Here is a 72,089-nt window from a genome sequence, read left to right as displayed (position 1 = left end):
TCACCGGCGACGGTCGAACTGATAAAGTTGTTCTCTCACTTAACTTAGGAAAAGTTAATTTTACCTAAACTGTGCTGCAGATAAACGTGTACGTACGTACGTCACACTAGGATACCGGAATCACCCCAATGCGATAGCTATTTTCTTTTTTGTTTTTTAAGAGACGTCTTTCTTTTATCAAATTATATTATTGCAACAAGATGTGTTCTCAAAAGATAAAGTATTGAATAAGCAGTTTTCATTCAGACAACAGTCACTGAGTATTCAAAGCTGTTTTCGAGTATTAAGAGGTTTAATTAGTTTAAATAGAGGTTTAATACGGGAATAATTAACTTTAAATTTATCGAGTACGACACGTTTAATTTTATAATTCTAAAATAAACAGGATGAGAGAATAAAGAGATTATTCAATCAACATAGAATTAATTATACAGGAAAACGGACCAAGAGCACGGCAATTGGTAACAAGGCACAGTAACTAATTTCACCGCTCTAGCAAAGCAGATGTCCCAATTTCCGTGCCCTTAAGCAAATTTTTGCATTGCTCTGACACCAATTGAAAACTGTTTACAACATTTTAACACATAAACAACGTAATGCTTCTCCCTAGATCTTACATAACACTAGGTAAATCATAATAAAAAGAAAACATAAATCACCAACTAGTATCCAAAGTTTTCTTTCTCTCTACATTTTTAATCCGTGGGCCCAGAAATTAGCACGTCCACCTTACTTATACAGGGTGTTCCACAATTATTTTAACAGCCGAAAATGAGGGGTAGCTGAGGTCATTTGAAGTAACTTTTTCCTTTACGAAAATGCAACCTGCGGCTTTGTTTACGATTTATTAACGGAAAACACTGACCAATGAGAGGAGACAGCGCGAAGTTCGAGAGCCCGCAGCACGAGGCTTTGACAGATGGACGAGACGGACTCGAGTCGCGTTCGAAGTATTGAACAAATCACGAAGCGAGAACTTTAAGGATTTTTTTTACTACGTAACAGTGATATTTTTAAGAAAAACGATGTTCACCTTTACTTTAGAACGCCTGAAGAATATTTACTAATTTTTCGGACCCGAATTAGTAAGTAATTTAACCGTGACTGTAGTTTTAATTTTCTAGTGTGCATGACACCTTGTGTGTAACATATGAAATTTTTAAGCAAGGTGTACAGTGAAGATTAACAAAGTACGTAAATAATAATCTTCCCAATTTCACATGTTGACCTTTATATGACCTTGACATGACCTTCACATGACCTTGATGATGACCTTCACATGACCTTGATATAACCTTCACATGACCTTGACATAACCTTGACATAACCTTCATATGACCTTGACATAACCTTCATATGACCTTGACATGACCTTGACATAACCTTGACATGGCCTTGACATGACCTTGATATAACCTTGATATGACCTTGATATGTCAAGGTCATGTGAAGGTTATGTCAAGGTTATGTCAAGGCCATGTCAAGGTTATTGATAATATGCTTCATATTTCTCTCTAACAAACATATCCCTTAAGTCCTTTAACACGATTATTATTTATTAAATTAGCTTTGCGAATCATTCGTTGAACTGTGTTCGGACACGGAATTATTTAAATTAAAATATCATTTACGTACTTTGTTAATCTTCACTGAACACCTTGCTTAAAATTTTCATGTGTTGATCTTGACATAACCTTGGCATGGCCTTGACATGATCTTGACATAACCTTGATATGACCATGACATGACCTTGACTTATCAAGGTCATGTCAAGGTTATTTGAAGGTTATTTGAAGGTTATTGATAATATTCTTCATATTTCTCTAACAAACATATCCCTTACGTCCTCTAACACGATTATTATTTATTAAATTAGCTTTGCGAATCATTCGTTGGACTGTATTCGGACACGGAATTATTTAAATTAAAATATCATTTACGTACTTTGTTAATCTTCACTGTACACCTTGCTTAAAACTTTCATATGTTACACACAAGGTGTCATGCACACTAGAAAATTAAAACGGCCGTCACGGTTAAATTACTTACTAATTCGGGTCCGAAAAATTAGTAAATATTCTTCAGGCGTTCTAAAGTAAAGGTGAACAGCGTTTTTCTTAAAAATATCACTGTTACGTAGTAAAAAAAATCCGTAATGTTCTCGCTTCGCGCCGTCTCCTCTCATTGGTCAGTGTTTTCCGTTAATAACTCGTAAACAAAGCCGCAGATTGCATTTTCGCAAACTTGGTTTAAAAAAAAGAGACAATTCCTTTCAAACACCTTGCAAGACGCGAGAAGCCACAAAATCATGAAACCTCGGAATCTCGAAACTTCCAGCATCCCCGAGGTCCGAAGACGCGAAAGACACGGGACTCTTTGCGGCCGGTGGAGTCAATTGGCGGAAAGGCCGGCGCAAACGCGGCTAATACAATTTTCAGCCTCAATCAACCGTCGCCCGTAGGAAGAGAGCCATCGGCAAACACAATTAACGCGATACCCTGACATCGGTACGGGACGCGGCGCGGGCACTGCGATTGCATATGCAAGGAGGACCACCTAAACCCGGGGGCCAATAACCACCGCCGTGCCGCGGCTTGTGTGATAATCAATCATCGATATGTTTGCGTGGTTCCTGTGAAGACGGGGCCCAGGCCTGTTTATTTTGCATCTGTGTCTGGCTGCTTTGAGCCGCGGCAGTTCGACTCCCCTTTACCACGAATTCCCATTTCTATTAGCGGGTCCGGAGTCCGCTTCGCGTCGCGTCGCGTCGCGGCGCCGTTTCCAGAGCCCGCGCCTCCCGAGCCCTGTGTTCCTCGACGGCGCGGATTCGACGACGAGTAGAATTCCGTGTACACCGAGAGGAGAGTCCTCGACGACGTCGTTTCCCGAATTCCCTCCCCCTCCGGCCCCTGGAGGAGACCTGCCTTCTAGCCGAACCTCTTCGGATCCAGGGGTCGATCCGCCGCTTCGCGTCGGTTCGACGGCTCCTCCAGACGCAGACAGCGCGGCGGTGGCCTCTTCCTCCCTTGTAGCAATCGTCGCCGGCATTCAAACGCTCCGCACAGCCTCCGAGACGATCAACCTTCCGTGGCATTCAAACGCTTCGGACGGCCGCGAAACTGTCGACCCCCGAGGCCCCGTCGTCCAAGCACCGAGCACGGCGACAATACTTGACCCGGCCCGGATCTTCGATTCGGCGCGATTACGCGTGCGTGCGGGGAACCGCTCGCGAATCTATTTGCCAGCCGCGCTCCCTGCGTGTTCAATTATTTAGCCGACGGGCCTGTTCGTAGCTGCAACCCCCTCCGCGAGGATGCGGAGCCCTCCAGACGAGGATGCGGAGCACGGAAAGACTGGCGAACGAATTTAGCCGCGCTCCGATCAGTGTCTCGGATCGTAACTGGAGAAGTTTCTTCCAGGTCGATCGGTCTGTTGCGTCGAATCGATGATGTGTGCGCTCAATGGAAACGTTTAGGGTGCCGGGGTTACTACTGATGGAGAGGCTGGCTTTTGAATTCAGCGCTGTTCTACGCGCGTCAAGGTTTCTATGATTTATACGCGCGGGTAGAATTTATTGTAGGGCGCCTGCAGCGGTTGGGACTCTTCTAGAGGCTCGAGGTTGCCTCAAGGTCAATGGTTCGGTGGTCGTCGAGTACGATTTTGTAGTTGCTACGGTGCAGGATCGGGGAGAATTTGCGGTTGATGTAATTGAGATCGTATTGATTGTTTGTGACAAAAATGTTTTTATTGTATTAGGAAGTTGTAGAGTTAATGGTTATTTTTTCAGAAGGCTAAATAATTACTGGGTTGTGTAATAAATTCGTTCGCTGATCTCTGACCCCTAGGAAAAGACAAGGAAAGTTATACGAATTCGAAGCGATAGTTCGGATGAATTTTCAAACACGTTCTCATGGAGTTATTTTTATGCAATTTAGATTAAATGAAAGCTGGAAGTGTCTACTTCAATATAAGGTAGATTAGATCGCAATAGAATGACGAGATCATTTTGAAAAATTAAAAACAATTACCTGTGACATCATGGGGGTTGCAAGGGGCTTACTAGATTAAAAAGGAGAATTTCATTGTAATTTTAATACACGTTCCCATAAAGCTATTTCTATGCAAGTTAGCTTACATGAAAGCTGGAAGTATCTACTTTAAGACAGGGTAGATTAGAACGCAACAAAATGATAAAATCATTTTGGAAAATTAAAAGAAATCGATCTCTGATATCATGGGGTTTACAAGATTTTAAGGGAAAAGTTCAAATGGATTTTCGGATGCGTTCTCATTGAACTATTTCTATGCAACTTAGCTTAAATGAAAGCTGGAAATGTCTACTTTAAGACAAAGTAGACTAGATCGCAACAGAATGACGAGATCATTTAAAAAAATTAAAAGTAATCGACCTTTGATATCATGGGGGTTGCAGAGGTTTACAAGATTTAAAAGAAAAAGTTTGGATGGGTTTTAATACACGTTCCCATGGAGCTATTTCTATGCAACTTAGCTTAGATAAAAGCTGAAAGTCTCTACTTTAATAATTGGTAGAGTAGATCGAAACAGAATGACGAGATCATTTTGAAAAATTAGAAGGAATCGATCTGTGACATCATGGGGTTTACAAGATTTTAAAGGAAAAGTTCAGATGGATTTTCAGATGCGTTCCCATAGAACTATTTCTATACAACTTAGCTTAGATAAAAGCTAAAAGTCTCTACTTTAATATGTGGTGGACTAGATCGCAACAGAACGACGAGATCATTCTGAAAACTTAAAAGCAATCGACCTCTGACATCACGGGGGTTGCAGGGGTTTACAAGATTTAAAAGAAATAGTTCACATGAATTTTAATACACGTTCCCATAGAGCTATCTCCATTCAACTTAGCTTAAATAAAAGCTAAAAGTCTCTACTTTAAGTCAGATTAGATTAGGCCGACGCAGTTTAATAATAAAAGCGGGAAGCATCGAAAGAAAATCGAAACGAAAGAGAACCGCTTCAACAAAATATCGCGGCGCAGGAAAGAATCGCTCGGTAGACGAGAAAATGCACGGAAATACGTAGAACTGCAAAAACGCGAAACCATAGGGCAATAGATGATCGAGATGAATGATCGCGGCTCGTCGGTTCCGGGGACCAACTGGGCGTCTATTCATTTAGGGCCGAATCGGTTGCCCGAACAAATACGTGAAACGATTCGCCGCGGAACCGCGGCGCACGTGCGTCGTCGCGTTCAATTAGACCACGAATTCTTGCGATAGTTAAGCGTCTCGTCCGGGCCATCGATCTCCCGGTGTCCCTGCAGAGAAAAACCGGCGCGGCGCGGCGCGGCGTCGGACTGTTCGAAAAAGGAAAGGAAAAAACACGGAAGAGAGATAGAGACAGAGACAGAGACAGAGAGAGATAGATAGAGAGAGAGAAAAAAGAAGAAAGATAGCGGGAGCAAAAAGAGCCATCGAAACGAGCAATCGAGTTAGGTCGCGGCGTCCGGGGCTGGCTCGGCTCGGCTCGGCTCACGAAACACAGCGGGTTTTAATTAAAATCGTGGACGCGGCTTTTTGTCGCCGGGGGACCGGGAAGCAACTCGTGAGAACGAGGAATTGAAGACACCGGGGACCGTAAACGAGGCGACCACCGCGGGCGCGGCTCGAAAACGCGGATGACCGGCTCTCTCTCGGCCGCGGGGAGCGGCAAAAGGGTCCATTAATTGGCCGAATCGGTGACACGGGAGATACAATTAGCACGGTTCGAGTGTTCGCGAGTGCCCGGACAACAGAGACGTTCATTTCGAGCGAACAAATTCGCGCCGGCGTGTAATTGCCGCGGTTTTACCGGCATCGGCGGCCGGAGGAGGGGGGGGCAAGGGGGGCAGCCCGGTCACACGCTCCGGGCAGAGGGGGGCAGCAAGATGAAACCTTTGAACCGGTGACACGATTGAATCTCAAAGGGTATCGGCGGCCGCAAGCCCGAGACGGATGTTGTGGGTGGACGCAGTCTTCGACAAACATTCAATGTCACGCAACAACGGCGACCGATCCTTTCGAGTCTCGTTCGTTCAGCTTCCAAAGACTCGGACAACTCGCTGATTCTAACGCGATACAATACCTCTTAACACGACTACCGCCAAAACCAACAACCTCTTCGGTTTTATCAAATTAAAGTGTTCGATTTGATTCGATTCAAATGGAAAATAGAAGTGTCATCGATTGCTTGCGCGAAGAGCGCTTCCAACGTTTCGCGAATCTTGATAGAATTAGGAAGATGCAATGGATCGGAGGAGAAATTGATTTTCAAATCTGAGTAAATAGTTCTGCATGTTCCACAAGACACGGCGGTAAAAAAGGGTCAGAGGGAACCGCTAAACAGGACCGCGATGATTTTGCGATAGAGTAATGTCTCTCTAATTGACGCTAAAGTTGTCCACGAAAAATGGACAATTTGGGAAGAGGGGATATATGATTATTCGAGCCCTGCAGTTCGTTTTTATGGTCGTTGACAATTCGTACCATAGATTGGAGAACATGCAAGGGTTAGTATAATACAAGAAAAAATCGCAGCCGAGTTTCTTTTGTTTTAAATTAAAGAGGAAAGATCGAACCTCGTTCTGCCGCGAACGGCATCTCGGAGAAAAATTGTCCAAAGTCCGTGCGATTCGTCGAACTCGACGATACGACATATGACGTATGACGAACATGGCCTCGCATTTAAAGGGTTACAGTGGCGAGGTTGCGTGGAACTTAAAATACAGATACACTATCCGAAAGTAGAGGTTTCGAGCTTTAATTTAAAAAAAGAGTCATCGTCCCGAGGTGATTTTTCGCGGAGTTATCATCGCTCGAAGTTGTCCTCTGTTAGAACTCGATATCTCGCTTCCAAGTACAGTAATGTCTCCCTAATTGACGCTCAGATTGTCCACAAAAATATACAATATATGTCAACAACTATAAAAACGTGCTTCAAGACTCGGATAATCGTATCTCCTCCTCCCAAATTGTCCACTTTTCTGCACAATCTTAGCGTCAGTTTAGGGAGACACTACTGTATTTTGTTCGATCAAACGATCCGCTGCCGTTTCCACGATACGGTCTTTTAAAGCTGAACACATTGTACAAGATTTTTATGAAGAGTTCAATTATTTTACTGGCTGAAAGGTGAGAGGTTTGGCTCTCTATAAAGGTCAAGAAGTAATCGAGCAAGACCCCGCGCGGAAGCGTTCAAAGAGCGCCCGAACGAAGGTAACGGCTCCGACTCGTTTTCGAGGCTACCAGCTTCGAAAGCAAAGCCTTAAAAAAATGCCGCAACCTTAAAAAAAAAAGTGAAAAACCGAACAGGACAACGCGGACGATCGCCGGGAAGAAAGGAATCGCGGTTGCGCGATTGATTCATCGCGGACAAGGCTGCGCGGCGGGGCGCGACGGCGATCCGTCGGGGTCTCGTTGTCGGTGAGCAAAGATTAACGAAGCGTCGGATAATTGCGCGGCTCTCATTAGCACGTCTATCCATCGTCTCGGAACTGGACCAGAGGAGATGAATGGGCTTGCTCGCCGGCGAGCGAGGAAATGGAGGATCGCGAGCGTGGCTAAAGAGGATTCGCGTGTTCCGTCTAGTAATTAGTAGAGATGCGGGAGAGAGTCCGAGGCCCGTGGTCCGCAGATATCAAGTAGCCCTTCGAGCAAACCGTGTAAAAAGCTTTCAACGAACGGGCAAAGCAAACATCGGTCACGAACGGATAGACGCCGCGTTTCTCTTCCTCTCCTGTCCCCTCTCTTTCGTCGTCGTCTCTCGAGGTCCCCGAGATCGCCACCTCGTTTTTCCTGTTCAGAGTTCTCCTGTTCCTTCGTTTTCCTCTTCTTCTCTTAGGTCCCAGGACTTCTTTGACTTTTGTTCCAGGCTGACCCTCGACCTCCGCTGGATCCACTTTGTCCTCTTCCGATTGCCTCCAGAACTTCTACAAGGGGAGAGGGGGCAAAATGGCTTGTTTTTTGACTTAATAAGATGTCTAAGAGAAGACGTGGCGATTTCTACGTTTTTATATATTTGCCTATTTTAGGAGCGAGAATTGAATGTAAACGGAATAAAAATAATATAATAATAATAATAATAATTTTTAAAATAATTAGGCTTAGAAAAGTCGACAGACATTTTTTATAAGTCACGATTATTTTAGCAGAGCATAACCTTGACATAACCTTGACATAACCTTACATGCATCTGATTTTGTGACAGTGTACACGAAGTTACTTCTGCTTCTGCTAACCTAAAACTTCTACTTTCCTAAAAGAATTTTTTGCACTCGAATGGCGACTCTAAGGCGACGCAAAAAATTGCTACACTGTTTTCAAAAGAATCTTCATGTTATTAAATTGATCTGTATTCTATAAATTAATAAGTAATAGAAGTGTTCTATAATCATACACGTTCAATTTCACATGTATCAAATAAAAACAATCATAACAAGTAGTAATATTGTAGGTTGAAACCAATGTCTTCATTTTGAAGTTAAAATAATCTCTAGTGCGAAAATAAAAAATGTTTATAAAATATAAACTAAAAACGTTTCAAAATATTGCTCGTATCTATAAACTGATGAAGGGTTTAGACAGATCGACATAATTCATTGATCTGTTTTAATTTCTAATTTTATATTCCATTTTCCTTCCAGGCTCTCATTGCCCCATAGTGAGACATCTTTACCCCATACGTAATTACAGTAAGTTTTGAAACTAATTGACGCTTAGATTGGGCACAAAAATAAATAAATTCAAAAGAGGAGATTCGATTATTCGATCCTTGCAGCTTGTTTTTATAGTTACCGATTGTTAACGACTATAAAAACGAGCAGCAAGGCTCGAATAATCGTATCTCCTCTTCCCAAATTGTCCAGTTTTGCGTACAATCTGAGCGTCAATTAGGGAGAATTTACTGTACTTTAAGGTTATTTCATTATATATATTTATATTATATAATTTATTATATATTTTATTATTATATTATTATCAAATGTTACAAATATATTATATATATTTATATTATATAATTTATTATATATATTTTATTATTATATTATTATCAAACGTGACGCTTCCGAATAACATAGAGAAGATGTTCAACCATAATTTAAATCTGTTTTAATCCTTTGCACTCGAGTGGTGACTCCGAGGCACCACGGAAATTATTACACCACGTTACAAGATAATTTTTATAATAACAAAGCTTACGTATAAGGAATTGTTAAAAGTCTAACTGTTGTATGAGTCACAAGACTCAATTTCATGTGTATAAAATTCACTTTGTCATTAAAATGGAAATACCGTAAGTCGGCAAAGTCAATTTAAATTTACAGTTAATATGGCTTCGAGTGCAAAGGGTTAACATTCTTTCACCAAAGATGGCATTCTAAATCCTTCACCAAACCTTCCTGGCCTAACTTTGGACACCCCTAGCCCCGTCTACTTCAGCTATCCTCTTCAGCTAGGACTCCAGGTCTCCCTCTGCCTCTTATTTTTCCATACATCGTCGCCTCCAAGAAACTAAGAGGATTCCTCTTGGACCAGGAGAACCGGCCACACGTGCGACCACAGTGGGACGCCTTCCGCAAAAGGGCGGCGTGGCACACTTTCGGCCTCCCCTTCCTCAGGGGCGGCGGTTCTGCGCTCGACAACGGCCTCGACGACAATTTTATTTCTCCTTATCGACAGCACGTGGCGACCGATTCTACGCCGCCGCGGCCGTTACTCGCGTTTTCTTCAGGGCCCTGATATATTGCCACTCTCGCTTTCGCGCTTACCGCTTGATTAATGGCGGGGAGAAAGGCTCGCGCGACGCGTCCCATCGATTTTCGATCAGCTTCCGTTCTCTAGCCAGTTTCCTCGCTACATGGAGAACCCGGCGTCCGGGGGGATGGGGCAGCAGGAAGGAGCGGCCTCGGTGAAAGAAGCATAATATATTTGAGTGATATAAACGGCGCTCGGAGCTTGCCACCTTTTCCAATATCGCGGCACCTCTGACGCGTCGTCGCCCCGTCCTTCCAAGAGCTTCAAATAATTATTACGCGCCCAATGAAAATGACGGAGCTTTGTTGTCTTTCGTTTGTCATTTCTTCGAAAGGGTTTTTTGGTTTTTTGCTTTTCGTCATTTCATTGTTTTATTAGTACCTGAAGGAGGTAGCGCAGGAACCAGCTTGACGCGTGCTGCGATTTTTGCGATCTCTAATTATTTAGAGGGTCGTACGAAGATCGATCGATTTCGGAGAAATTTTTATCGTGTATATTATACGTACCGAGATTTATAAAATAAATTTTTTAAGTTTTCGTCGCAGGCTCAGGTAAGAAAGTTAAAAAGCAAGAGCTTTTTAGTTTCTTTTATCATTCCAATTTTTGTTTTCCTTCTTTTATCATTCAAAATTTTCTTTATCTTCTTTTATCATTCCAATTTTTCTTTATTCTCTTTTATCATTCCAATTTTTCTTTATTTCCTCTTATCATTCCAATTTTTCTTTATCTTCTTTTATCATTCCAATTTTTCTTTCTGTTCTTTTATCATTCCAATTTTCCTTTATTTCCTTTTATCATTCCAATTTTTCTTTATTTCCTTTTATCATTCCAATTTTTCATTATTTATTTTCTTTTATCATTCCAATTTTTCTTTAGTTTCCTTTATCATTCCAATTTTTCTTTATCTTCTTTTATCATTCTAATTTTTCTTTATCTTCTTTTATCATTCTAATTTTTCTTTCTGTTCTTTTATCATTCCAATTTTTCTTTAGTTTCCTTTATCATTCCAATTTTCCATTATTTACTTTCTTTCATCATTCCAATTTTTCTTTATTTCCTTTTATCATTCCAATTTTTCATTATTTATTTTCTTTTATCATTCCAATTTTTCTTTAGTTTCCTTTATCATTCCAATTTTTCATTATTTATTTTCTTTTATCATTCCAATTTTTCTTTATCTTCTTTTATCATTCTAATTTTTCTTTCTGTTCTTTTATCATTCCAATTTTTCTTTAGTTTCCTTTATCATTCCAATTTTCCATTATTTACTTTCTTTCATCATTCCAATTTTTCTTTATTTCCTTTTATCATTCCAATTTTTCACTATTTTCTTTTATCATTCCATTATGGTCCAGTAAACTGCTCTATCATTTTTAAAAAATTCAAGTCATTTAATCCAGTCCTAAAGAAGTTATCGCGTTTTAAAAAAAGTCCGAATATTATAAAAGTATCACTGTGTTTCTCTGGAAATTTTAATATAAATAATTTCCCTGATAACCTGCGTCTAACAAGATCCCGATCCTTGCATCAATTCGCATCATCAACACGCTCCGAAATAATGACTAAAACAAACACAGTCCACCCCAGAACGAGTCTCGGCAAATACTTCTCCGATCAGAACAAAAACCCTCACATTTGCTGCAAGAATTCTCTCATAGTGTCATAGCGACATAACGCCAGCGTTATCGCGAGAAGTCTCCATTCGGAAGAGAAGGCGCGCCGAAGCAACAGACTTCCAGGCGGCGATCCAAGCGGCAGACACCGGTTGCAGGGGCCCGGTACCGAAGTTGCTGCGGCAACGTCAGCCGCGACACGTCTTCGCCAATTTCCGCGGAGCCTTTTAAGGAAAGCCGGAGGAGTGGGGGGCACGTATCGCGGTAAGATTGAACGTCACCGGCGGTCTTCCTCCGCAGGACACCGGCACGGATCGCGTCGTCGTCGTCGTCGTCGTCGTCTGGATACGATGGCGTAAGTAACGCACGGCATCGCATCGCGTCGCGTCGCCTCGCGTCGCGTTCACCGCTCGCCTCCGGAGTACGTAAATCTCGGCGCTTGGTACCGGAACTCGCTTAGCGGCAGATTTAGTACGAGGCGTCGGCTCCGCCTAGAAACCGCGGAGGTTCGAGTTAAATGGTTTATGCAAGACCGAACGAAGCGGTAATGAAGTTCTCCCCGCCAACCCGTGTACAAGGATAATCTACGGCGGTCCCGATTTATCGTCCGTTTATAATGCGTTTACCCGCGGCCGTCCGCCGCCCGCTTTTAAGCGGACCAGTCCTCCGCGCGACGATTTCGTGGTTCACCGGGTCCCCGGCATATTTAACCGTCAACCTCGGGACATCTCTGATTGGCGAGGCCCGCGGTTGACGAAGGGCATCCCCGGGCATCCTGGAAATCGTCCGAGACGATCCCAGAGAAAGAGGAAGAAAGAGGATCAAATTTTCGAGTCGCGGGGATTCATGGACGCACGCTGACTCGCATAATAGATCGTGCGCCTTCGAAAACGCGCTAAATACTTTCTAATCGATGACTTAATTTTCTTATCGACATAATATTGACATAATCTTGACATAGCCTTCGAGAACACGCTAAATATTTTCTAATCGACGCCTTAATTTTCTTATTGGCATAACCTTGCCATAACCTTCGAAAACGCGTTAAATATTTTCTAATCGACGCCTTAACCCTTTGCACTCAGGTGGTAACTCTGAGGCACCACTAAATATTTCCTAATCAACGCCATAACCCTTTGCACTAAAATTTGTTATATCACGTTCTAAGATAATTTTGACATTAACAAAGTTTAGATTTTTTTAAAATTGTTAAAAGTGTAACCATTTTGTAAATCGCGAGACTCAATTTCGCATGCATAAAATTTAATTTTTCATATAAAATGAAAATACTACAAGTGAGAAAAAAATTATTTTAGATTTACATTTAAAACAGCTTCGAGTGCAAAGGGTTAATTTTCTTAGCGACATAATCTTGACATAACCATGACATAACCTTCGAAAACACGCTAAATATTTTCTAATCGACGCTTTAATTTTCTTATCGACATAACATTGACATAACCTTGGCATAGCCTTCGAAAACGCGCTAAATATTTTTTAATCGACGCCTTAACCCTTTGCACTCGGGTGATGACTCTGAGGCACCTCTAAAATTTGTTATATCACGTTCTAAGATAATTTTGACATTAACAAAGTTTAGATTTTTTTTAAATTGTTAAAAGTGTAACTGTTTTGTAAGTCGCGAGACTCAATTTCGGTTGCATAAAATTCAATTTTTCATATAAAATGAAAATACTATAAGTGAGAAAAATTATTTTAGATCTACATTTAAAACAGCTTCGAGTGCAAAGGATTAATTTTCTTAGCGACATAACCTTGACATAACCATGATATAACCTTCGAAAACGCGCTAAATATTTTCTAATCGACGCCTTAATTTTCTTATCGACATAACATTGACATAACCTTGCCATAACCTTCTAAAACGCGCAAAATACTTTCTAATCGACGCCTTAATTTACTAGAAAATTACTAAAAAGATATTGTTCTCGAAAATTGCGTGGTAAAAGACTCAAAAAATCATGTTCTTTCGTACGCAATTCTTATTTATCACGCCAACGCAGTGCAATTTTTGAAAACAATTTTTCAGCCGTTATCTAATAAACTGATCCCTCTAGCTTTCGAAAAGAGTTCAGATCGCTTGGCCCAATTCTGAACAAGTTATACCGTTTCGAAAAGGGTACAAATACTTTGTACGCCGACTGTGTACGCCGACTGTGTAAATGTTAAAGAAAAATGTCAAAGAAAATCCGGGACGAATCGCGGGGATCAAGTTCGAAATCTTCTACACCTGTAAAACTTGCGTGGAATCGCGTTGGAAGACTGTGATGGTAGAATTTGTTTTGAAAATCTCCGAGGAAGCGGAGATCGGCGAAGGAAGTCCGCGAGAGGCGGCGGTGGTCAAAGGAGCCTCGACGGAGCGAAGATTGTCAAAGGGGAGCGCGCAGCGAAGGCTCAAAGGAAGAAGTAGGACTCGGTCGAACAATGCGACCGCACGCGGGGATCGCGATAGCATAAAAATCACTGTGTAAAGAGGCGGGCCTTTCAATTCGGGAACGTCGGGGTATGGCGGCTTTGGTGAAACAGAATCGAGTCGGCGGCGGCGGTAGCTAATTTTTGCGAGTCTCCCCGAAAATTTTAGGTCTCGGCGCGACGATCGAATCCCATTTGCCAGATTGGGAAGCCACGGAGACGGGTCCCGCTTCGATTCCGGGGCAAAGCGAACGCGAATAACGCAACGCGGAGCCCGGCCGTCTCGATGTCGAGGGGGAGCGGGCGCAATCCTCATTTCCTGAAGGTCCGAGGCCGAGTAACAAATCGTGATACAGGAAGCAACCCCTTTTAGTGCCGAGGCACGGCCAATATCTCCGCCCTGCTTTAGCCTGTTTCACGCTCCGAATGGCACGAGGTCATTTCGAGGTAGATCGCTCTACGAAATTGAACGTCACTGTCGTTGCACGTGTCATCTACCTTGCGTTCCCGGGTAGCGGCCGGATAAGCCTACGCCTCCGAGACAATTCGGAGCCGCTGAGCCGACGTTACGATTCACGCCTTGCTGTTCGCCCGAATATCTTTGGACCCTCAATATCTTCGGCCCCTCTCCCGAAGCATCCTCGTACGAGCAATATTTACCATACTCGTGCGATTTCACGGTTTTATTTGATAGCTCGTAACCCTCCTTTATTCGTCGGCCTCTCTGAACGAACTGTCTTCAGTTTACACGTTTCTGCGTTCGAACTTGATGTTAATGATATTTCTAGCGAACATAATGATGATAAAATGATGGTAAAATGATTTCTTTTTTAAAGGAAATTTTTATTTAGGATTTCTTTCTAAGGCTAATTATTTTCTTATTTTTCTTTCTTGTAAAATTAACTTGGTAGAAATGGGGTTAAATTAATTTTGGATGTGTACTTCGGGAAGGTAAATTAAATTGCTATTGTTATCGAAAGATTTATTTAGACATTCTGAGCTATTAATGCTGAAAGCGAGTATTGTTAATGATTATATCTCGTTAGTTATTATGAATTATTATGAAATTATTATACGCGCGCGCGCGCGAAATATCAGCGAGTATTCTTAACGATTATATCTCGGTAGTTATTATGAATTGTTATGAAATTATTATATGAAATATCAGCGAGTATTCTTAACGATTATATCTCGGTAGTTATTATGAATTGTTATGAAATTATTATATGAAATATCAGCGAGTATTCTTAACGATTATATCTCGTTAGTTATTACGAATTATTATGATATTATTATATGAAATATCAGCGAGTATTCTTAACGATTATATCTCGTTAGTTATTACGAATTATTATGATATTATTATATGAAATATTAGCGAGTATTCTTAACGATTATATGTCGTCAGTTATTATGAATTATTATGAAATTATTATATGAAATATCAGCGAGTATTCTTAACGATTATATGTCGTCAGTTATTATGAATTATTATGAAATTATTATATAAAATATTATTACGATGTTGATGACATATTATTATGAAATGATTATAAATTAGTTGGATACATTCAGGAAAAAATTATGAAAAAATAAATACGTCTAGTAAAGTCCATATAAATTCAATCTTGCTATTTTATACAGTAATCTAGACAGAGTTAAAAAATTACTATAAATTCGTTAATAAATTACTATAAATTAATTACAATAACTAACGAATTGTAATCGTTAATCGTTAATCGGATTACTCTTCGCCCAACTCTGCCCGTTTCATCGTACAAAAATGCGAAGACTGAATTTACATAGATACTTTCTTTTCGCTATTTTCAGCGCAATGTTCTTCCGAATTTCGCTACGAGGACGAACAAAAATACGCGAACTTACGTAAACTTACGTAAACTTACGTAAACTTACGGTTACGAGATCAACCATATTCCCGGTTTCGCAGAGCCCGAAGAGCCCGCGGGGGATGAAATATACAAAGTTCGTTCGTCCGTCGCGGAACAACCCGGTTAAGCCTCTCCCCGGTATCGTCGGACAGTGCTCTCCGGCCGATCCAGAGACGGAAACGGATCGAGAGAGAGAGAGAGAGAGAGAGAGAGAGAGAGAGAGAGAGAGAGAGAGATCGGTGTCGAGTAGCAGCCGAAGGAAAATCCTCGCGACAGTTGTCCGACGAGCGTAAATCTCTCTCTCTCTCTCTCTCTCTCTCTCTCTCTCTCTCTCCGGAACAGTTTTTTACCGGCGGCGTGCCGGCCCGGGGGATTATTCCGTGCACGCGTGAGAAGGCAGCCACTACCCCGTTCAAAACGTGCTCCCCTGGTTCTCCCTTCCCCCCTGCTCTTCACGCCCCCGCTCTTTCATTATCCGGCGAAAGAAGCCGAGAGAAGCCCCCTCGAATCGAGGCCACCGCAGATGTGCCTCGAAATTAGACGACCTCGTCAAATCGAAAACACCAGACGCGTCCGTTCCTCGTGCACCTCTCGTTGGCCCTGCTGAAAAGATGAACCGCTCCGAAAGTGAATTCATATTTAGACCAAGCCGGCTTTCGGCGAGCCGGCTCGTTAACCGACGCACTTATCCGTTTTTCACGCTCCGCGGTCCGCCGATCTCGCGGATTCGGCAGATGTCCTGCGGCGGCGCCGCTGTGCCGCTTCGATAGGGGATGTTTCGCGGATGTTCTATAATATTATTTTATAGAAGCATTACGGTTTTGTAGAAACATCCTGCGTCTTGTGTTCCAGAGGTTCTTGCAAATTTAGAGGCAACATTGGTTGTAGTATAATTTTTAATTCGATGCATAAATTATTCTATTGTTAATTCGCTGTATAAAGTACTGTATTTTATTTGAGTTTAGTTTATTGTATTTTATTTTATTCTACTTTGATTTACTTCATTTTATTTTATTTTATTTTCTTGTTTTATTTGATCTATTTCACTTTATTTTATTTTATTTTCTTGCTTTATTTGATCTATTTCATTTTATTTTATTTTATTTTTTTATTTGATCTATTTCATTTTATTTTATTTTATTTTTATATATATATATATTTAATCTATTTTCTTTTCTTTTCTTTTCTTGCTTTATTTGATCTATTGTAATAGATCCACTTGTAATCCTTAAGGAAACCAACGAAGTTCATTAATTAGAGGCAGCCTCTCGAGATTGTTTGAAAAATCCCAGTTCACCGAATCAAGTCTTAGAAAATCGCATTCATAAAATTATAGAACTGCCAATTTTGCAAAAACGTTTTGTACGAATTTTCTGTTCAACAACGAAACTTGCGGGCAATCGGTAAATCCGCTTTGTCTCTAAACTAGTTAAAAATACGTCTACGATAATTCTAATATTCTTTAAATCTACTTTGACAATTTCAATTTCTCTAAAGGGTTCCTAAACAAATTCCACACTCTTTTCTACTTTCTTTCTACATTCCTCCATAATTATTTCCACGACGATAGCTCGATTCGTCCTAAGTCTAACCTAATTCCGGACAAGAATGTTTTGTCTCCGGCACAGAATAATTATCAGGATGAAAAGAAACCCTGGTCTGGCCACCCTCGAGTCCTCGAAGACCTCTCGGGTCCAACAACTGTCTCCCTGAAAAATGTATTTAAATGGAGGGTAAATTCGCGGCGAAGTATTCACGGTTTAACGACCCTCGCACGGCGGTTCCTTTTGTTCCGATGGAGAATCGGCGGTGTCTGCCGGAAAATTCTGAGGGTGTTTCACGGTTTTTCTTCGCACAGCGCAGTCGCATGCTGAGAGTCGTTGAAGAGACACGACGTAATTCCAAGTTTCTCTCGCACGGTAACGACACTTAGGTAATTGCACTTAAATTACACCGGTTTAGTTCTCGCGGACATGAAAGAGGGTGGAAGTCTGTGCGACTTGAGGGCTCTGTCTCTCTTTCTCTGTTTCTCTCTCTCTCTCTCTCTCTCTCTCTCTCTCTCTCTCTCTCTCTCTCTCTCTCTCTCTCTCTCGTGCCTCGCTCTCCACCACCGGAATGGTCAAACTTTTCTGCCCGGTTTTGCCTTCGTTTCCCCACAACGCGTTCGACCCTCGATTTTTTCCCCACACATCGCGAACTTTTACAGTTACCCGTCAGCCATCCGGCACCCCCCCCTCTCTCTCTCTCTCTCTCGGTCTCTCCTCGGGGCCGTTCCTGCGAGCGCTTTTTAACGAGGGCTAAACTTTCCTGCACGCCACACGCTCGCAATTTTCGCTATTGCATTATCGAGCATTGCATTCTTCTCGGTCACGCTTTTACTCCCGCTGCAAACGATTCATCTGGCCCGTCGTTGGCCGTCAAATTAACGGACGATATTTTCGTGGAAAATCGAACAATTGCCACCCTCGGCGTTGTTTAATCGGCGAATGATATTCGATCGACGACGGTCCCCGCGTCGCTCCTGCCGACGAAGATCGCCGCGCGCCGGACGATGGCAACACCTGCATCCGGCGGTCCGACGCGCGCCGATTCAACGAATCGGCCGGATTTATCGCGCGAGAAGAAAAGAAATCGCTCCGTCAACGGTAAAACAACAACAGGCTTTTTCTCGTGCTCTCGACCTGGATTTTCAATTACACGCCGTTCGCCGGCCGGAACAGTCGACGCGTTTCCAATTCTGTCGCGCGCGGCGGCCTCTCGAAACGTTCGGTGGTCGCGCGGGTATCGTGTGTGCACGTTCCGACGCTGACGACGGCGGAACATGCTCGAATAATGACTCCCATTTGCTCCAAATAGTAATCACTTTGCGGATTATTGCTGCGGCAAGTTCGCCGGCGCCGTCTCCGCGGCTGTAACGAGTTTTCATTCAAACGAACTTACCCCGCGATGCAGCTTAACCCCCCCCCCCCCCGATATAGTTCCGCGGAATCGGGCCTGGGAATACAAGCTGCGCTCGCGTAACATTCCCGCAATTAATACAGCGATCAATCGACCGCGCGGAACACCCCGCTGATTTCGCTACCGTCGGGAGACCGTTTCCAACGTTTTGCTTTCACGGCGCGCCAGGATTATTGCGGTATTTTTAGCGAATTCGTTTTAAGGGACAATCGAACGATCGTTGCTGCCAATGTTCGAGCAGGACATTTTATATTTAGGGGTTGATCGTAGTGGAATGTTCCGATTCGAGGGATTCGATGGTGAATTATCTTTCGTAAATGGTAAATTATTATCATTATTATTATTATTATATAGTATTATGCTTTGTATATATGCATAATACTATTATTATTATTATATTATGCATAATACTATTATTATTACTATATAATACATAATACTATTATTATTATTATACGATGCATAATACAATCATTATTATTATATTATGCATAATAATATTATTATTATTACATTATGCATAATACTATTATTATTATTACATTATGCATAATACTATTATTATTATTATATTATGTACAATACTATTATTATTATTACATTATGCATAATACATATTATGTATAATTATATTATAGTATTTTGGTATCGGAACGTTCTATCGTTTAATTGTTTTATTATTTAGTTATGTATTACTCAGACGTATTTAACTGCGGTCTTTAGGCAAAATAAAAATTTTTTGCAACGACTCTAAGGAACAGAAAGTGAATAGAAACTTCTTTCTCCTTTTATTCAACGATTTTCACTGCGTTTACACCCTCGAACTTTCGCAATCTATATGTTCTTTCAAATTATGCTTCCTCATCTTCATCATAAGTGCATAAATCTCGCCATCCATTCGATATATTTAAAAGAATAACATTTCGAAATTGAATATTCCGAGAAACGGCGCTTGTTATAAACTTAGAAATACAGTAATGTCTTCCATTCTGATGCTCAGATTGTACAGAAAAATGGACAATTTGGGAAGAGGAGATACGATTACACGAGCCTTGCAACTCGTTTTTATAGTTATTGACAATCGATAACCATAAAAAACGAGTCGCAAGGCTCGAACAATCGTATCACCTTTTCCAAAATTGTCCATTATCGTGCACAATCTGAGCGTCAATTAGAGAGACATTACTGTACTTGGAAGCGAGATATCGAGTTCTAACAGAGGACAACTTCGAGCGACGGTAACTCCGCGAAAAATCACCTCGGGACGATGACTCTTTTTTTAAATTAAAGCTCGAAACCTCTACTTTCAGACAGTCTATCTGTATTTTAAGTTCCACGCAACTTCGCCACTGTAACCCTTTAAATGCAAGGTCATGTTCGTCGTACGTCATACGTCATATCGTCGAGTTCGACGAATCGCACAGACTTTGGACAATTTTTCTCCGAGATGTCGTTCACGGCAGGATGAAGTTCGAGCCCTTTAATTTAAAAAAAAAGAAACTCGATTGCGATTTTTTCTCGCAAAGTTACAGCAGTTTATAGTAACCCTTGCTTGTTCTCCAATCTATGGTACGAATTGTCAACGACCATAAAAACGAGCTGCAAGGCTCGAATAATCGTATATCTCCTTTTCCAAAATCGTCCATTTTCGTGGACAATCTGAGCGTCAATTGGGGAGACATTACTCTGTACAGCGTCTGACAAATTCCCCGAAATGGACTATCAAAAAATACCGAAAAATATTAGAGAATACAAAGCGATTGTTCGCAGTTCCGAAAGAACAATATCCATCGGCGAACCACAATGTCGTCACACGTTTCTATGCCGTAGAAAAGGTGATGCTGGTGCAACAGCGACTCCTCGGATTTTCCATGGGTGTCGGGAAGCATGGCGGCGAGAGCGAGCCGTAGGTGCGGGGCTTTATTCGCGCGGCAACCTGTGGTCACCGTAAACCTCGGCCGTATCTTCCAGTTATCGGAAACGATAGTTTACCCGGGGGTAGCGGGGCTGTGCGCGGGGTCGGTCTGGCCGCGATATTTCGCGAGCAAGGGGTCCCTTTGTCGACCTTCTCTATCGTGCCGGCGTTCCTTTCGTCGCGTCGCGCGTTGCTTTCCCGAAACGAGCGGCGATGGTGAAGGCGCGGGGGGCGAGGGGGGGGGGGAAGAAAGAGATTGCTGCACCGTTGCAGCCGGGTGCGAGAGCGACCGGTGTCCTCGAGGGTTGGAGCGAGACCGGGGGAACAGGATCCCGGACGCTTTTTCAATCCCGTGAACCGGGGAGGAAGCGGAAGGACGCGCGGGATTCGGTGCTTTAGGGTGACTTTATGGTAAGCAGCTTCGATTTTCCGTTAAGGTTACGGGCCACGGGTAGGTGCACGGGCCTGGCTTACGGGCCGGGGTCTATTCCGCGGATTTTCAGGGATAACCCGCGCCCGATAACGTTCTCCCGGCTGCGATAAGCCCGCGTCGTCGTCGGGCCAACGACGAGGATTTCCAACTTTCTTTACATCGGCACGCGTCGGTATTTCGAGACGCGGATCCTTCCGTGCGACGCGTCGCGCCGCGCCGTTGCGGAACCTGGCCGGTTGCCGGAACGATGGCGGAGCAGATCTTTCGAATTGACGTCTTCCGACCACAATAGGTAGCTGATGGGTCGCGATTTATCGGAATGCGTTCTGGCTGTTGCTGTATGCGATTTTCAGTCGACCGGCAATCGATTCGATATTTTCACCCTTTGCACTCGAATAAATCAAAAATAAATGTAATAAAATATAAAAAATAATAAAAAATAATAAAAATGTAATAAAATGTAATAAATAAAAGGTAAATCAAAAATAATTTTTCCGACTTATAGTATTTCGATTTTATACAACGAAGTGCATTTTACGCGTGTGAAATTCAGTTTTATGGTGGCTCGTACAACAGTTACAGTTTCAACAATTTTTTAAAGTTAAACTTTGTTGATATAAAAATTATCTTGGAACGTGATATAACAATTTTAGTGGTGTCTCAGAGTTACCACTCGAGTGCAAAGAGTTAATTCCAAGGAATTATGAGAGGGGAAGGGTGCTTTTTGTGTGTGTACAATCACGCTTAGTAGACGCAGAAATGATCAGACTACGGGTCTTTATGCGAAATAAAAATCGTCTGCTTTGACTGCAAAAAGCTGAAAAAATTAAAAGATGTAAACAATAAGCAATAAACAAACGGGACGAGGCCGAGGTGACGGCAGCGTTCTGGAAAATCGCTTTCTTCGGCGTAAAATTATTTTAGCGTTTTGTCTAAACGTTTAATCCTTGCAAGTTGCTGGCTGGGTCAATTCTGACCCGCGGGATTTAAATCGTCTACTTAATTATACAATTTTTGGCAGTCGAATTAACCACTTCGCGACTAAGGGAAACATTTCTCCCCCATTTCGGAATCGGCGATTGCCGCATTTAATTATTGGTTATTTTTGGTTATGTTATGAACAAATGGGAAGATGTGCAAATTGTGCTAAACGCCGCATAGAAAATAGGATGCATAATATACTATTCTAATATACTATGTGTAGCGCGTTCATCTTTGCTTCGCTACCAAAAGAAATTGCTTCGCGGAATATTATTTCATAATTTAACATTGTTTCAGTTAACATTTTGTTATAATAAACCAATAATAAATAAAAGACATTGCATAATAAGCCTAACCATAATTTGTGTCACGGTTATAGTCCATTGAGAAAAATATTTTCCACAAAATTCCAAAAAAACTACACATTATTATTGTATGTATATATTATTGTGTGTATATATTACACAGTATTATTCTTATGAGTTTTATTTAATTTACGTCTAAACAAACTAAAATAAACAGTTACGTACTGATATTTACTCTTAGCAACCTTATGGTCCTATAAGGGTTAACAAGAGAACTGCACGTCAATTTAACTTATATTTAATACAATTCACATAACAAACAATTTAAACTCAATTTAATTTATAACAACTTTATAATTTGTTTCGCTCGTCACGTACCGATAATATCGTCGAACCTATCAACGACTGTTGTCGCCTTCGGCTCTTCGCGCGTCCGAATTAATATTAACATCTTACCACTCCACACACACAATCAAAGAGTCCTTTAATCCGCCTATAGAGTCACGCAAGATGGAGCATTCAGTTCAGAGCCGAACTGTGTAACGATCTACCTAGACTCTATCTCGCGTAAACAGCGCCTGCTCGTCGTCTCGACTTTTTAACGAGACGACGAGCTATAAGGGGCCCGGTGCGTTGTGTCTCGCATTATTTGGACAACACTCGTGCGACCGGCGTGTTCCGTAAACAAATATCTGGATCGCAGGAGGAGGCCGCCGGAAGGAAGAACGATTCCCGTCGGCCATCGATCCGTCGTCGCGGCGCTACCAATTATTGCGTTAAATACGCGTGTTGCGAGAGATCAATTCGACGGCGCGGCGTGTCGGGTCGAGTCGAGTCGGTTCGAAGGCGAACTTCTCGGCTGCTGTGTCTGGGCCCGCCAGCCATCCACGGATCCACGGGGGAATAGGAAATTCAAGGCGACGAGGACAAACACGGGCGCTGACATTGTGTAAACATGCTGCGAGCTGTGACTACCCTCGTCCGGGAGACGTCGACGTCGGGTTTGCCGGGGGACGTCGACGGGGGAACACCGTTTCCCGAGAAACTGGATATTCCGTCTTAAGACGGGAATTAAATACGTCGGACTGCCGCGGCTGCCGCGTCCCGCACCTCGGCTCCATGAAACTCGAATCGCCGCCGACGGAGCTGCGGGGGAGGGGGATGATCCTGGAGATCATTGCCGGAGGACTCGTTTTATTTCCGACGCGCCCCGTTGTCCTCTCGCCGTTTCTAGAATTACAAAAGATGTATATTGTCACTGGACGCGCATCCTTTGCGACTGCCTGCCAGCTTTAATGAATATGTAACTAGATACGAAGCTCCTCCCGCGTACGTATTCTTCTCAAGTCCAATTTCGTGTCGCTTCCCGCTTCTGCGAATTCTGCGTCCTGGAACAATCGAGAGAATCGTGGTTGGTATTCTGTTTTTCGGAGTTGAATCGCGGCGGCGCGAGACGGATTTTCGGAAAGTTTCGTTCGTGTAATCGAAAATGTGATCGATGCGTGTCAGAATGTTAGAAAGACGAGCGAAATAAATTATAAAGTTATTATAAATTAAGTCTGAATTGTTTTAACAGTACTTTGGTCGGTAGACGATACAGATGTTGGTAAACCATAACGCTCCTTTTTTCTTGCAGTGAGAATATTCAATTTCACTTTTAATTTCAAGGTTAAATTTCAAGGTTATATTTCAATTTCAATTTCAATTTCAATTTCAATTTCAATTTCAAATTCAATTTCAATTTCAATTTCGATTTCAATTTCAAATTCAATTTCAATTTCAATTTTTTTCGTTTTCAATATTCAATATTCAATTTTTAATATTCAATATTCAGTATTCAATATTCAATATTCAATATTCAATATTCAATATTCAATATTCAATATTCAATATTCAATATTCAATATTCAATATTCAATATTCAATATTCAATATTCAATTTCAATTCCAATTTCAATTTCAATTTCAATATTCAATATTCAATTCCAATTTCAATATTCAATATTCAATATTCAATCCCAATTTCAATTTCAATTTCAATTTCAATATTAAATATTCAATCCCAATTTCAATTTCAATATTCAATTTCAGAGCTTATGCGAAACAAAAGAAAAATTTATACAAAACCAAATATTGTGGCAATCAATTCATGACATTCCTTCAATGTCATCGCGAAGGTCATCGTGTAGCAGGTCGTTGAACTCGTCTCGATGTCGCCAACAATACTATCAACTTAAAATTACCCATATCCATTCATAAATATAACAATGATCTCGTTTTTCAATCGAAAATCAAGTTGCTTCTAAATTCAAACAATCGCAATTTCTTATCAATGAGATACTAATTAACTTCGATGCAAAATATCTTGTTGTCGGAGCATCGGAAGGGGCTGAAAAATCTTGGCCACCAATCCGCGACTCACCCCTTGTACAACAAAGCACGTTCCACCATTGAAATCGCGTGTTTCGCCTGGCTCGTCCCAAAAGTGCGTAATTAACAGAAACCACTGGATAAATAGCAACAATTAATCAGTCTGGCTATTCTCTATTCGCGGTTCGAACGAATCGCGAAGTTCCTCCGAGTCTGAATTCGCGTCACGGAAAGAATGGCGGGCCACTTGATCTTCATTCGCCTCGAATTCCACTGAAACCGTCGGCGAAGTCCCGAACAATGTAGCGGCGGGTTCTACTTAGGCATTAACCGAGTCGATAGGCCAGATCGAATCCCGGGGAGGAGCGACGGATTTATTCGTCGGAGGAACGGGGTCGCCGAGACGCTCAGCCGCACGGAACGCGCCGCGCGGCGTGACGCGGTGCGGCACCGCGGCACAGAGGGCTTTTGTTCTTTGTATCGTCGAGCTCCGACGCGAGCCTTTGTGCTGCGCATTTTGTCGTTGTGTGCATTGGGATTTCATCGAACTTCTCCGGCAAACATCGTTATAGATTGGGGTCGCGCTAACGAAAGGGACGTCGTCGAAGTCTGTTCTGATCCGTCGCGGAACCCGCTCGAGCCGCGGCGCGGATCCGGGGCGCTCGTAGAATTTTAAAGAGAGCGGGAGTCTCTGCCTTTGAAACGTATCGACCGAGGAGGCGGCTCGTTAATTGCCACGGATATATGGCCCGGCCATCGAGCATCGCGGCTCAATGGCGCGTAGAACACGCTGTTCTCTAATATACGGGGTGTCCCGAAAATGTCTCGCAATCCGAAAGTAGGGGATTCCTGAGGTGACTCAAAGCAACTTTTTCCTTAGCGAAAATGCAATCCGCGGCTTCGTTTACGAGTTATTAACGAAAAACAGTGACCAATCAGAGGCGAGATCATTTGGCGCGAGACGGCTGAGCCAATGAGCGGAACCGGGCTCCGCGCACTCGTTGGCTGGGCCGCCGCGCGCCAGCCGAGCTCGCTTCTTATTGGTCAGTGTTTTTCGTTAATAACTCGTAAACAAAGCCACGGAGAAAATTTTCGCAAAGGAAAAAGTTGCTTCAAATCACCTCAGGAACCTCCCGTTTCCGGATCGCGAGACATTTTCGGGACACCCTGTACATACATCTCGAAACGTATTCCGAACGACGCGGCGGGCCGGCGACGACGCGGCGTTTCATAGCGACGCAATCGAGCCGCGTATATGCAAACGACGCCCGTCTATACCGAGATCAAAGATTATTGACAATTTAATGAGCCACGGCGACAGGCCGAACGAGCCCCGTCCGTCAATATTCCCATTAGCCGCGGCTCGTCCTTCCGGTCGATCGAGTTCGCTATTTTCCTTCCTCGGAATTAAACGATCCTTCGCGGGGACACTTCTACCGTCGACGGGACAAATCGCCCGAAAATCTTTGCTGCCAACCTCGCAGTTCTTCGAGACACCGTCCGGGTTAGGGCGCACCGTATCGCCAAGCGTTTGTCGCCTTGTCAGCGAAACGGGACAGTTTTTCCCGAGGACCTTGGCGGCGATGAATATTCATGTCGTTCGCGTCGATGTCGGAACGCTTTTGGCTTCTCGATGCGGTGAGAAAAACGCTGAGACAAATTAACGATTTGTCGCAATCTTCTGTTATTGTTATTTGTCGACTGAAAATAAATAAAGTAGGCTTCGGATTGCGGGATGTAATATATACGGGGATCTGATTCGAAAATACGTAGCGAAAATTGCGGTGGAGGATTTCGGCACGGGAAAATTCACAGCAACACGAAATTTGGCATTTCCGGCAGAAATTACTGTAATTCGCAGCAATTGACGTTTATAGACACTATCTCGGACGAAGGCAACCGTGGTGGGACAATAGAGGACAATTAAATCCTTTGCAAAGATGAGCGGACATTGAAGTCGATCTTATCGAAAACGGAGCCCCGGATAAAAAGATGTTACACCAAATTTTAAAAAATAATAACCAACTTTATAAATGATAGAATAAACTAACTAGTAGAATCACTCGTCTGCTCGGTTGTACCACGAACTCCGGCTCACTCTGTATATACAAGGTTTAAAATTATGGTACTTCCGGGAAATGAGGGGTTCCTCAGAACATTTGAAGTAACTTTTTCCTTAGCGAAAATGTTCTACGAGGCACTGTTCACGAGTTATTAAAGAAAGACACTGACCAATGAGAGACACGAGCACGCTTAGCGCAAGGCAGTCGAGTCAATCAGCGGAACTAGGCTTCGACCGCTCGTTGGCTCGACTGCCTAGCACCAGGCGAGTTCGCCTCTTATTGGTCAGTGTTTTTCGTTAATGACTCGAGAACGATGCCTCGGAGAAAATTTTCGCAAAGGAAAAAGTTGCTTCGAATGATCTCAGGAACCCCTCATTTCCAAGAAATACCATAATTCTGGTAAACTCTGTATAGTTGGGTTTTACTTTCTTTAAAGTCGCGTGCATCAAAGAGTTAACCCTTCTCATAAATGATGAAATTCCTTTATAAATAAAACTGCATTAGAAAAAATTACTTCGAGTGACCTCGGAAACCCCTCATTTCCCACAAATACCATAATTCTGAGACGCCCTACATATAAATATAGTACAGAGTAAAGCAAGAAAAAGCATTCGATTGATCGTCGCAAGTGCTTTAAATTCGGCTCGTGGACATTCGGAAGCGAGAATCCTCCGTGAAAGGACCGAAAGTTGGCCGATTCGAGAGGATCGTCGGAGAAGCGACGTGGACAGGCGTTGACGTCGACGTCGACGTCGGCGTCGCGTCGGTTTGCTGGCCGAAAGCCTCGAAGAAGCGTGTGTCCCGTCGAAAAAACGTCTGCGTCGGTCTCCTGATTAAGCCCGGGCACTGCGGGCGGCGCGGCGGGTAATTATGAGGAGAGGAGGGATGATAGCTCGTTGCTCGTTACACAAGTTTTCCGTTGGGCGACCGTGTCGCTTCCGTTTCAAAGGGATTTCTGTATACAGACCGCGGCAGACGCGAGACTCGCAATTAGTCCGACATTCAGCGAGATAGCATGCACGTGTTCGATAATGCCTGGTTGGATCTAGGCTCTGTACTCTCTCTCTCTCTCTCTCTCTCTCACTCACTCTCTCTCTCTCACTCACTCACTCTCGCTCTCTCGCTCTCTCTGTGCACCGTGGCGGCGGCGTCCGCGGCGTCGCCGGCGTCGGGGTATAGACTTTCCCATGCATAAAGACAAACCGTGCGCGCAGCGCAGCCTTGTCACGTTCAGATGTAAACCAGACGCCCGAGTGCAACTACCGGCGCGGGGGGCGGAACACGCGTCACGGGGAGCCATGCACGTCAGGAACACGAGCGCGCCGCGCCGCGCCGCGCCGGTTCCCCGCCGCACCTGGCCGCAACGCTGCACGCCGCGATAGGTGTATATGCGCCATTGAATAAGTACACCTATGCGCATGAGTTATCGGCCGCGCGGCCGCTCGCTCGCCTCCACCTACATCTGTCAAAATAAACCCATCGGCCGAATCGGCCGATTATCCGTACGTTCCGCGATCTTTCCGAGCGATCGCCGTCTTTCACCGACGAACGCGGCTCCGCGTGCCGCGGGTGCTCGTTTTGCGAGATACAGTAATGTCTCTGTAATTGACGCTCAGCTTGAAAACAAAAATGGACAATTTGGGAAGAGAAGGTACGATTAATCGAGCCTTGCTGCTCGTTTTTATAGTTTTTGGCAATCGGTAACTATAAGAACGAGCCTTAAGCCTTGAATAATAGTATTTTCTCTTCCCAAATTGTCCATTATTGTGCACAATCTGAGCGTCAGTTAGAGAGAATTTACTATAATTGGGTGCTGGTTGCGATACATTTTTCAATTCGGTTGGAAACTCGTTCCGTTGCTTCGTGAAAGATCAGAAGTTATTTCTCTACGCTTCGGACTCATTGTTGCACTTGGGAGAACTGTTTAGACAGCTTGCTACTTAAAGCGAGAGATCGACAGGACTGTACAGAGTGTCCCATAATTATGCTAACACCCGGAAATTTGGCTAAATGTTCAGCGATTTGCAAGTGCGATAAAAGCGCGATAAATGCGCTTCCAATATAAATCGACCTGGTCCTAGCCTACCCTACAGTGTGTCCCATAATTATGTTAACACATGAAAGGAGACGACTCCTCGACTCATTTGAAGCAACTTTTTTCTTAGCGAGAATGCGATTCGCGGCTTCGTTAACGAGTTATTAACGAAAAACGCTGACCAATGAGAGACGAGCTCGCGTTGCGCTAGGCGGCCGTGGCAATCAGCGGATCTGGGCGTTCCAGATCTCCAAAGGGGGCCATGTTCGATTGAAAATTGCCAAGTTTGACGAAGTGCACGGACCTCGTAAAATTTTTCTCGCAGATGCCGTTTACAGCTGAACAAAGTTCGAACCTTCCTCTTCGATCGGAAAACAAAGAAACGTGGCTGCGACTTTTTTTCGCCGAGTTATCGTGGCTCAAAGTCGGTCAATTTTGATCCGAAATTTTTCAGCGCCACGATTCTTTCGAACGACGCATACGAAACGCCGGCGTTCGTTCGAATCCGATCGGTACACTAATTCGGCGAAATGTTCGTCGACTCGACGAGAAAAACGACGAAAGGTACGCGGTACGCGTCCGCGCCGATATTCATTACGAATTCGTGGCCAGTCAACAGCGACCGTGGCGCAAGTCGGCGTTGTCTTTGTCTGATTCCGGCCGGTGACAATCGCGCGGCAAACACCATCGCCGGCAGACAATCGAATTTCAATTTAGACCCGTCGAACCGCTACTTCCCGCTACAACACGCTCGAACAAGCAATCCTTTCCATTAATGCGACAATGCCGGGCCGAGCCGGTCGGTCGGTCTGTCGGTCGGCCAGCCCCGCCGTATTTACTTCGGCCCGGCGAACCCGGAAACTAAGTCCCCGTTGCACACGCGACATCCGTTTTCTCTACAGGGTGTCCCGAAAATGTCTCGCAATCCGAAAGTGGTGGGTTCCTCGGGTCATTCGAAGCAACTTTTTCCTTTACAAAAATGTTCTCCGAGGCACCGTTAACGAGTTATTAACGAAAAACTGTGACCAATGAGAGGCGAGCTCGGCTGGCGCGAGGCGACCGAGCCAATGAGCGGAACCGGGCTTCGTGCGCTGGTTGGCTGGGCCGCCTCGCGTCAGCAGTGCTCGATTCTTATTGGTCACTGTTTTTCGTTAATAACTCGTTAACGGTGCCTCGGAGAACATTTTTGTAAAGGAAGAAGTTGCTTCAAATGATCCGAGGAACCCGCCATTTCCGGATTGCGAGACATTTTGGGGACACCCTGTATACACGCGCGCGTACGCCGCAGCCTACGCTCTCCTTTTCCAGGAGCTGGCAGCAGCAACCCTCCGCGAGCTCGGCGCCCTGCGGGGATTCGAGGCATTCTTACCCCTCGAGGCCGCCGGCAACCCCCGCGGCGACGGTTTGCCGGCGAACGACACGCGTAACTGGAATTCTTTGTCGCTTCGCTGCGAGCGCCACCTGTTTTTCTTCCGGTCCGCGTTCTTTACCGTTTTCCGGGCTCTGCGGCGAACAATCGAGCCCTCGCAACAATGTCGACGGATCTGACGGGATCTGATCGAGATGCTTCGACGAGGGCCGAGGGTTCTGCGATTTGCAAGCGCGACAAAAACGATCGTTGATACGTGTAAATCGACTCGATCCTATCCTACAAGGTGTTCCATAATTATGTTAACATCCGGAAACGGGTGATTCTTGCTTTTATTTCTTTGTTCCTAAAAATATTGTAACTTCCACCGCTTTTGTTTCTGTTCGCCGAGCACTCGACATAGCGTTCCAAAATTATTGTACAAGCGGGAAATTAGAGGTTCCTGAGGTGATTCAAAGTAACTTTTTCCTCAGCGAAAATGCGATCCGCGGCTTTGTTTGCGAGTTATTAACGAAAAACGGTGACCAATGGGAGGCGAGCTTGACTGGTGCGCAGCGACCGAGCGCACGGAGCTCGGTTCCGCTCATTGGCTCGGTCGCCTAGCGCCAAGCGAACTCGCCACCCATTGGTCAGTGTTTTTCATGAATAATTCGTTAACGATGCCTCGGAGAAAATTTTTGTAAAGGAAAAAGTTGCTTCAAATCACTTCGGGAATCCCTCATTTCTCGGAAATACCATAACTTTGGGACCATAATTTTGCATAATAAAAGCCAAGTCGATTTTTTAGCCACGGTCCACGAATGCGTAAAGCGATTGAACGAACATCGTCAGAAAAAAAACTTGCCGTTCGACAAAAGTCTCTCTAAATTCTTCGACCGGGACTACGCTGTTCCGTGCAGCATGGTTGCAGGCACGCGTGTGTTTACGCGTGCAATCGCGTTTCAGAGACCGTGGCTGATCGTTCTCCTCGTAAAGTTTCGCGGCAAGCTCGCGGCAAGGTCGCGGGGGTGAAAGGAGAAACTGGTGGAACCCGAATTTTGTGCCCCCGGGATAACGAGCTGCAGGAATTCCTAATGAGGGTAGTAGACAAACGTAATTCTGCGGCGCTCGTCGAATCGCCGAATCTGTTGTTTCCGCCGGCTAAACTCCGCTCGGCTTCCGGTAATTATGTCGCGTTGACGAGCCAGTTTTTCAGCCGAGCGACGCGACGCGACGCGACGCAACGCGTCGCAACGCGCGCGACCACCGTCTCTCCGGCCCCGGTTCTCCCTGTTAATTAATGCCCGTCGAATCGTCGACATTTTTCCGCTTTGTTCGACGCGCGGTTCGATGGCTTCGGCCCGCGTGGGCGTGGCCCGCCTCGACGATCAACCGAGCGGACGCAGATCCGAGCGTCTTCGCTGACTCTCGTCTGCACGAGGTTACCGGTTGCAGTCGTCTTCCCGTTGCAGATTCAAATTGTAATATCACGTTCCAAGATAATTTTTATGTTAACGGAGTTTACATTTAAAAAATTGTTAAGAGTTTTTCTCAATTTCATACGCATAAAATGCACTTTGTCATATAAAATGGAGATACTATAAGTCGGAAAAATTATTTTAGATTTCTGGTCAAAATGTCTTCGAGTGCAAAGGGTTAAAACTGAACTAAATCATTTGAACTTTTTTTTAGATGATAGAGGGACTAGTCTACTAGACGATGACTGAAATGCCTCTTTTTTTTTAATTTTGCTATTATTTGGAATGACAGAAAAATAAAAACATCTCGTCTGCTATCGAATTGGGCATCGAATTGTTGCAAAAGTAATTTTGATTTTCCAATTAGATTGCTTACAGAGCTTTCGTCAACAAGCGAATACCTTTAACAATCGTTCCTGTATTCGGTTAACAAATCCACGAAGAATGATCGAAAATAATAAAACAATAAAAACAATAAAATCACTGACGCCAGCGAAAGAAAGCTCGACAGCCAGCAAAATACTGGGCGAAGCGATCGAGCACGCGATCCCATTGAACTAAAAATCTCGAAGCAGAGGAAGCAGTGTCTTATCAATAAATTCTCGAAACGAAAGCTCGTCGCAAAAGCTGGAAGTGTTCCGCGACAAAAGCCCGCGATTCGAGAGAGAGGGAGAGAGAGAGAAAGAGAGAAATCGCATTAAATGCATCGACAGCGCTGTAAGCATCGATTTGGTTATCCTCTCGCCACTCCGCGCCGCTATTGAAATTTTATTCTCGAAGCTCTCGAGCGGGCGTCCCTCCGCGCGTCCGTTCCAATTCTACCGATCGAGATAATGGACGTAGCTTGAAGAAATACGGGGAACCAGCTGCGAAGACAATAGGATTTCCATATTCGTCGGTTCGCCTTTCGAGCGTGCCGGGTTAAACGTCTTCCGCGTCCGGCGCAGGCGGCAGAGCCCGCCCGATGATGGCTGATCCCTCTCGCAAATTCAGGACGCGGCCTCGCGCACGAAAATCTAACGCCGCGGCAGAAAGTTGCTGCCCGCTCGGAGCGTTAAAAATGCAAAGAATTTCGTTGCGCGACCGAGTACAGTTATTTCGTCGAAGTCTTCCAAGAAGAAAAGATCCATCTACATATTCATCGGCTCCGGGAAGAGACCGGCATCCCCTAAACGGGACCAGCCTTTCCCGCCGCAGCACGCCGGATCGAATCGCGTTTCCAGCAAATGAAACATCATTCTCGTCGGAAGCTGCTCTTTCTGGTAACTCTTACGGCGTTTTCGTGAACGGAAGGTATCGATTGTTGTGCTCGAAATATTTTCGATCGCCGAACAAATTGTTTTTTTAATTCTTTCAGTCTCTAATTATTAATCTTTAATTTTCTTCTTTCAACTGACAGATGTTTTGTATATATTTGTCATTTATAAATTGTATAGATGCGAATATTATATACAATTTTATCTGGATGAGGGTAAACATTTAAGGGTGTCCCGAAATTAGGGTATTTCTGGGAAATGAGGGGTTCCCGAGGTCATTCGAAGCAACTTTTTCCTTTACAAAAATGTTCTCCGAGGCATCGTTCACGAGTTATTAACGAAAAACACTGACCAATGAGAGGCGAGCTTGGCTGGCGCGAGGCGGCCCAGCCAACGAGCTCAGCTCCACTCATTGGCTCGGCCGCATTGGTCACCGTTTTTCGTTAATAACTCGTGAACGAAGCCACGGATTGCAATTTCGCTGAGGAAAAAGTTGCTTCAAATGACCTCAGGAATCTCTCCCTTCCCACAAGTACCATAATTTTTGGATATCCTGTAAATTAGGTTATTTAAAAGATTTATCCTGTCGCATAGAACTTAATTTATTCATGTAACAGGATTTCGGATCTCTATGAATTGTGTAAAATATCAGAAAATATCACAAAATATCCCAGAAAAGATTGAATTTTCATTTGCTATAATCGCGGCTCGTCCAATCGTACGCCGCCCCCTAACCACCGAGCGCAATGGAAACATAACCTGCGGCTCGACGATAATCGAAATAAAAAAGGCACGAGGAGAGCCGTACTAATGGCTCTCATGAAGGCCGTATTAATTGCCGTTCAACCGATGCTCGACGTCGCCAGCTTTAATTTTCGTATCGGCTAACGTGCAATTACGTCGTTCGATCGGCACGATAAACGGTGCAACGTCTTCGTCGCACCTTCGGTTTATTGTCGAGAAAACTCGTTCGCCGATACTCGCTCGATATTCTTCGACGGGCTCGTACGGCCCGGGACCTTACCTCTGTTAGAACTTTATTATCGGTTATCCTTAATTGCTTATTGATATTGGAGAGGATACGGTCCTCCCGGGGTCCTTGGGATTCGTATTACCTCCGGTTGAGGTCGCGACTCGTCGGCCGAATGGGAAATCATCGGGTAAGAAAGAAGCGTGTACGGAATTAACCGGGCAGAGATTGGCCTCGTTAAATATTCAACTTCCAATTAATCCGTTTCTTCTCTCTTTTTCTTTTTTCATTCGACCTGCAATCGCCGACGCGGAAAACTCGACGCGTTCCTGGTACGATTAACGCTGGATTTACGGACCGCTGGAAGCAGCTGTTTCATATAAGATCATAAAAGTTCATAAAAGATAAGACATTTATTGATAACAGATTTATTCCGATTTTAAACGAGCGTTGTTGCAATACTTGCCACGAGTAGCACATATACGCGATATGAATATATGTATATATATGAATATCGAATAAATAACTCGTAAATCTAATTTTGCAATCGGAATAATTGTAAATGAAAAAATTAAACCCATCATTCGAAGCGAAACCTGAATTTCCGTCGGATCCCGCGAACCTATTTTTAATCCGCGCAATCTGCACCCGATCAATTTTACGTTCTTTTCAATAAAGCATTTAGTTAGCACAAGTTTATACGAACATTTTTTTATCTATTCGACCTCTGTAATACATAGTTCGAACCTTGGTTCGTTTTTCACAGTAACAGAAACGAAGTTATTAAAACGAACTTATATCGAATGGTCTAAGTTTGGTCCCAAGCTTTCCCAAGCTTTCCCAAACTTTTCCCAAGCCTTCCAAGCTTTCCTCAAGCTTTCTCCAGCTTTCCTCAGCTTTTCCAAGCCTATGCCAAGCTTTCCCCAACGTTTCCTAGCTTTCCCCAAGCTTTCCCCAGCTTTTCTAAACTTTCTCCAGCTTTTCTAAACTTTCTCCAGCTTTGCAAGCTTTCCTCAGCTTTCCCCAGCCTTTCCAAGCTTTTCCGCAGCTTTTCCAAGCTTTCTAACCAAGCTTTCCGGACACCCTGTATACAAATAAATTAAACGAAACGAAGTTAAATATCAAAAAAGTCAAATGTCACGTTTGCCATCTAGAGCAATCGCATAAAGGCATGAGAACGGTCGAGGAAGGAATTGTCCGTGGAATCGAGGAGCACTCGACTCGGAAAGCTCGTCGACGCGTTGTTGGATGATCCTCGAAGACGGGCACGCATCCTCGAGCAAGTTGTGACGCGTGAAAGGGATCGGGCAGGAGTGCCGCTTCCGGCTGGCTCGGCTTTTTAATCCTCGCGCGTCGACTGCTCGATCGAGTGGAGACGAGCGGAGACGAGGCGCGGCGAGGCAAGGCGAGGCGAGGCGATGCGATGCGAGGCGACGCGGGCGCTCGCGAAAAGGATCGACAAGCGTAGGCTAGGGTGGCATTATTTATTATTAACGATATTCATGCGCTTGTCAATAGCAGAGATTTCCACTCCGCGCGATGATATCGACTGACGCACGGTTAAAGCGAGTGACAAGCGGCTGCCGAGGCCGACGCCGACGCCGACGCCGACGCCGATACCGACGCCGACGCCGACGGCGTCCTGCCTGCCTGGCTGCCAGCCGGGGTCCTTTCTCGCCCTACCCTCCTACATTGTAAACGTTCGTTTATTTGCACAGTGCTCACTCTCTCTCTCTCTCTCTCCCTCCTCCTCTCCCTCTTTCCTTTTCTCGTTCTCTCTTTCCCTTTTCTCGCTCGCCTTCTCTCTTTCCTTTCCCCCTTTTCCTTTCCCTCTCTCTCTCTTTCTCTCTCTCTCTCTCTCTCTCTCTCTCTCACCCTTCCCACGCCGCGAAATCGCACGAGCCATCGATTTCGATTAAGAGGCCTCGGCACCAGTCGACTCCGGCAGCCAGCCGTCTTTTGTGCGCGCGATCTGACGCCGCTCGGATCGTCCGAACCGATGCGCGTCGCATCGGGATCGCGGTCACGGGGATCCTCCGGGCGCCCGTCAGACTGTTGGCGAGTCAATTTCACGCACGATTATCCAACCGAGGTTTTAAAAGCGCGCTGGTCCAGAGGGTTGAACCGCCGTCGTCTCTTATTAAACGGGATCGGTCTCGGCAACTTCTGCGGAAAGAGCGCCCGACGCAAGACGGACCACCGAATGTTAATTTCTCCCGAGTCCCTGCTCCCGCCGCGCCACGGCGAAAACCAGCGCATACTCCTCGCGCTGAGAATTTCACGAGCCATCGAGCTTCCAGGCGACGAGACGTTCAGTTCTGCACGCCTTGGACATTGTTCACTGACCGAGATCGACCGACTTACGATTCGCAAGGCGGAATCTCGCGAGATTGCCGAGCTTCGTCGCGCGGTCGCGCCGCCCTTCGGATCTTTCGACGATTTCCTTTTTATACAGTTTTTAAGTCTAGAGAACTACCGAGCCTTAAATCGCGACTGTACAGTAATGTCTCTCTAATTGACGCTGAGATTGTGCTAAAAAATGGACAATTTCGGAAGAGGAGATGTACGATTATTCGAGCCTTGCAGTTCTTTTTTATGGTCGTTGATAATTCGTAGCATAGATTGGAGAACATGCAAGGGTTAATATAAACTACTGTAACTTTACGAGAAAAAATCGCAGCCGAGTTTCTTTTTCTTTAAATTAAAGGGAAAAGATCGAACTTCGTTCTGCCGTGAACGGCATCTCGGAGAAAAATTGTCCAAAGTTCGTGCGATTCGTCGAACTCGACGATACGACATATGACGTATGACGAACATGGCCTCGCATTTAAAGGGTTACAGTAGCGAGGTTGCATGGAACTTAAAATCCAGATACACTGTCCGAAAGTGGAGGTTTCGAGCTTTAATTTAAAAAAAGAGTCATCGTCCTGAGGTGATTTTTCGCGGAGTTATCGTCGCTCGAAGTTGTCCTCTGTTAGAACTCGATATCTCGCTTCCAAGTACAGTAATGTCTGCCAAGTTCATTCCGTTGATAAATAAGGTTATTATTATTATTACCATTACTGTTATTATTAATTATGATTATCCCCACGTTCCTGCAACGTGATGCAAGTCTCGCAAAGAAATCCAGCCTCCAGCGATCGAAAATCAAATAAAAGCGACAGGAGAGAAATACGCGCAAGAAATATCCGTCCGATAAAGCAAGAAAATAAGAATTTACAATCGGCAGACGTCGGTAACAGACAAACGCAACTAAATCCCAATAACCATGGAACGAAAAGGCGCGGATCGCGAGGAGGCAATCCATTCGACGAAGAATCGCGAGAAAATCCGGATCGGCTGGGTGTTCGAGGAAGAAGTTTATGACCCGAAAGAGGTCCGTCATTTTTCTCGAAACGGACGATAATTTCTCCGGCGTTGATGCTCCAAAAGGGCGAAACGAATCGCATTGTTCACGCCTGATCAAATATAAACGCGCTTCTCTTCTCTGTTCCCGTTGCGGCGCGGCGCTGCAACGCCGATAGATTCGCCGAGGAATACGATTCGCTCTTTTACACGATCCCACGGAATACTTTGTGCCGGAGTGTTTTCAGAGGGATGCGCAACACCGATACGCGCGCCGCCGGGGGAAAATGGATTTCCCGTGAAAATACGAGACGCCGCGGCGGGATCGCGTTTGAAGCGCCGTGGCGACGCCGCCGTCGTCGTCGATGCTGCTGTTGCTGCTGTCGCTGCGATTTCCCTTCGGCTGCCGGCGCGACGCGACGTTTGTTCGCCGCCGGAATCAGCGACCATCTGAATTTCTGATTCCCGGTGTTTGTATACATGTGCATACGTATCGAACTAGACGCGTTACGCCGGCGGTGTAACGACGCCGTCCGGTCGGGCTCTGGGTTCCATTCGATATTCGCTTTCAGCTCGAGTACCGGTGCACAAGCCTCGCGCAAGAACTCACCATTGTGACCGCGGACCCTCTAAATACTAACAGACTTCTGGAAATGCGAATTCTTGGGACGGTAAACGCAGTACCGCGAAGCTCCGGCCGCATCGGAGTCCAGCATTGGTTCGCGAATTCTTGGGAATAAATGTCCATCGAAGAGATCATTGCGCGGATGGAGTCTTTTCGGCCGAATATTTTATTCGAGCAACGATTATTTGTTGTTCGTCATCGATTATTCTATCTGTTCGTTAGCATGATTCTTTAAAATCGATTATTTTCCGTACGCATTACCGAACGAATATACAGAGTGTCCCAAAAATGTCTCGCAATCCGAAAGTGGCGGGTTTCTCGGGTCATTTGAAGCAACTTTTTCTTTTACAAAAATGTTCTCCGAGTCACCGTTAACGAGTTATTAACGAAAAACAGTGACCAATGAGAGGCGAGCTCAGCTGGCGCGAGGCGACCGAGCCAATGAGCGGAACTGGGCTTCGTGCGCTGGTTGGCTGGGCCGCCTCGCGTCAGCCGTACCCGATTCTTATTGGTCACTGTTTTTCGTTAATAACTCGTTAACGGTGCCTCGGAGAAAATTTTTGTAAAGGAAGAAGCTGCTTCAAATGATCCGAGGGACCCGCCATTTCCGGATCGCGAGACATTTTTGGGACACCCTGCATAGTATTATATAGTATATAATATAATAGTTTATAATATTTATGGTACATAAACAGTCTACAAAAAGATCAGCTAAATCTAGGCGGCCGATTTTTATAGAAAACGGCTTCAATCCCGAAAAAAATGGCACCCGTATACCATCTCGAACGTTTCTCGCAATCAACAACGTTCTACAGTGAGACAGAAAATAAAAACGGATCGCCTGTACCAACTGCGAAAAGACAATCAATCATTTCACTCGTATAAGGTAAAAGCTTCGTCCTCGGTTTTTCCACGATTCGAAATTATTGACGAGCATTGGATTAATTTTTCAAGGAAACCGAAGCGAAAGACAGCACAGACTAGCAGCGTAATAACTTCCCACCCCGGAAATCAACTTGGCGAGGGACGGCGCGAATTCCACCCCTTCGGTCCCAAGATTCTCCCCCCAATCTACAGCGATAGTTTACAGAGCGACACGGAAAGTTTCGTCGATAGAATCAATGATTCAGCCGGTTGTCCACCCCCATTTGTTCCGAGGACGTTCCTCTCGCGATATCCGGCGGAGATTTCAATTTCCAGCATAAAGCGCGGCGTTATTGAACTAGTGTAACTTTTACATTCTTAATGATATCTAAACGAAAACTTTGATGGAACATTCTATTGGTATATTTTTACATTATGGAAATAATTTTAAAAAATTGAAATATACGTTATAGATATTTTTTGTTATTGTTTCGAGTATCAGCAAAAATGTGAGAATTACTTTGAGTTTATAATTTATTCAGAGTATTGTAGGTGGTCTTCTTTCACTGAGACACCCTGTATAATTGAAAAAAAATAACATAACGAAACATCATATCTGTATATAGTAATTTCTCCCTAAAATACAAAATTTCTGATTGCCGTGAATTTCCCTGTGCTAGTGCTACGCCTATGTGATTTATTGCTATGTCGATACTAAGTTTCGACAGAAGACAACACAGAATGGTCTGTTTAGGTGTGAAACAGATTAAAAAAATCGCAGAGCTACCAGGTACGTGACCAATCACCGTCGAAAAGTGTCTCGAGGCCTTCGAATTGCCTTCGAATCGTGGCAAAAAGATTAGAAATAAAATAGAATCTGCCGGTTTCAAGAAATATAAATAATTGAATGATATTTTGTTCAGTTTTCGTTTAAATATATCAATAACAATGCAAAAGTTACTTTGAGTCTACAATTGTGCCCCATTGTACCACTGTGTATCCAATGAATTGTTAAAATTTTAAGCATTACGTATACAAACAAGATCACTGTAGTTTAAAAAATCCGTCTCGCTTTTTGAGTTGAATTAGCTTCGAGTGCGAAGGGTTGAAAGCTTCGAGTGCGAAGGGTTAAAATCGGAAACCAGCGCGCGTCTCGGTAACCCTGTTCTTTTATCGTATAACTCGATTCGATCTTTCGGCGCGGGTGCCCCCTGCGGGGAGGAGGAGCCCCACGAGAATAGGATCAGCGTTATATGATATAGAAAAGCGAGAAAAACAAGATCACTGTAGTTTAAAAAATCCGTCTCGCTTTCCGAGTTGAATTAGCTACGAGTGCGAAGGGTTAAAGGCTTCGAGTTCGAAGGGTTAAAATCCGAAATCGGCGCGCGTCTCGATAACCCTGTTCTTTTATAGCTGGTGCCCGTTGCGGAGGGAGGGGGTGCCTCTCGAGACTAGGATCGGTGCAAAGCCTAGGATCTAGAGGCTACCTAGAGACTATTTACCTGGGGAGGTATTTACCTGTAGGGAATTCTCAGCATTCGGCGGAGTGCCGTGCACGGGTCACAAAGAGATGGGCCCTTTGTGATCGCTGGTGCCACGGCGAAACGTATGGAGATCGACTTTCGAGAGTTGCGCGCCGTTTGATTTACATCCCGTCGGCGGTGTGCCGGCGGTCGGACGATCGCCGGCGAGGGCGGACGTTTTAAAGTGACCGATGAAGAGGACGCTGCGGCGGCTAACGAAGCCAATCGTCGGCTCGCCCCACGAGTGGAATTTATTACTCTTTCGTCGAAAGAGAAATTATTACGCGGCGCTCCTCCTGCTCCGCCGTTGTCGGCGGCTTCTTTTTCGCCGCGGTCTTCGTTTCGCGTCGATTCGACGGGAAAACCGAGAGAAAGAGAGAGAGAGAGAGAGAGAGAGAGAGAGAACGCAGGTGAGTACCGCCACCCCCACACTCCCGAGGTATTCTCTCTAATTATCGGGCCGCGACGGCCCGAGGGCCACCGTTTTTGTTTGCAAGTCATTAAGCCGACATGCTGCGGGAAAAGAAAGCGCGCGCGCTCGAGCGGCGGGCCCGCGCCCCGCCGCTCTCCGCCGCGCCGGAATCGAAGATTGAAATCGGGAATAATGAAAAAGTAAGGAGAAAGAATGCCCGGCCCGGCCCGGCTCGGCCGCGATTGAAAGGAAGTCTCCGGGAATCAATCGACGCTGAACCGCGCCGCGGCTACGCACGGAAACTTCCGGATCGATCCGCGGCCCGAGCGCGGCACGTTGTTTCCCGGCCGCTCGCGGGTTTCGAATTAACGCGCCGGAAAAGTCGGTTTCGAAACGAAGCCACGCGCCGCCGGCGTTGAACCGCTTGCCGGAATAAAGAACCACGGGGGGGGGGGGGGGGGAGAACAATGGGGGAACTGGGCTCTCTCTCTCTCCGAGAACTTTGGAAATCGCGGCTGCGGCCGACGCGAGCTACCCAATGCCAGTCGTTTCTTTGTGCGGCTTTCGGCATTCGGTCTTGCGCCGAATACCGGCAGGTATAACCATTTGCCAATAAACTCCGATATACGTATCGGCACGATGAACTGGTAAGCTTGTTTTTGCGAAGTTCTTCGGAATTGATTATCGCCAGACTGCGAGGTTCTTTGTGCGGAATGAAATGTTCTCCGCATCTGTTGCAAAAGACGGGAATAATTATCTTATATTATTATTCTTGTATTTATATTATGCTTGTTATATTTATATTATTTTATTATTATTTAGTTTTATATTATGCTTGTTATATTTATATTATTTTATTATTATTTAGTTTTATATTATTTTTCTTATATTTATATCATTTTATTGTTATTTAATTTTATATTGTTCTTCTTATATTTATATTATTTTATTATTATTTAATTTTATATTGTTCTTCTTATGTTTATATTATTTTATTGTTATTTAATTTCATATTATTTTTCTTATGTTTATATTATTTTATTATTATTTAATTTTATATTGTTTCTCTTATATTTATATCATTTATATTTATATTATAATTCTTATATTATATCTTGTACAATTCATGTACGTAATTAGAATAATAATAATTCTTTAATAATAATTTCGGTAGAGAGATCACGAGTAATATACAACGACGTTATTAAATGCTTTCAATCTCTCTATTGTCAGAAATTATGAACACTTATTTCTGTAATAAATGAATACTTGTATTGTAGATTATAATTTAAAAAATTTAAATATTAACTAAAAATATTTACACGAGAACTTGTAAAATAAAACAATAACGAGAACTCTAGATTCTTTACAATACCTGTAAAGACATTATAGCCATGGAAAAAAATGCAGGTCAACATCTATTAGATCATTATACGCAAGAGATTTTTTCACCGTAGTCGTCCGAATTCGTAAGCTTCATTTCTTACACATTTTTTACTTTTAAAACAGGAAGGGATCCTCGAGAAAATTAAGTTCGCTGATGTGAAGGTACAGTCTTCACCCCGTAAAATGAGTACAAGAAGAACGTTACACGATCTTCTTTTCACGAAGTTACGCGAGGGGCCAATCTAGTGGAACGTTTACCAAAATACAGTAATGTCTCCCTTACTGACGCTCAGATTGTCCACTGAAATGCATAATTTCGGAAGAGGAGATACGATTATTCGAGCCTTGCGGTTCGTTTTTATAGTCGTTGATAAATGAGCCGTTTATTTTGAAAGTGGCATAAGTCACTTTACCGTAATGAAAAGTGGTGATTTTTTAATGTTTATACGAAATTATTTATACTGAGAAAAATATCAGTATCCTGAGATCACAAATACAAGTAAATCTTCTCGAAAGTTAGCATCCATATTTTTAAACCTGTTAAAACATATATGTTAAATATATCGACTTAAAAACAAAGTGACTTATGCCACTTCCAAAATAAACGGCTCAATTCGTAACTGTAAAACAAGGGGCAAGACTCAATTTAATCGTATCACCTCTTCCCAAATTGTCCATTTTTGTGCGCGATCTATGCGCCGATAAGGGGAGACATTACTGTAAATTGCTTCACGCGACCGCGCCATAATTTCTCCCGCACGTGTTTTAAACGTAACGTACACCCTTGTTCGGAGAACAATCTTATCGCGCTTCCACGCTTTCCAAATGGAAAAAATTCGGAAATCAACCCTCGCGGAGCCGTTGCTCCGCAGTGAGAAATTCGCGCGTTATCGCGTAACTCGTCGAAGGAAGCCACTGCCAATCGAGAGCCTAAGATACTAGCCGATTTCTTGCGGGGGTGAGCGACCGGTATCCCCGCGGCTCGATGGGAAACTTCTGGTCGACCCGATTCTCCAATCGTTTCCGCGCGAATCAACTATTAATACCATCTCCGAGAGGTAGATGCCCGGTCGGTTTCTCTCTCGGTCCGCGGGAGATCGCGGTAACTTTTCCGATAATGAGTTCTTTAGAAAATATTCTATCGGCTCGGGCCGGGCCGCGCGAACGATTCACGGAGACGTCTGGAAAAATATTTTCGATCCGGTGCCAGGACCGGAAGGAATCTCGCCTCCTCCCGTTATTATTCCCGGGCCGTCTTCCCGCCGAGCAATATTCTTCGCGCCGATTCGCGACGATAACAGCCAGCCGCCGTCCTGTTCTTTTTTTTTCGTGCAAGCGCCGACCACCCCTCGCGCGTGAACAGTCCTATCTCGCCGGCATCTACGCGAGGAAAAAATATACTTTTTACGAGCTCGTGCTCCGGAGGATCCAAAGGCGCGGACCCTCTGCGCCGGAAAAGGTGGCTTTGAACTCGCTATATTGTAGGATGAATTAGTGATACCGTGGGGCTACGTAATTAACCCTTTGCGCTCGAATGCGACACCGAGGCGCCCTCGAAAATTGTCGCGCCGTAAATCAAAACAATTTTTCACATCGCCGGACTTCCTTCGCGTTTATTTTATGAACACGCGAATGAACGCGAGTCGATACAGTAAAAGTCTGACAGGCTCTATTGTAAATTGTTGCTCACTCTTTCCATCTCCTTGTCATCTCCAACGTGTGCAATGAATGTCATGTTTCGTTTCTGTGTAGAAATTCATGTCGTATTCACTCTCTAAACGATACAGTTTCGTTAAAGTCCTCTTTTTAGGGGATAATTTTTAGTTTAACCTTGACATAACCTCGACAGAACCTTGATGTCGATGAGAAAACACGAAAAAACGCAAGTTTCAAAGTGCGGAACCCATCGGTTCGAAAGTTATACGTGTCCAAAATTGACGAACTTTCGGCGTTTTTGTCGAGTGCCAAGCTGTTTTTATTTCACTGAAACTTGATATATTATTTGTAATTATTAATTATTGCATACGTGACGATGAAACAAACTTATTACGACCAATTCTTGCGGTGCAAATTAATTCTTCAGTTCTAAATTTGTCGAAAACTATTTTTTTATACTATTTATACTATTTATATTTATTTATTTTTTGTATTATTTTTTGGTACACGTGGTTAGAATTAAGGGTTGGAATTAAGGGTTAGAATTAAGGATTGGAATTAAGGGTTAGAATTAAGGGTTGGAATTAAGGATTAGAATTAAGGGTTACAATTAAGGATTGGAATTAAGGGTTAAAATTAAGGGTTGGAATTAAGCATTGGAATTAAGGGTTAGAATTAAGGATTAGAATTAAGGATTGGAATTAAGGGTTAGAATTAAGGATTAGAATTAAGAATTACAATTAAGGATTGGAATTAATGGTTGGAATTAAGGATTGGAATTAAGGGTTAGAATTAGGGGTTGGAATTAAGGATTAGAATTAAGGGTTAAAATTAAGGGTTGGAATTAAGCATTGGAATTAAGGGTTAGAATTAAGGATTAGAATTAAGGATTGGAATTAAGGGTTAGAATTAAGGATTATAATTAAGAATTACAATTAAGGATTGGAATTAATGGTTGGAATTAAGGATTGGAATTAAGGGTTAGAATTAAGGATTAGAATTAAGGATTGGAATTAAGGGTTAGAATTAAGGGTTAGAATTAAGGGTTAGAATGTTCCCGGCCGTCGCTTGCCGCGATTTCTCCGAACGCATAAACGTAGTCCGACTGCTTATTACCCGTTCTTCTGAACGCGGCCCGCAAACGGCCCGCTATTGATTTATTTCACGGCGAACGGAGGAATAAGTGTCCGAAGTGTCCATAAAATCGTAATACCGCGGAAACGTTCTCGGAACCGGCACGCCACGGTCCCGGCCGCTCACGAACTCCCGTATCGAGGGAGCCTCCAAAGGGTTGAAGCCCCATCGGTGGAAAGACGTCGCGTTTAACAGGGGCTCGCGTGTCGCCGGAACAGACCTACCCTTCCGGCGGTGTGTCACGCGGCCGAGAATCATTGTTTCGAGAGCAGTTCCGGGCACCCGTTGCCGAAGCCGTTACTTCCCTTAGCTCGCGGAAGGGTTGCGGATTCCTTCTTCTCCGCGCGGTCTCGAATTAGAGCTTACAAAGCGGACGGTGTCCAACTTTCGCGCGTCTAGTCGGTCGCGGAACTTCTTCGGCCGGGAATGTTTGTAATGAAAAACCAAAGTTTACGCGGCGGGATGTTCCGCGAGAAGGGGGAGATTGAAAAATAATCGGGAGAATTGCCCGCGCCGAGTAAATAAGGACCGCGGGGGTGGAAGTAAATTCCCGTATCGACTCCGCGAATCGAATCGCGGGGAATCGCTACTTTTCGCGCGAAGATAAACCGACGCCGCGAGGGGGAAACTTTCGCCCCTGTTTTTTCGAATAACGAATTAAAATGTATAAGAGCGGGCCGCCCGCTTCTCCGGAAACAAACAACTGTAAAGTGGGGTGATTCGATTGCGATTCGTGAATACACGCCGGCCCCGCTCTACGGAAATAAATCTCCTTAACTGCTAGGCATAATAATCGCGTTTTTATTTGCCTCTTTTGCTTCCTTTGTTTATCCGCCGACGAGAATTATGGCGGGCGCCGAGAGCTCCGTCACAAATTCCTTTAAGTGAAGAAACTGGCAAAAAACGAATTGTAGACGTTTTTATTCTTCCTTGAACAAGCGAGCACTCGGAAATTTATGGAATCGAAGATTCAATGTCAACACTTTGACGGCCGGAATCACGTACACGTGACTACGCGACTATTTGAACGATAAAAATCGATTTTTCGTAATTTTTTGAAGAATGCATCATAATTATATTATCAACCAAATTTATGTATTATATTTATATATTATAAATAAGGTATATCATAATTGCACTATTGAAAAAGTCTATTATAATTACGCTATTGATTCTTTGACCGCCGCGACACCCACGCGTGGGTAACAGAGTTATTCAAAAGTTAATTTTCGAAAATTAATTTCTTCGCCGGTCGATTATAATTTCTTAATGTCATGAAAATTCGCAAGAGGTAAGAAAGTTGGAAAAATAACGCATGTCGCATAAATTTGCCGTGCAATTTTTATATTTCACTAAATAAAATACTTTAATCTCATGAAACTTTCGAGATGCTTGCCACGGCCGTGAAAGGGTTAACAAGTGAAGAATTAATTGTTACGTCAATCGATTAGATTTTGCTAATTTTATTAGGATCCATAAAATATAAAATATAAAAAGAATATATAAATATAGTATAAATATCAAATATAACGATATCCGTAAGGATATCGAGAAAATAATTGATGTCGTACAAGATAAAGATCAAATGAATTTTACGAATATAATTATTTAAAATTGTACTATATGCAGATATATATTAAGCGAATTTATAGCTTCACTTTGATATTTCACATTTTTCTTACATTTTACGAAAAGACACGATGCACTTAATACGATAAATACATGATGCATAAATACAGTATATATAATAATACAATATATTAATACATATAATGTATATATTAATGTATGTATTATTATATTAATATATAATAATACAATATATATATATATATATATATATATATATATATATTGTATTATTTATAATTATATGTTCGCGTGGCTGACACGCGAATCGCCTAAAAATTTGCGCAGATTTAACGTAGTTTATTTAATAAAATTGACGTCGCATCGAATTATAAATAAACTACGTTAATTCTGCGCAAATTTTTAGGCGATTCGCGTGTCAGTCAACGCGTTAATTTTGCGTACACCGAAGATCCGGTGTCTACAAATCGTTGCCTCCCCCATTCGAGAAACACCTCGTGCATGAAACGGAGAAACCAGGGGATGGGGAAGGAGCAGAAGAGATAAGCTAAGAGCATCCTCTTCCGAAAGAAAATCAATCTCCGCCAGCAGATTTACAACAGACTTGCCGGCGACTCACGGGAGACCGTTCTATTAATAAAATTCGCCACGCATTCGCTTTATATTACTCGAGCGGACGTCGCTATAATTCCGGCGACATTCATGGTCGTTAACCGGGCAATTCCGTAGGCAACACCTTCGTTAACCGCAGTAACTGTCGTCAGCCGGCATTACGGGGTCCCGGGGCGGCGTTAAAAGAAATTTTTCACGACGTTCCGCCGCGCTGAAAATTTATGCTGGCTGCGGTCCGCGCGAGCAACCCCCTGCCCCTTGACATAACCTCGGCTCGCGAAGGGCGGCTTCCCGAAACCTTAGATTGACCCCTTGACGTCCCCTTGACCCCCAATTTCTTCGCAGTTATTGCGAGATTAGAAATTTTTCAACTGCAACGACTTCTTAGAAGGGAAAGAAAATCAATGCTTACTTTTAAATTTACATTTACAGTTACATTGTTAAATTTACTCAAATGCTTAAATATTGATGGCAAGAGATTAGAATTACATTCCGATTTTAATGGACAGAATGACATCTGAACTCGATAAGATATTGAACTGGAAATTTTCACGAGTTGAAAAGGAAAATCCTCGTACGACCATAACTGTGATATAACCTTAACATAACCTCGCGGCGGGCGGCTTCCCGAAACCTTAGATTAACCCCTTGACGTACCAATTTTTTCGCAGTTATTACGAGATTAGAAATTTTTCGAGCGCAATGACTTCTTAGAAGTGAAAAAAATCGATGCTTATTTTTAAATGTACATTTACAGTTACATCGTTAAATTTACTCGAATGCTTAAATATCGATGGCAAGAGATTAGAATTATATTCCGACTTTAACGGACAGAATGACATCTGAACTCGATAAGATATTGAACCGGAAATTTTCACGAGTTGAAAAGAAAACCCCTCGCACGACCATAACTCCGTCATTCGGTATACGTATAAAGTTTAACGCGCGGAACGTTCGAAAAAAATTCGACGGGCCAACCCCTCGCCCGCTCATCGCGCGAGTCCTCGGCCGTGGAATTCTATGGTCGGGGCACATCACCCGCGTGTATTTCTGGGTCATCGCGTTGAAAACCCCGTTGAAAACGTATATCGTAAATAGGCGGCGGAGGGGGAGAAGGGGTGCCGCGCTGCGGAGGCGTGTTTGAATGGGTCAAACAGGAGGAGACGGAGCGAAGGAGAGCGGTGGTGGAAGAAAAAAAGGCTGCGGAGGATGCTCTGCAGGGATGAGGGAATAAATAGCGCGAGCGCGCGCGCGCGTATCCCTTCGCAATACGCCCGGCTTTTTTCGCCTTTCTTCTGCTCCTCCTCCGCGGATACGGCGAGGTTGCCGGCGGGGCGAGGGGGGAGGCCATCATTTCCAGGACTCTGGCTCCCTTGTAAATGGGAGCCGGGTTCCGCGTGATGCATGCGGGCTATTTGCAGTGGAAAAAAATAGGAGGGACCCGCGCGCGCGTTTGTGTCCCACATTTTTGACGGGTCGCTGGCTGCCGCGATCGTCGCCGTTGCCATTCTTGCTTTCCTCCCTCACACACACACGCGCACACGCATACTCTCTCTTTCTCTCTCTTTTTCTCTCTTCGAGAGACTGCTCTACGTCTTCCCCTTCCCCGCGCGTTCCATCGTTCTCGGCCGTGTAAACGCGCTGGGTTAACGTTTTAGTTGACTCGCGTTCAATAGAACGGATTTCGGGCCGTGATTAAGATAGACGTTCTCTCCAGGCCGATAGGGTTCCATCCGGGACTCGGATCAAGAGTAATTGCGCCGCATTCAGCGGGGCCCGGCCCCGTCGAGGACACGCTTTGATAATCGAAGGAGCAGTTCTCACGCGATCGCCGCGCCGGGATTCGACGATGACGGTGTCACGTAATAACGAGACTAATGATATAAAAAAAAAATGATGTCGAGCCGTAGCCTAACATTCACTTAGTCTATTCGAACACAAGTTATTACAATTATACAAAATAGTACGGTAGTCGCGTTGAATAACGATGTGCAAGGTTCGGTGGTAAAGTCAAGACTGAGGACTGAGCGTTTCGGTCGGTCTCTTATACTAAGTTCTTATCTCCTAGGGGTCGAAGCACAAGTAAATTCTATTGGGTTGGCAACTAAGTAATTGCCGATTTGTTCAATGAAATAAAAATTTTTTTTTTACTTAGAACAAAGTTCAATCTGTAATGTATTTTCCATTTTGTTCGATGACCTTTTGCCACCTCTCTGACAACTTGAAAATTCCACGCTCGTAGAAAGTCTGATCCTTTTCGGCCAAAAACTGAGTTAAGTGAGATTTTACAGCGTCATCATCGTTAAAAGTTTTACCACGAAGGGAGTTGTCCAGGGATCGAAATAAGTGGTAATCCGATGGCGCGAGATCGGGGCTATATGGTGGGTGTAACATCAATTCCCAACCAATATCCATCAATTTTTGCCGAGTGGACGAAGACGTGTGCGGCCTAGCATTGTCCTGGTGGAAAATGACACCTTTACGATTGACCAATTCTGGTCGCTTTTCCTTGACCGCTGCATTTAATTTGTCCAGTAGCTAACATTCACGGATAATAAAAGATAACATAATAATAATAATAATAATAATAATAATAATAATAATAATTTTATAGTATAACATTTACAGATATCATAAAAATGGGAGTGAGAGACATCTATAACTGAAATCGGCAATTACTTAGTTGCCAATCCAATAGTTGAATCATGTTGAAAAAGAAACTTTAGCCTCGGACAAAAATTAATCTATAGTTTACTTTGAACTGAGATTCGAAAATATCAGATTACGTTTCCGCCGGTTCCATCACCGCGCACCGACGGTGATGTATGTATATTTTTCATATTTCTCTAATAAACAAATCCTTTACGTCCCTTAACGCGATTATTTATTACTAAATCAGCTTTGCAAATCATTCGTTAATCTTCACTGTACACCTTGCGTAAAAATTTCATATGGTACACACAAGGTGTCATGCACACCAGAAAATTAAAACGGCTGTCACGGTTAAATTACTTACTAATTCGGGTCCGAAAAATTAGTAAATATTCTTCAGGCGTTCTAAAGTAAAGGTGAACAGCGTTTTTCTTAAAAATATCACTGTTATGTAGTAAAAAAAATCCGGAAATTTCACGCTTCGTCACTTGTTCAATACTTCGAACGCGACTCGAGTCCGTCTCGACCATCTGTCAAAGCCTCGTACTGCGGGCTCTCGAACTTCGCGCCGTCACCTCTCATTGGCCAGTGTTTTTCGTTAATAACTCGTAAACAAAGCCGCAGATTGCATTTTCGCAAAGGAAAATGTTACTTCAAATGACCTCAGCTACCCCTCATTTTCGGCTGTTAAAATAATTGTGGAACACCCTGTATATCAAAGATACCGCGATATACCATCGCCGGTGTCGTTAGAACACACCGCGCTCTGACTGTTAGTGATCCCAGTACCGCGTGTACAATGTAAGACGCGACGAATGACCGTCTATGATTGGTGGAGAAGACGACACCAAAAAGGGTATATAAGCAAGCGATTTTCAGTTGCCGGTCTCTCAGTTGATTTTGGTCACTTAGTCACTTCGTACATATACCTTCTCTCAAATAAAAGTAAAATAAAGCTTTTTAAGAAAAAGAATTAATATCATATTTATTTGAGAAATAATCCAAGCCAGAATCCCAATAAATCATAAGGGTCAAAGCACAAGTTATATCTAGTAATTGATTCATAGGGATCGAAGCACAAGTTACTTTTAGTCGATCATTCATAGGGGTCCCTGGACGGTTTTTAGGTGATCACGACGGACAAACCGGTTGCGGCGTGACCCGCGAGAATCGCTCCTCTCTCTGGAACAGATTCACCGGGTTCGAAGAATCGCGAACAATCGTCAGGGCCGGGGGGGGGGGGGAGAAGGTAATTACGAAGTTGGATTCCCTGGCCACCCCGTAATCCAGAGGCAGGCCTCCATCTTTTTTTCTCGTAGGCGAATGAATTTCTTCCGGCGACGTCCGCGCGACTTGGACGAACGCGAGTTCTTTCTTTCATTTCGGGTAACTAGTTCGGCCGCGCGGGGAGATCGCCTATCTCGATGAATGGAGATCCTCGACACTAGGTGGAACAGTAGCATTGTCGTCTTTCTGTTCCGGGTGGCAAAGCGTCGTTTCGCGTTTGATGAAACGGCCGCGAGAAAAACGGTGATTGGACCGCGGCTGGAAGAGGATCGTGGACGGGTTTCGAGCACGGATGGTTGTCGAGAAAATGCTGGCTATTGTTTGGTGATACTTTACAGGTTAATCAAGCAGAGACGGAGTTACTTAATCATTGATTTTTGTTATTTCTTTGATGGAACGAGCAGATTTTAATTGCATCTATCCGGTCATTTGCAATCGAAGTTTAGAAACTTCGATGACGGACCAGTCAAATTTTCTTTCGATTTGCTACGGATTCATTGTATTCTTGTTTATGTAAATAAATAATAAATTATGTATGTTCATTACGAATTATAATATGAGGGGTTAATTGTTTTTTCATCGTATGGCGATCAAGATATTATTAGATCACCCTTCGTAAGAAAAAACCAATGGAAAGATAGAATTAATAAAATCATCGCTGCGATAAATGTGTTAACCCTTTTCACTCGAAGCCATTTTATCTGTAAATCTAAAATATTAATAATTATTTTTGATCAATATTAATTAAAATATTAATATAATTAATATTATACGTAATATATAATTATGTGTATATATAATATTAATTAAAATAATAATATAATTACTATTATACATAATATACCTATAATTATGTACATAGAATAGTAATTAAAATATTAATATCATTACTATTACATATAATATATAATTATGTATATATAATATTAATATAATTATTATAATTAATTATTAATACACTTTTAACAAATTATTAATATTATTATATACATAGAATATTAATTAAAATATTAATAATTAATAAATAATTTTTCTAGCTTATGGCGTGCGACAAAGTGCATTTTATGCACACGAAATCGAGTCTCGCGACTCACAGAACCGTCACACTATTAATCCTTTGCACTCGCGTGACGACTCCAAGGCGCAATTGAAACAATTGTTATGTCATGTTTCAAAATAATTTTATTAATCAAATTCCTTTATATTCCGAAGGGATGTTAAAATCCTAAACTGTTGTATGAGTCACAAGATTCAATATCATATCTATCAAATGCGCTAGATTACATGAAATGGAAATACTGTAGGTCAAAAACATTATTTTAAACTTTGCGTTAACATGGCTTCGAGTGCAAAGGGTTAACAATTTTTTCAAACCTAAAACTCGAGAGCGCGACGGATTAGCGCATTTCACGATGGAGGAAACGCGGCCATCAAGGATCCGAGGATTCGCGGGAAAGTTCCTAGGCATCGGAATCGTTTCGATAATACGAGCTAATTCTTGCCGGCGGCGAATTATCGGTCGCATTATTCGGCGAGTTACGGCCGGGCGAGACGTGTCGCCCTCCGTCCCTTTGACTCGCGGCCGCGGGATTCAGCGGACGGCAGCTAAAGCAAAACGGACCACGCGTAATCGCGTTAAATTTAAATATTCGCCGGCGTAATGTGCACGCGTGCTGGCCGTGAAGAGGCGGTCAACGCCAATCACGGGCTGGACGTACGCTGCGCCCCGTTACAGCGCGATGACAATGTCGCGCAATTATAAACTGACGCTGTAGTGGCCGGCCGGGCTAATGCGGGCCGCCGCGCCACGGCCGGCACTGCACTTCCCTCATTACTATACCGACTTCACTTCATTATTGCACTTCGGTCAATATTCCCGGGATAAATCACAACAAGACCGGGCCGGTTTTACGCTTAGCCGCGATCGCCCTCGGATAGAACACTCGCGCGATTTTGTAGGGAAGAATAATTTCTCGGACGAAATTAGTATGCTAAGTGCTTCCAAAATGGCGCGAGAATGATGTACAGTGAATTCTTCTCCGATTGTCTCACTGCTTGTACACAAAAATGTACAATTTCGGGAGAAATGATATTCGAGATAGAGAAACTATAAAAATAAGCTGCAAGGCTCGAATAATCGTATCTCCTGTTCCCAGATTGTCTATTTTTGTTTACAAGCTGATGGTCGATCAGGGAGAATTTGCTGTGATTAAATTATGAAGCAACGCGCGCTTGTTATTTTTTAGCTGGCTACAGTAAATTCTCTCCGATTGTCTTACAGATTGTAAACAAAAATGGACAAATTCGGGAGAACTGATATTCGAGATAGAGAGACTACAAAAACGATTATAAAAGCGAGCCGCGAGGCTCGAATAATCGTGTCTCCTCTCCTCGAATTGTCCATTTTTGTTTGCAAGCTGATGGTCAAACAGGGAGGATTTACTGTAACTAGCTAAAAAATAACTAGTTTTTACGTGTTCGGATAATCGCGAATTTTTACAATAACGGAACAGAAATATATTCTATTTAGACCGACAGGGAATCACCATTTTTGTTATAATGCTTGTATCTTGTACGTATGCTTGCATTCTTTACAAGCAGGTATACCAATCTCGTCTCACGAAACAAATCTTAAATAAAGTTCTATGTTAGAATTAGTCATAGAGTAATGTGATTAATTGTTAACGATTATATCTCGTTAGTTATTACAAATTATTACAAATTATTAGTAGTTACTAATAATAAGTAGTTACTAATAACTACAACTAAGTTAGTTACATAAATTATTATAGACTGGTGATATAAATTATTACGAACTAATTATGTAAATCAGTTACATAAATTGTTAGAAATTAATTATATAAATCAGTTACCCAAATTATTACAAATTAATTACATAAATCGGTTACACAAATTGTTACAAATTAATCACGTAAATCAATTACACAAATCGTTACAAATTAATTACATAAATTGCTTACACAAATCATTACAAATTAATCACATAAATCAATTACACAAATCGTTACAAATTAATTACATAATTCGGTTACACAAATCATTACAAATTAATCACATAAATCGGTTACCCAAATCATTACAAATTAATCACATAAATCGGTTATCCAAACCATTACAAATTAATCACACAAATCGGTTACACGAATTATTACAAATGAATCACGATAACCAACGAGTCACAATCGGAAATCATTAAACAACAAAACAGCGACCTGCTGCACGAGTAAATCGTCACCGATTGTCACCGCGCGAAACGATTACATTCTGCGAGGACCTGTTGGCGCAATCAAGACCCTATTACAGCAACGTTGTCGCGGTGTTCGAGAAGGAGAAGAAACCGTGCCGTCTTTAGTAACTCCGACAGCTCCATCAAGTTTCGCTTCAGCTGCCGTCCGGGGTCGCCTCGCAGGGTCTCGCAGTTCGCCGTGAACGGGGGTGGTCGGACCAACGTCGAAAGGAGAGACACAGCGTGTCCGTTAATCGGCTCGCAAATTGCGTCGGCCGTGGAGCCGCAATATTTGGCCCGCGGACCGGAAAATCTTGGCCGGGGGGTGGCCGTCGCCGGCCCTTTGGCGACCGGGGAACACAGCCAGCCTGTTCCAGGACTTTCCGAGGTCCTTGCTGCGGAAGGAACCGGTCTCTCGTCGAGAGGGGCTGTCGCTCGGCCGTCGCTCGATCGCCCGGTAATTTCCTTCTCGCGGTCTGCTTACCGTGCAATCGACTCGGTCAAAGGCGATGCCCATCGGCCGCCAATATAATTACGCGTCTATCGCGCTTGCATACGCGCTCCGGCTGCACCGTTGCGTTTGAAGTCCGGCCGGGATTGCCATTAGCCCCCCCGACCGACACAAGGGGTCTCACCCGGGCAGCGTCGCGTCGAGAGACGACGCGACACCGACGCCGACGCCAATGCCACGCCAGTCCGGCCCCATAAAGAGAGAGGAGAGCGAGAGTGTGAGCCGGTTATTGAAATTCGAAAATGATTTTATACCGAGTGACAGGCAATATAACCAGCGCTACACGGCTGACCGGTGTCCGCGAGGCCCGATCCGACCCGGCACGCACGACAACCTAAACATTTAATCGCGTCGTTTAGCTTTTAACCGAGGGTTGTGTGTCTTGCGCCCGCGAGGACGCGGTCGATCTGTACTCGTTAAGGGCTCCTACTGTCCGGCACGAGTAATTCCATTCGAAGCTTTCGGACGCGCGGGGTAGCCGACCGTGGAGGGTGTGACTGGGGGTGGGGGGTAGGGACCGATCGCTTCCAGTGTTTGTCTCCGGAGGGTGCGTACTCGCCGACGGTCGTCCCTCTTTGATATTTTCTCTGGCGGGTATTTATTTACTGAATGTGCACGGGGAGTTGACCGTTGGTCATACAATTACGAAGGAAAGGAGAATAAAAAATACGGGGGCCTTGTTCGAGCGTTCGAGCGAACGTGGATACGTGATAAATATAAATTGGCTTTTTTTTTCTTAGGAATTGTTACGATCGAGAAGCTTTTGATCGTTGTAATTGTGAAGGAAAAAATGGTACGGCGGGGAATTTATGCGACACATTTGTTGCTTCGGGCTAATATTACAACAGAAATTGGTAGAAATAAGGTTAGTACATACTCCGTGAACCTAGGTGTTAAAATAAACTCGCAATTCTACAGGGTGTCCCTTAATTATGTTAACAACTGCGAAGGAATGATTCCTGAGGTGATTTGAAGCAACTTTTTCCTCGGCGAAAATGCAATCCGCGGCTTCGTTTACGAGTTTTTAACGAAAAACACTGACCAATGAGAGGCGCGACAATTTCTGGCGCGAGGCGGCCGAGCCAACGAGCGGTCGAAGCCCAGCTCCGCCGATTGGCTCGGCAGCCTAGCACCAGGCGAGCTCGCCTCTCATTGGCCAGCGTTTTTCGTTAATAACTCGTAAACGAAGCCTCGTAGAACATTTTTGCTAAGGAAAAAGTTGCTTCAAATCACCTCGGGTACCTCCCATTTACCGGAAATACGATAATAGCCTTGACAAAATTATGGAATAGCCTTGATATAACTATGGTATATAGAAAAGTTTCGGAAAAATGTAAATTAAAAACTCTTAATTAAAAAGTAACCTTGACCGAACTTACTCGCTTGTCGGCAACCGTTTAAACAGAGCGTGTCGCGTCTAGCGCAGGTTCGCGCGAATGGCCTGCGCGATAATAAATTGACGGCCGGCTCAAAAGGGCTCGGCGGCTAGGATCGGACACGTTGATAGACGTTCGGAAAGAGTTACGATATCCGGTACTAAAGAGCGGTGGGTAGGCGCCTCTGGCATGCAAATGGCGGGCTTTCGGGCGGAATCGAAAATTCTAATTGCAACGTGTCAGTTTTCCAGCCCTATCTTGCGCGGGGGTGGCGTGTGTCACGGAGCGGCAAAGGTGGAGCGCGACAATCCGGCCGGGAGCGGAGAGATAGGAGGGAAAAGCATGGAAGGGGACGGTCCAGCGGAATCGACGTCCGGCTCGTGTTTATCGACATTAACATGGTTTGTCCCCCCACCTGTCAATTTCTGGCTGCAATATCAGAGACACGTTCTCGCTCCCTGGCGCGTGCTGCCGCGACAACGACAGCGACAAGGACAACGGCGACGGTAATGCCGCACGGTGGCACCCCCGATCCAGGAATTCGGCGACATTCCATTAAAAAGTCAAAGCTCCAAATTGATGATTAGTCAAGTTGCATTGCTTTAAAAAGGCCTACGGCTATGGTTACTATAGTTACTTAATGTCTATAGTCATAGGCCTACGGCTATGGTTATTTAATGACTATAGCCATAGACCTTATCTATGACTATAGTTACTTAATGGCTATAGTCATAGGCCTTAACTATGACTATAGTTACTTAATGACTATAGCCATAGGCCTTCACTATGACTATAGTTACTTAATGACTATAGCCATAGGCCTTCACTATGACTATATTTATAGTAACTATGACTATAGTTATAATAACTATGACTATAGTTATAGTAACTATGACTATAGTTATAATAACTATGACTATAGCTATAATAACTATGACTATAGTTATAGTAATTATGACTATAGTTATAGTAACTATGACTATAGTTATAGTAACTATGACTATAGTTATAGTAACTATGACAATAGTTATAATAACTATGACTATAGTTATAGTAACTATGACTATAGTTATAATAACTATGACTATAGTTATATTATATATATATATATAACTATGACTATAGTTATTTAATTAAATTACATATAGTGCGTATAATACACATTACATATAGTATATATAACTAGTAAGTTAAATATGAATGTTATTCCGTCTTTTTAAATTGGAACAAAATTCTGTTCTTTTCTCCACAATATTTAAGTATTGAAAAAAGGTAGATACACAATGAATAGAAATTTTCTTCTTCTAAAAAATTATTATAATCGCAAAACTTCTAGTCATCGTAACGAGGATGAAAATGGTACGGCAAGGGGTTAATTGCATCATTATTTTAGTTCTTATGAACATTCAACACTAAAACTACAAAAATGTCGAAATTTTTCGTCAGAAATTTCTCTACGAATTTCTTCGTTCAAGCATACATTATAATAAGAAAAAAAATATATATAAAATATTATATAAAAAAAAATCGTAAGAAGTTTAAATGAATCCAATCTTGTCATATAAAACAACATACACTGATCGCGTTCAGTAATTGTAATTATTATAAATTATTGTGAAAAGTATTTTCTGACGTGCTCGCGACCTTCTCGTATTGCATAAAATTTTCCAAGCATAAAATCTAAATCTAAAATACGTATCTGAAAAGTAAAAACTAGTTCGTAAAATTATATTCGAACAATTTTTCTTTAAATCATGCACAGCACTGAGAATTGCTTAAAAGTTCCCGCCGCGCAAACGCGAGAAATATTTAATCATCCGCCGTGAAGGTTCACTATTTTTTAAATATTCTCCAGCGAACATTTCGTCGCGACATACGGTTCTAACGGTTTGAGAGTTCCAGCAGAATGTCGCTGAATTTTTCGATCGGGCCCAGCGTGGCGCCGACGACGTCGAGGGAAAACGGAAGCCGTCTCTTCGCCGTCGACTCCTGTCCTCCGCGTGACACGGCCATCCGCTTTGTTATTTCTCTCTCCCGGCTCTTATTCCGCGTCTCCTCCGCGCCGGCTCCTTCTACATTTTTTTCTCCCTTCGGTTCCCTCGGCGTCGCGAAAATATCACGAGGTCGAGCGTGTCGCCGACGCGGCCACTGCCGGGAACGCAAACGGGGGCGCAACGGGGTGCATAAATTTCAGAAAATTGTTTCTGCCGTCCGGGCCGCGCCGCGCGGCTCCCGGTCTAAAAGCGATCCGGGCTAATACCGGGAGAGCGTCCTCGCGGTCGACGGGCTTCTTTTAACCCGACGATCTGCCTGGAAAATTGGATCGAGACGGTCCCGTGGATCGCGATCCACTGCCTCCGCCTCTCCGAGTTTCAGGGAACCGGCGGTGCGTTAATTGCGTGTCACTGGAAAATCAGCACGCTTTACTGCGGCCCATTAGCCCCGACTATCCGCCACCCTCTACGCGGCCGAGCATTCGGGAATGCCTCCATCTAATTCACTTGTCGTCCTAAACATCATTGCAATGCGTCGCCGCGAATCTACTGTGTTCCTAAAAATTTGCCGTAATTTTCAAACGTTGCCTCGGGGTTGTGCTATTTTTTTTATCCATTTATTTCGACGTTACCTTACAGGGGGGAGTTTCCCCTTTACGATGACACCTCGGAAGTTGATCTAGGATTTTTTGACGCAGCTTTATTGCACTCTAAGCGACGAGTGCGACACTGGCGTTGGAATGCCGACTTCCAAAGACGGACCACGTGGATTCAAATTCACGCTTTTGCTTGAATTTTTATTAATCTGCGCTAGTTTTGCATTTTTGTGGCTGCACTTCGCAAGGGTTAAGAGTTTTTGGTTTCACTAAATAGACAAGGGTTAAAAATAAATAAAAGAAGACAATAAATAGAAGAAAATAACCAATGGGCAACTTCCCATATATATTAAATAAATAAATAGATTATGAATTTATTTATTATAAATAGGGTGATCTGTTCAATAAAAGAACACGAACACTCCACAGTGAACGAACATTTTATATGAAAAAGTAACTTGCATCGTGTCCCCTTCTCATCAAAATGTACACAATAATTCTTTTATACAATATCATAAATATAATCTTACAATATTATATATAAATTGTAATATATAACTATAACATTTAACTATAAATTATAATAATATGAATATAATATACACTAATACATAATAATTCATTTATATGTCTTGTAGATGACCTGACTGCATATTTCATGCATTTCCAGCGTTATTGCTTTTACTAATTTACTAATTAATTAGTTATCGCTTTCCCTAAATAAACAAGGATTCAAAAACCAATCGAATAAAACGATAAATAAAAGAAGAACCAAATAAATATCTGACAAATAAACAGAAGTTATCTATAACTCGACCTACTAATTTCAAGTTGAAAACTAAGTTCGAGGATCGGCCATTTTCTCGACGTCCGCGACGCGGATAGTAGAGCCCGCGGTCTGAGAAATTTCCGGGTTCCCATGCGAGTCGCCGATCGGCAGGACGAGTCCGCCGATCGAGCCGCCGCAGACTCGCGCGCAAAAAAAGGGCGTTTAGCGAGGGGTCGCCGGGATCGAGAAAAATAACGCGCGAGAACGCGTTTGGTACCAGCGAACACATGTAACGATTAATCAGGTTCAGGGCGGCGGGCCGAGGAGGTTGTTGCCGTCACGGCCAGATGACGGCCTGCGGCGACATCATACTGTATTTTATACGGTGTCGTGTTATGGGTTTGCGGTGGCCGCGGTCGTTCGCGTGCGACTATACACCCCGGCCGGGCTCCAATTTGACGGGGATCGCGCGCGAGCCAGGCTCCGTTCCGCTCCATTTCGTGTTCGCGGCCACTTTTCAGCTTCGACCCCCCCCCCCCACCTCCACGGCCCACCATTCTGGGGGCCCCGCGGCTACGAATTACCAGCTCGATCGGCTGTCGATCTTCCGCAGTTCCCGCAGAACAACTCCTCCCGCGCTCGTTTCGACCAGCCAGATGTCCGCCATATGTCCGGCGAACGTGTTAATGCTCTTCCGGTCGGGTCATCGAGATGGCCGGCGATCGGGTTGACCTGACCGGAGCGTGAGCGGTTCTAGGCTCGCAAATACCGGAGCTTCGTGATCGATGGTTTTTCATGAAACGAGGTTGCCGATCTTCGGAGCGCAGAGCATTTGGGAGGAACTCTGGGAAAATTGACTTTACTGCCGCTTATTGTCCATTTATTTATTTATTTATTTATTTATTTATTTATTTATTTATTCATTCATTCGTTCATTCGTTCATTCGTTCATTCGTTCATTCGTTCATTCGTTCATTCATTTATTTATTCATTCATTCATTCATTCCTTTACTTACTGATTTATTTATGTATTTATCTATTGATATTGAACCCCTTGCGGTCGAGGCCTTTTTCAAGTGAACTTCTCACTGGATCGAATATTATTGTTCTAATACATCGAATATTATTATTCTAATCCCATAATTATATTAACATCCTGGACTAGGTGATTCCTCTGGTAATTTGAAGCAACTTTTTCCTTAGCGAAATTGCAATCCGTAGCTTCGTTTACGAGTTATTGACGACAAACGGGGACCAATGAGACGCGAGCTCGTCTGGCGCTAGGCAGCAGAGCCAATGAGCGGAACTGGGCTTCGCACGCTCATTGGCTGGGCCGCCCCGCGCCACCCGAGCTCGCTCCTCATTGGTCAGTGATTTTCGTTAATAATTCATTAACGATGCCTCGGAAAAAGTTTTCGTAAAGGAAAAAGTTACTTCGAATAACCTCAGGAACCCCACATTTCCCGGAAATACCATAATTTTGGGACACCTGTATAATACAATTTCTATATAATATATTGCTACAAATAATTCATTAAAAACATATAAATACATTATTCGTCCAGTTATCGAACCAACGTTTAATTCCTCCGAAAAACCATAACTACCGTGGTTTTACAAAATCATCGTTCCGCTGGTAAACGAACACGTTATCCGCAAGATCGATCCGTATTCGACGACCATAACCTTGACATAACCTCAACAGTATTAACCTCAACAATGGAATAAATAACCGAGTCCCGAAGACCTGTGCGTTGTCCAAGGGTGCACAGACACCGGACGCCTTTCACAGAAGAAGAAGAAGACACGGCGGTCTCGAGAGGAGCGCAGAAAATAAAAGGGGGATAATTATATCCGATAGAGGGGGTTCAGCCTGATAGAGAGATAATCCGGGCATTCAGTGCATTGGTCCCGGTTGAATAGAGCCGGACAAAGGATTCGTGGTGAAAAGCTGATTTGCGGATGCTTGGGCCGCTGCGACTAATAAATTCGAATCGGGGAAGATAGCCTCTCGTTCGATCGAGAGAGGGAGGGGAGGGGGGAGGGCGCGGTCTTTTATCCGCGTAATTCGAGAAACAATGCTCCAGATTCTCAGGTGTAAGGCCCCGTGTAAGGGTACCTGTCCCGCGGCACGCAAGCAGTTAGCGGACAGGCGACGGTGGCCGAAGCGGAGAAAGGAGGAGGCGAGACGAGGCGAGACGAAGCGAGGCGCGGGAAAGAAAAGCATCTCCTCGGCGAGAAAGGATGCGATATCGTGTTACACGATATAACAACGGTACAATGGAGCTTTGTCCAGGGAGCTGGCCGGGCCTTTTATTAGAGTCCTATTGGTTCCGTGTGACCCTTGGCGAATGGACTGACCTATTTCTCCCTCTATTCATTACTTCCTCCTGGAAACTCGAGCTTTCTCGTGGCGGCCGGTGTCCACTCACACGCGTGCACGGCCCAGACAAACGCAATCGTCGATATAATCCGATTGCGGCAGCCGCGTGCCCCGTAAGAAGGCCGTGTCGCCGCCGCCGACGTCCCGGCCACCGTCGGTGCCCCTTGTTTCCCCTGGACGAGAAGGGCCGCCCGGCAGCCCGTGTTTCCTTCGCGCGCGAGAAAGAACCGGGTTCTCAACTTGTACGATTAACGTTTATGCCTCTATATTTCAATCAGCCCAACGCCAATTAACTTCGACGACGGACGTTAATGCACAGTTCGTGTAACTGGATCCGTGTTGTTTCATAACGCCCGGCTCCGTAACGCTCTCTCTCTCTCTCTCTCTCTCTCTCTCTCTCTCTCTTGCTCTCTCGCTCTTTGCTACATTGTGGACGAGGACCGGCGATTTAACGCGCTTGCGCACGGCTACCCTCGCATACCGCAGGTGTCGGAAACACCTAGCCGCGGCTGGGAAAGCTCCGGGAAAAATTCTGCACGTGAGCTGATCCGAGATTTACTTACCGGCCGGTCGATTCGCGCTTAGGAACCGAGCGACTCGGACCACGGCGACGAGATTCCTTCGTGCGTCATTTTACGGGAAACCCGGGAGGGTAGGTGCACAGGTATTACTGCGGTATTTTGTAAAAGTAATAATTATTATTGTCTGTTAAACGTGAAAAGTTGTGAGATTAATTTTTAGAAGATTACACGTAAGTAAGTGCGGGTATTACCGCGGACGGCCCAAATACTGTGGTATTTTGTAAAAGTAATAATTATTATTGTCTGTTAAACGTACAAAATTGTGAGATTAATTTTTAGGAGATTACACGCTATAAAATGTACAATTTTATTACTTTTGTTCGATAAATAAATTAAAACTACGATTGCTGTTACTTGTATGTCATAAATAATCAATTATTTTTAATTATTACTGTCTATCAAACATAAAAAATTATGAGATTAATTTTTGGAAGGTTACACGCTATAGAATGTAAAATTTTTATATCAATATATTAATAATAATTGATTATTTATGACATACAAGCAACAGCAATCGTAGTTTTTATTGACTTTTCATGTTCAGAAGCTTGTGAAAACGTTCAGTCTTATGAAATACTTGTAACGGCAGCTGTGAACGCTGATTCGAAAGTCATTTATATTCTGGTAATTAATAATATTATATATATATATATACTGCGTTAATAAATAATATTAAGGATGGATGATAGTAACAGTGTCACACATGATTATTTTATCTAAAAATATTATTAATTATATATATAGATCTCTGAAAGTACGAATTTTGTTAAAAAGCGTAATACGTATATATAATTAATAATATTTTTAGATAAAATAATCATGTGTGACACTGTTACTATCATCCATCCTTAATATTATTTATTAACGCAGTATTTGGCGCATAGTTTTTTACTATGTATGTATATTATTGCGGTCTTCGTATTACGATTTTTAACAAAATTCGTGCTTTCAGAGATCTAATATGTTAAACTAAAAATTACTAATATTCTAAACTACAATCAAATACTCAAATTAAATATTCACATTAAAGAACATTAGGTGTAGCACGAATTGTCAATTAATTATCGCGAAAGGTCTTATTTTCTCTGTCAAAGTTCGCTGTCGTTGAGAAACCGCAGTAATGCCTACACTTATCCGATTCACGAACAGTTCGCTCTGTCGCTTTTGAAATCATAAAATTATGAAATCGCAAACAGAAAATAGATGATATGCTATTGGACCTCGTTAATGTTGTTTTATATAAAATATTTATATGTTATTTTATATAAACGTTTCGAGAACGTTCGCGTACGGTAAACGCACGAACATCCGCAGTCCGGTTGCAACAAATTCCGCAGTGAAATGGCAGAAAACACCGTCCGAGTACGAAGGGCGAATAAAATCACGAACATTCGTTTGAGAGTTTGAGAAATTACAGATCGCAGGTAATTAGCAGAAACATTTGCTGTGAAACATTTGAACGCTAGAAACATTTCAGCCATTCGATCGAAGCGAACACTCCTGCCGCGCGCTCTGTGAAATTATTTAAACGAACCGTCTAGAATTTTCACAAAACCGTCGGCTAGCGAGCAAAGGTCTCGGAAAGTTCGCGAAACTGTTTCCGATCGCGCGGCAAACATCGGACGGACGGATTTTCCCGCCGAATTCGGCGGGTCGGCGCGCCGCGCCGCGCCGCGTCGGTGCGTTGTCATGCGGAAAATCCGTCGAGCCGGAAACAGTGCCGCGAGATTTATCGATCCGGCTCCGATCGTCCCGTTCCCGCATCAGAACTGCATCTCCGGAGTTTCCGCGCGTCTAATATCTCTTTCCCCCGGCGAGTTTGCTCGCGCATTAGCGAGCACGTACCGCGGTAAATAATGCGCGGGTGAACGGTAAATCGTCTGTTAACGTATTATCGCTGGAAACGATCCCGGGTAATGTTCCAGTCGGCGTGCGAACAGCCGAAGACGGAACACGCCGGATCGATTCGGCTCCGGCTCCGTTACACGATCTTCTCCTCCGTCGCCGGGTTCGCCGGGTTCGCGCGTGTAAGCGCGATGATTTGTTGGACGAAACGCGCGAAATTCTATATCGTTTCGGAGACCGTGGCAAAGTGGTCCCAAGTTTCCGTAACTAGGCACCCGGTGTCTCTCCGCTTGAACGGTTCTACGCCAGTTGAATCGACGAGCGAGCGAACCGTGAACCCGTCCGCGCGAAATCCTCGATTCCGTATGGCTGATCGAGCCGCGAAACTTCGCCTCGAGGAGCTCCTCGGAAAAATCACGGTTATTCTTCGTTCTGCCTTGGTAGACTGGATTTTAATATTCCACGAACGATTGTCTAATCGCTGCTGGTTTTTAAGTGACTTTTAGGAACGTGCAAATGGTTCCTCGATGTTCGTGATTTTTTAAAAAAAGTAATTTCGGTTTTTCTGTAAGCTAACTATTTGCGAAACAGAAATTATTTCCAATAATTTGTTTATACCTTGCCAGTCATTTTTAGGATCGGGAGATAATTTTTATTTTATTGTTTATTAGATTTATATTTGATTATTTTATTCGAAGCTTCTGCATAAGTACAGTTGTTAATTAAATTCTGAAAGGGTTGAAGTTCGTAAAAAGATCGCATAAACGGTCCGGTAATTTATTAATAACGTTCTAGTTAGTTTTTGTGTTGGCAAAGAACGTTGTTATTTTATTAGAAACTTCTGCGTAAGTACAATTGTTAATTAAATTCTAAAGAGGTTAAAGTTCGAAAGAAGATCGCATAAACGACCAAATAGTATTTTAATACCTTGCCAATCATTTTTAGAGTCGGCAGACAACATTAGAAACAACATTAGTACAATTGTTAATTTAATTCTGAAGGGGTCGAAGTTCGAAAGAAGATCGCATAAACGATCAAATAATTTTTTAATATCTTGTCAATCATTTTTAGATTCGGCAGAGAACATTATTATTTTATTAGAAGCTTTTACGTAAATACAATAGTTAATTAAATTCTGAAGGGGTTGAAGTTCGCAAGAAGATCGCATAAACGTCCTAATAAGTTTTTAATACCATTCTAGTCATATTTAGAGTCCGCAGAGAAAGTTATTATTTTATTAGAAGCTTCTACGTAAGTACCTTTATTAACTCTATTCTGAAGGGGTTGAAGTTCGAAAGAAGATCGCATGAACGACCAAATAATTTTTTAATACCTTGTCAATCATCTTTAGAGTCGGCAGAGAACATTGTCATTTTATTAGTGTAATTATTAGTGTGTTATTATTAATATCATGTGTAAGTACAATAGTTAATACAATTCTGAAGGGGTTGAAGTTCGAAAGAAGATCGTATAAAATCGACAAAATCCTTCAAGATTAAAATCCTTAAAATCCTTCGTTAACTCGCGTTCAAATGAAATTACCAGATAGATGTTTCCTTTCTTACGACAAGTCTTTCAACGAGACACAAGGGATGGTACCGAGCTTGTCCACCGATTTCGCGAAAACCGTCGCAACGGTTACGGGACACGGTTCGAGGGCCGATTTTAAATAAAATCGTTTAGGCCGCAGCCTTCGTTAATTGGATTTTTACGGGCGACTGTACGCCTTCCGTGGCGATAGAGTCGGTTGCCGATAAAGGCGCGATCGGGACGTTGAACCAGATCTCCAGCCCCTGGCATCGATACCCGTTGCAACGAGGCTCGGCGATTTCCCTCGATCGGACGGACCATCGCCTCCACCCCCCCCCCGTCACCCTCCACCCGCGCCTTTTGTTCGCAGCGAGCGCGATTACGAGTTCTGTGAATTCTTGACGGAAGGTGGATGCCAGACGATCCGATAATGAGACCACTTAAAATTCATGTCTGCCTCGTTTGAAAAGACACCGGCGAGGTGGCTTGCGCGGCGCGCATCCCCCGCGCCCATTGTATTTGCAAATAGCGGATGACGTCTGCGAGTGTTTTGTCCTTCGGCAGGCATCGAGGGAGACACGCCTGGGATCGGAAGCGAAGACGGCCGGCGCGAAAAAGGGATCCTCGTTAAGCGACCGCCCGCGAATCCCCGAAATCGCGAGAACGGTCCCGGAAGTGTTTAAAAATCCTTTTGTCGTTTATGCCGATGCGCAAGCAGGCTACCGTCGCGCGCATTCGTGGCACAGATTTTCATTTTCCTATCGACGCTTTACGACTGTGCCATCACGCGGACAACCTCGACAATTTCATACAATTAAACCGTTTGGTTTCGTTAAATTTAAATTGCAAATTGCGCGACGTAAATCACTTTTTCAACGAATACATAATTCGGTCACGGTGGGTGACGCGTGGCAAACAATCTGTTATTACGGGATCCGTCAAAGTGACGGGTCGCTAAAGACGCGTTTGCGGAATTATTTATTTAATGTATGCGTTACTTGCGGCGAAATCGGAATAAATGCTATATTGTTACTTTTATGAACTAATAGAAAACAATCGTGGGTTCGCGAATCTTGTCCATTTTTCCGTACCAGTTGAGCGTCAATTATATTCATAATTATTAATATAATAATTTATATATTATTAATATATTATTAATACAATTTAAAGTTACAATTTTATAATTAATTTGTATCATATTTTATTATATATAATAATATATAGATATATAGTATTTAATTTTATAATTTATATATTATTAATGCAATTTATATTTACAATTTTATAATTAATTTGTATCATATTTAATATTATATATAATAATAATATACATATAATATTTAATTTTATATAATTAATTGTTATAATATCTAATATTATATATAATAATAATAATATATACAAAATTTAATTTTATAATTCATATATTATTAATATAATTTATGATTTGTACGTTATATTTACAATATTATTTATAGACAATATTTACCGCACCCGGATCAATTGAGAATTTACAGTACGATTTGGGCCCCCCTCCCCTACATGACGTAAGAAAATGAGGAATTCAAGAGACTGGTCATAAACGCGTCACAAAAGGTCGACACTACTTTCCTACGAAATAAAACGATGCACCGCGCGAGTTCCCCCCCCCCCCCGTGCTCCTCCATAATAAATGATCGCCGTCGTGAGGGCCTGCAGTTTGAAACATTCCGGCTGGCACAGTATAAGCGATCCGAGGATAAAAACTTGACCAGCAGCATTATACGGACGCCTCGCGGTGTCCGCTAACCCGGGAAGATCCTAACATCGTTACAGAGGTTTCCCGTTTATTACGGGCCCGAGCCGCGTCGTTCCGGGTCCTCCAACAATGGTTCATCCATCATCGCGGCAGCTTCTCGGGCTCAAAAGACAGAAGGACTCCGTATAAATTCCCCGTTATCCCGGCGGAAGCGTTTCTCGGGCGGGGTGTCGGGCCCGGTATCGGCGAGAGGGGCGAGCGTCGAGGATCGCGGAGATTCGCAAGGGTCGCGAAAGTGGCCGATATTGATTTCCCATTTCTTAGGCCTAGGTTCCATTGTCGGACGCGTCTATCGTCGCTGCGTGCACCGCGACGAGGTAACACGCACGCCGGGGGAGAGGGAATAAAACGAAGAGAAGAGGAGAAGCGGAAGAAAAAAAGAGGGAAGAACGGGAAGGGAAAAAAACGAGGAGGCGAAAGGAAAAAGAAAAAAAAGGGAGAGAGGAGGAGAAGAAACGGGCGGCCGGTCGACACCACCCTCGCGCGCTCTTCTGTCTGTTCCCCCGGCCTCACCACCGTGCACAGGCCATTACTTTGCTCGTAACCCTTCTTTAAGCGCGGCTCGCCTGCAGACCCTCAGACTTCACGGTCACGCCCAGCGCTATCTTGACGCCCGTTTTCGGGCTTTCGGTATTTTTAGCGGTACGGACACGCGGATAATATACCTGCGCTCACGGGGTGAGAGCAGCGGCGAGGCGCGGAGAGGAGAGCGGAGGGACGAGAGGGGAGCTGGGCTCTCTCACGGCTGCTCCCTCTGATCTATGGTTTCGAGGAACAGAAAGGGAGAACGCAGCCCCGGGAATCAACGATTCACGAAGAAGATAGGCATCTTGCCCTCTTGCCTAGACGGTTTGCGTAGATTACGTGGATCCACCGTCGAACACTATGCTTGCGACTCTCTTCGATAAAGGGTGGAAAAGCAACGGCGGCGATCGAACGCCATTGATCCAACGCGAGACACGTTTTCCTCGCGAAAGGAACGCGATTCTAAAAGGCCGTTTATTATGCTTCGATCGAACGCTGTACAAGGAGAATGAATTTGCCAATAATAACATTGCCAATGTTAACACTTGAAATGAGGTGATTCCTGAGGCCATTTCGAGTATCTTCTTCTTTAGCGAAAACTCAATCCGCGGCTTCGTTTACGAATTATCAACGAGAAACGCTGGCCAATGAGAGACGAGCTCGCTTGGCGCTAGGTGGCCGCGCCAACGAGCGGTCGACGCCCAGTTTCGCTGATTGGCTCGGCCGCCTCGCGCGCCAGCCGAGCTCGCGCTTCATTGGACCCCGTTTTTCGTCGATAACTCGTGAACGAAACCGCGGATAAAAACTAACCGTAAGAATTATTTGACACTTCTACGTCGATTCATTTCGACTAGTTATCAACGCCAATTTCCAGAGGATCCCAAAATTATGGTACTTCCAGGAAATGAGGGGTTCCTGAGGTCATTTTGAGTAACCTTCTCCTTTACGAAAATGCAATCCGCGATTTCGTTTACGAATTATCAACGAAAAGCGTGGACCAATCGAAGAGCGAGTGCGGCCGACGCTCCGCCCTTGCGGTCAATGCTGCGTCGCGCTGGTCGGCTGACGCGGCGGCAGTATTCGCGAGGGCGGGGCGTCAGCGATCTCTCATTGGCCCCCGTTTTTCGTCGATAACTCGTAAACGAAGCCACGGATCGCATTTTCGCTGAGGAAAAAGTTACTCCAAATTACGCGAGGAACCCTATATTTCCCGCTCGTACAATACTTTCGGGACACTCTGTAGATTGTTCGGTAAATAGAAACAGAAGGCGCGCAGAAGTCGCGGGAATGAAAGCAAGAATCGAAAAAGGAGGCTAGCGATCGCCGATAAGGAGGTCGCGAACGGCGGAAAACCGTGGAAACGGCGAACACGTGGCCGGAGAGCGCGATCCGCCTTGCAGATGTATTCGCGGCGTCGGCGAACAGGATGCGCGGATGCGTTCGAGCGTGGTAAGACCGATAGCGGCGTGCTCCATCGTGTGGCGGTTTTTCAAGGGAGTCTTCTCCTCTTCCACGTTGGGCGTTTCACGGTCGCGCGACGCCAGACTTTGAGGCTGCCACGGGCTGGTCTATCGGCCCATTACCAGCCTGGCACGTCCAACGGCTCCCCGTAAATCAGCGGAGTGGCTGCACCCGTTTGTTCACCAACGTTTCTTGCCCGGCTACGATCCCTCCCCCTCCCCCTCTTTCGGAATCCGCGAAGACTAGGACCCGAAGACTAGGTGTCTCTGGAATCGCGTCAGGGAATCACAGTGATTACGTCACGGAGTTCTTGAATCTCGCGGGAGGACGATTTCTCCAGGTGCCTTTCAGTCGGCGAAGATAAAGTTCCGTGACTACGTAATCGTTGGAATTTCGAATTCGCAAAGGAAATGGCGCGTATCGATTCGAGGAAGACGACGAAAGTTGTCGCTTTTTCAGAACACGAGACAGAAATTCTTCGAATATTCTTTGATGAATAAAAGATCTTTATACGAAACTGCTACGATACTGCTACAATGACGACTCGCGTATTCTACCGTGATGTACAGTAACTCGCAAAAGTGTTCATGGATCGTTTATAGCGCAATAATTTTTTTCAAACCGGACCAAATGACTTGAAATTTTTATATTATCTAGTTTATTATCATCTGTTTAGATCCGACCACTTTTACGGGCCACTGTATGTGTTAAAATTGTAAAGAACTTTAAACAAAATTGTCTTGATTGAGAATGAGTGTAGACTTCGAGATTAAAGTGAACAAACTCTACATGTCGTTGACGTTCGAGTAGAATTTGATATTTTAACGCGTGATATTGAATTAAAAGTATGTACATAATATTATAATATATATAGCATATACTATAATATTATAGTGAAGCATATGCACACATTGCTTACATCGCAATATTCTTTTATTTAGCACATACGACAAATAAAAGAAACGAAATGATAAAGTCAAAAAGAATAAAAATCGAACAAATTAAGAAACGATTAAAGAACAAACAAATATTTTCGTTGATACAATACAAACATTTACGTTAAGATCTATTATATTTACACCAAAGGGTATGCATCCCCATAAAACTGCAACGCAAAAGCGCAATAATTTTTTTCAAGCCGGACCAAATGACTTGAATTTTTTATACTATCTAGCGATCATCCGACCACTTTTGCGGGCCACTGTATGTGTTAAAATTGTAAAGAACTTTATAAAAAATTGTCTTGATCGTGAATGAGTGTACACTTCGAGACAAAAGTGAACAAACTCTACACGTCGTGACGTTCGAGTAGAATTTGATATTTTAACAAACACGCGTACTATTGAATTAAAAGTATGCACTATAATATTATAGTATGTACTATAATACTATGGTGAAGCATATGCATACATTGCTTACATCGCAATATTCTTTTATTTAGCGCATGCATCAAATAAAAGAAACGAAATGATAAAACCAAAAAGAATAAAAATCGAAAAAATTAAAAAACGATTAAAGGACAAACAAATATTTTCATTGATACAATACAAACATTTACGTTAAGAAGATCTACTTACACCAAAGTGTACGCATCCCCGTAAAAAACGTTCCTTAACTTTTTTCCGTAACTGTACCTCGCCGATTGTTTCCGACCGCCCTGTCATAGCCAACGTAGGCGCAATAAATTGCGGCAAAAAAAATCCTGTGCGCGCGCGCACACACAGTCTTCGTCTCGAATGTCAACAGAAATCCAAGAAAACTTCAGCAGGTTTTTTGCGTAACGATAATCGAGGGTTCGCCCCGGCGGCGCAGCAAATCGGCGCCGATAGATCCGCGCGGACGGCATCGAACGGGAGAAACGAGGCGGCACGCGAGGAGAGCAACGGCCGATCGTTTGTTTATTCATAAGCACTCGCGTTTTCCCGGAGCGTCGGGATCCCGAGCCCGCGTCTGACACAGGGCGGCCGCGTTTGCGACCCGAGAGCACCGGGTTACGGGGAGATCTTTTTACTTAGTTATGAGCCGGCGGGGCCGAGTTTCACCGGAAACGGTCCGCGGCCGAGGATATTTCCTCGAGAGGAGCGGGAGGGACGTTCCTCCGGGCGAATCCTGGCCCTTGACTTATGGGTGCTCCGGGGACCGGTCGAAATTGCAAATGAAATTGAACGGTGAATGTTTGATGAGGATCGTTTCCTACGGAAAAATTCGGGGCCGCTTCCAGTCGCGGCGCGGCACGGCGCGGCACGGCGCGGACGTATCGCTGATTAGAATAATTTTACGCCGGGGAAGCGGAAGATTATAGGCAAGGCGAGCGAGTGGGCAGTTCCCCGCAATTCCGGTTCGTGCAATTCCGAGGGTTTTCCGCGGCGCGTCGACCGAGACGGCATGTATTCCGGCCGATGATAGGCTCCGCAGGACCTTCGGACTCCGCTCGGGCTAATCGAACGATTTGAATACCTATGGTTTCGCTGACGGCCCCCGTCGATGCTCTAGCATCTGTGAATTATGCACGCTGTGTCGCAAATACCGGGGAACGGCCACCTCTGACGTAAACGCAGCGCCGG

Source organism: Megalopta genalis, chromosome 12 (assembly GCF_051020955.1).
Source record: "Megalopta genalis isolate 19385.01 chromosome 12, iyMegGena1_principal, whole genome shotgun sequence".
Lineage (NCBI taxonomy): Eukaryota > Metazoa > Arthropoda > Insecta > Hymenoptera > Halictidae > Megalopta > Megalopta genalis.
This window is presented reverse-complemented; position numbering follows the sequence as displayed.